The 72,089-nt window shown below is 38.8% G+C and overlaps 2 protein-coding genes and 1 long non-coding RNA gene across 5 annotated transcripts in view; 2 read left to right on the top strand and 1 right to left on the bottom strand.

Moving 5' to 3' along the window:
* The window catches only part of LOC126410164 (uncharacterized), a 1,383-nt gene extending 911 nt beyond the window's left edge, over positions 1-472 (top strand). The window contains exon 2 of the long non-coding RNA XR_007573668.1: positions 1-472. This exon is cut by the window's left edge and continues 157 nt beyond it. This is a non-coding gene — a long non-coding RNA (uncharacterized LOC126410164).
* Positions 473-12,942: 12,470 nt separating this feature from the next.
* On the top strand, positions 12,943-35,339 carry LOC116255519 (uncharacterized). Its single transcript, XM_031631369.2, has 16 exons — positions 12,943-13,097; positions 13,305-13,487; positions 16,673-16,807; positions 16,959-17,038; positions 17,180-17,263; positions 17,400-17,487; positions 17,626-17,786; positions 19,133-21,155; positions 21,291-21,607; positions 24,193-24,505; positions 24,645-24,800; positions 24,894-25,035; positions 26,695-26,771; positions 32,322-32,461; positions 34,123-34,231; positions 34,334-35,339. Exons 2-16 carry the CDS (start codon positions 13,335-13,337, stop codon positions 34,523-34,525), a joined length of 4,170 nt encoding a protein of 1,389 aa, XP_031487229.1. The 5' UTR covers positions 12,943-13,097; positions 13,305-13,334; the 3' UTR covers positions 34,526-35,339.
* Positions 35,340-36,438: 1,099 nt separating this feature from the next.
* Positions 36,439-39,866, bottom strand: LOC116255520 (pentatricopeptide repeat-containing protein At5g48730, chloroplastic-like). 3 transcript variants are annotated; one of them, XM_031631372.2, is made up of 3 exons: positions 39,501-39,866; positions 38,725-39,142; positions 36,439-37,687 (listed from the first exon to the last, which is right to left on the bottom strand). In XM_031631372.2, exons 2-3 carry the CDS (start codon positions 39,073-39,075, stop codon positions 36,557-36,559), a joined length of 1,482 nt encoding a protein of 493 aa, XP_031487232.1. In that variant the 5' UTR covers positions 39,076-39,142; positions 39,501-39,866; the 3' UTR covers positions 36,439-36,556. The 3 variants fall into 3 exon arrangements, with proteins under 3 accessions (XP_031487232.1, XP_031487231.1, XP_031487233.1); XM_031631371.2 differs by having other exon boundaries at positions 39,612-39,866; XM_031631373.2 differs by having other exon boundaries at positions 39,711-39,865.
* Between the last annotated feature and the right edge of the window lie 32,223 nt (positions 39,867-72,089).

The raw sequence follows: 72,089 nt of genomic DNA, 5'->3' as shown, positions 1-72,089 counted from the left end.
GAATGCGAGAACTTTTTCCGTGCCGCTGACTGTAGGACATATGCAGAAACTAAAAGCTTGGCTGCCGAACATCGAGACAGGAGACTTGGTTTTTGTAAGGAATCGTGTGCTTGCTCACCAATTGAAGGTAACAACATCCAAGCCAGTCACACTCATCTTAGACTTCCATACGATAATGCTTTGCTAAGACCTCCATTGATTTTTCCAAAGGAGGGAGCCTTATGGGTTCCTGCAAGCAGCATAGTTGTTGGTTGATGAAAATCCAAAATAACAAGTCCTTCCTTCGGAACTGTTATCGGCCAACCAGATAGTGTGGCAACACGTATCTGTCCCTATCTATGCAAATACCAACATGACATAATCGAATTGCTAGAGACGTTCACCTGCTTGTTCTAATGGCACAGGTTAACTTTGTTATGGAAGTAGCAGAACAGGACATCTTTGTTTCTGATGTTCCAAGAACACCAGTCAAGTGACCTATTGTGTTATTTCTTATGAAAACACAAAAAAATGAAAAGAATAAAAGAGAACAAAAGTAGAACAGAATTGTACAATCAATTGTGGGTATGGGCTGATAGAACATATCTGGTGAAGTTTCCAAAATGCTACAGAAATCAACATTTACAACGTTGCCTGCAAATGTTTATTGGCTGGTTTAGTGGATATGAGCATTTAAATCATAAAAGTGTGACACGTTTATGATAAAAAAAAGCAACGACAAGAAAGGTAATAATGTCATTGGCTTATTAGAAACTTTTTTTTTTCAGTAAGATATAAACAAAATTACAGATTTCTACGCTCTAGCCTTTTCAGCATGCTAGAGGTGTCGAGAGAGACCTTTCCCTTGCACCCTTTTGCTTTCCCCTTCCCCTTTCAATCGCTCTCCGTTCCCTATCTTGTCTTGCTACAAGCTCCTTTCCCCATCTCACATTACAGCCCTTTTTTTGTCTGTTTCCAAAGTCAGAGACTCTTCTGCATTCTCTCCTTTTCTTTCCTTCTCCTTTTCTTTTTCTTCCACCAGCTATAGAAACCCAGCCACAGGGCTTCTTTGTTGTTCCATGCTCCTCAGCTGGAGGACGGTGGTAGCTTTTATACTCTCTCTCTCTCTCTCTCTCTCTCTCTCTCTCTCTCTCGTCAAAAGCCAGAGTTCAGCAGGGAGGCTGAGAAGTATTTTAGTGAGGCGCCATGGTGACACCACTTGTATTTCTGTTTGCATCTTCAGATGTCAAAATACTCTACCCGGATCAGATATCCGACCAGACCATTCCCAAAAAACCAGATATAAAAAAAAATTGATATCCGATTAAGAGATAAGAGCCAACTTAAATTTAAGATATAACATCCAATCGGATTCAGATTCAGATATAAATATGGATCAGATTTAGTTTTAAATGAATATTCTATACCCAATGCAAAGCAGCCAGATTCGGTTCAAATTCAGATATGAACGTAAAAATAGGATTTGGATCAAATTCAGATTGCAAAAACTGGATTTTAGATTCAGATATTCTTTTTCGTTCATATTCGAATCTAAATATATGAACATCTGAAAAAATGAATACAGTTAAGGTCTAATCCAATTTGAATTTAATTCATTCGCATCCTTACGCAGAACTGTTAACGCCATGTCTTCATCCTATGCACACACGTGCCCGTGTAGCGGAGAAACGCTTTTAGAGATAGTAATTTGTTATGTGGGATGGTTCTTATTGGTATTGGGCATTTGATATCAATATAACAAGGTTGTGTCCAACTTGGGCACTTTGTTTTCTTTCAACTTATGCTCTATTTTTCTTAGCCTTTCTGTCCTTTTCAGGTTGTTTTAAAGTTAGTTCAATACATTGAACCGTCTTTAAATATATATATAATGAGCGTTTTCACTTTATTCACTACGATGTTTGAGTTGGAGAGATTGCACAAATTTTGTGATTATGCTGGAACTAAGCGAATTCCATAGTTAAATTGCGGATATTTGATTAAACAGATCGCAGTTAAATGCCTTGACTTTCAAAATGAAGTATTACTTATAACAGTCATTGTAAATGGCATGCTTGTCACTCGATGTTGTCTAAAGTGCAATTAAGTCTCATGTTTGCACTTGTGTTCAGGGCAGAAATCAAAGCAATTGTTTTATTCTCAGAAGCTTACATCTATAGTTGGGGACAAAAGCAAAGCAATTGTTGTATCTCATAAGCAACTTGAAAACTGATATGTTATTTGTTGAGTTAAAAGTTGTAAGGGAAACCACTTGGTGTTTGTGGATGTTGGTCATCTTGTGAAAAAAGATACAAAGAGATATATATGTAAGCGTAGCAATTTATTTTAATTTCTTTAATTTTTTTAATTAAACAAAAAAAAAACTTATTGGCCGGACTCAATTGGATGGGATGATTTGGACGTAAGAAAGACATTAAAAAAAATCTCATTTGAATAATACCCATTGCCACATCAAGTAATCAAACATTGCTGATTTGGACTTGAACTCAAAGTAGGATCTGGGCGTAGAAAACGCAAAGTTTGGATTCAAATGTTTACATTGTTATATCATCCTAATATTTCTTCCGAGGGCCTAACTTGGGATCCACAAAAAAATGTGGCCCTTAGAATAAGGAAAAGGAAACTTGAAAAACATGGCAACCACTATAAGCGATTGGATTAGTTTTATCATACAAAATTTCCAAAAGGTGGAATAAAACCACTGACACTACTAGCATGTCCCATACGCAAGCTCATCTATCCTAGTTCAGGTGCAAGTAGTTGAGTTGGGACTACATAGTCCAGTCATGTCATACAATTCTGCCCTTTCATGACAAACAAATAAAATGGCTTTTCCCACAAGAAGCGCAAAATTTATCGTAATTTTGTAAGCCCATACAGCAAAAAGTAAAGTAAAAAACGCATAATACTTGGGAATATGTTAAAGCAAACACACATTTCCACACCCATGAGATTGCATTCCTTGATGAGAAATTTTCTGTTCACAAAGAATACTACAATTATTCTATAGCTTCATAATTCAATTATAAGTTACTAAGAACCGTCTAAGAACAACCTTCTAATTTCTTCATTGGATCATTTTAATGGAAAACGAGAGGCACAAAATAAGGGCAGAAGAAAAAACAAGATCAGGATAAGAGTTTCATATTTTTATGCGTGCAGGACAAAAGAGGTACTTTTGCCCTCTTTTGCGGGTGCCGTTTGCTAGTGATCCTTCAAAAAGGCCTCTGCAACAAGAGACTGCAGCTATAAACCTCCTTTTTCTTCCTACCACTGTGATGCATATTAATATTGACAAAAACAAGTTTGAATCTATCACTTAGGGTGCGTTTGAAAGCAAACAAAAACACATCGCAGGTTGTATTTATCCTCATTCTGAGGTGAAGTAGAAAGAGATGTGCAGAAAGAGTAAACATTTACCATGATAAATGTTCACCTTTTATCATGAAAAAAGATAAAAAAAAAATTCGAACCCAAAGGGTCCAACATTTCTTCGCAGCGCCCCTCTCTAGATAAGAAGCTCAACCAAACCCTTGCCGATGCAGAGGTCCTAACATTGCCGTCAGAAGCTTGAGCTTTCAAAGATCCAACAAAAATCTACTAAGATGGAATACGAAGAACAATTTGAAAACATCAACACCATGGCCCACTGCTGGCTCATCGAAGCATTGAATATTGGGGCTTTCATTGGTGGGTTGAAGGAGGAAAACATAATAAAAGTGCAAGCCCTAAAAGCACACAATGTAGTAGCATGTTTTGAGACGACACATACTATGGAAGAGAAAAAACTAGCATATCAGCTCGATCGCCAGGGGCCAGAGTAAAAGAAGAAGTCGCAGAGACATTGGCCCAGGATAGAATGCTTGAACACTTACACGATAAGCGCCAAGCCCTCGTCTGTTCCTAAACATATTGTTAAACATCTTGTGCTGGAATAGATAAAGGATAAGCACAGGTGAGACATTTGATTCCACTACGCTGGCTCATGGTCCCTGGGACATGTTTACCAATGTCTGCACATGGATTTGGTGGAGGAAGCCAAACCACCAAGACCCCAACAATGAAGAAAATAATCATAAAGCGCAAGAAAGGAAGAGGCACCAGAAATAACGTGGTTGGGTTCAAAGAGAAACTACATCCACGAAGAAGGAAAGAACACTTTTATTTAGCTACAGCCCAAAGTACACGATTTGAATTTTCCTTTAGCAGTTTTCTGATCAGAGGTATTAATTCTGATTTTTTGGTTACTATGACTGTCTTCCTTGGTTTCTATAACGTCTTCCTTCTTTGTCCCTTCTTAATATTTAATTTCTAACTTTATTGCCTTATCCTCAAATTTGCATAACTTGAGATGACTGTTCATCTTAACATGACCTTCAATAACTTTGTTTTTACTCTCAGTCAAACTGTGTCCATTGAAGAGGTCAAGTTTGCTCCTTAAGGAGTGAAATTGAATCCTTGTTAAAGGCTTTGTGAAAATGTCTGCAAGTTCATGTTTTGAGGGAACACATTTTGTGATTGAAATCCTTCTGCCATCTTTTCTCTAACATAATGGTAATACACTTGAATGTGTTTGGATCTATTGTAAAAGATAGGATTGATGGTCATTTATAAAGCACTGATATTGTCATAATGAAGCACCGGTGGACTGTTTAGATGAACTCCAAGATCTCTAATGGCAAAAGAGATCCAGGTTAACTCTACGGCAGTGGATGGCATGGCTCTGTACTCCACCCGTGCTTGATCTAGCGATTGTGCTTTGTTTCTTGGCACTCTATGTAATATGATTATTTTCAAGAAAGGTACAAAAACATATAGTAGACCTTCTTGTCTCATGGCAATCTGCCCAATCAGCGTCGCAAACAACATATAAATCTAGAGAACTTTGATCCATGATTTTTAAACCTACTTCAAGAGTACCTTTTATATATCAGAGAATACGCTTCACCATCTCATAATGTTGTACCACAGGACCATGCATATGTTGGCTCACATAGTTGACACTAAAGGTTATGGTCAAATATGGTAAGACACCAACCAAACTTCTATAATAAGTTGGATCTAAATATGATTCATAAGAAGCTTCTTAGACTTTTTCTACCATGGGTGCAACAACAGACTTGAAATTAAACATATTTGCTCGGTCAAGTAAATCTTTGGCATACTTTGTTTGGGAAAGAAAAAGTCTTTCATGGGTAGAATGAACTTCAGTGCCTAAAAAATAATGTAATCATCCAATATCCTTGATGGCAAATGTACTTGCAATCTGCTTGGTGAATTGGTCCAACAATCGAGGGTTACATCTACGTAGATGAGAAGCACAATGGTGTCATGTTGATGCTTATAGATGAAAAGAGATGGATCTATTGTGCTGCAAAAGAAACCATATTGCAAAAGAAAAGAGCTTAGTTTATCAAACCACGCTCTAGATGCTTGCCGAAGACCATAAAGTGCTTTGCGCAGACGATATACATGATTAGGAAAACACCTATCTTCAAAACCTGGCGATTATTACATGAAAACTATCTCCTTAAGTAGACAATGAAGAAAAACATTATTCACATCAAGTTGGCGAATGTTCCATTGTCTAACAATAGCAATAGAAAGAATAATTCTGATGCTACCAGGTTTCACGATAAGAGAAAAGGTCTCAACAAAATCAACTCCCCCAAGTTGAGAGAATCCACGTGCAACCAAGTGAGCTTTCAGTCGTTCAAGAGTTCCATCAGCTTGCAGCTTTGCCTTGTATACCCATTTTGATCTAATGACATTCATGTGTGGTTGATGCAGTACTAGATCCCAAATGTGGTTTTTATATAGGGCATATATTTCTTCCTGCATAGCAGCCTTCCAGCCTGAGTGATTCAACGCCTCCTTAGTGTTGCACGGCTCCTTAGGTATAGAAGCATATGTTGCAACATCATGAAGATAAGCATATTTGGGATTAGGTTTTGATATCCCAGTCATGTTGTGAGTAATGTTAGTGTGCTGTAATGGAGTTACAAGTTGTGGTGAAGCGATAACAGACTATGGCAAAATGGTAGGCCTTGCATCATCATTTTCTTCAACTACTGGTGGCAAAGGATCTGATATGTCATGAAATTCAATATGAGGAACCTGCACATTCTGAAATTGTTCATGCATTAAAGAGAAAGATGTGAGTTCACTAGTGTCATTTCGAGAGTCTAAAACTAAAGTATCAATTTGTCGGCTGGTATGAAAATCATTTCTAATCTCATCATTGATAAGCGAAGTGAATTCTCTCTCAAGTTGTTCTTGTCGATGAAAACATGCAAGGTCTTTAAAAGGAAAATTTTCTTCATCAAACACAACATGCCGTGACATATATATTTTGCCCATTAGAGAATGAAGATATCTATAACCCTTGAACTGCGTGCTATATCCAAGAAAAATGCATGATTTTGGATCAAATTTTGATTCTTGATATCCACATAGATAAGGAAAACATCGACATCTAAAAGCTCTTAAAGAAGAATAGTTTGCATGCTTTCAAAAAATCTGAAAATAAGGATAGTTCATATTTAAACTAGATGATGTTAGTCTATTGATCAAGACGACAGTAGAAAAAGCTTCCACCCAAAAATGTTTTGGTGTATTGGAATGGAACATCATCATCAACCCAAGTTCTGTCATATTTCTATGCTTTCGTTCAGCCGTGGCATTCTGCTCGGGCGTTTTGGGACACGACGTTTGTCGTTTTATTCCCATTTGATCAAGGTAATGAATGAATTTTGGACTATTATACTCTCCACTACCATCAGATTGGAACATTTTTAATTTTTTGTCAAATTGTCGTTCAACATATCTATGAAAATGAACGAAAAATTCAAAAAAATCAGACTTTTTCTTCAATGGATAGAACCAAGTAAATTTGGTGCATTCATCAACAAAAATGACATAGAATCAATTTTTTTCTTTTGACAAGACGGGAGTAGGACCCCAAAGATTAGAATGAACTTTCATTAAAGGTTTGCCATATAACTCCTCATAAAAAAATGGCAACTTACTCGATTTACCCATTTAACAACTAGAACAAATGGGGTTTTTGTTTTTCATGGATTCAACTGAGATCAAATTGTTTCTATTCAATAATTGGATTGTGTCAAATTGAGGATGCCCCAACCGTTCATGCCATCGACTAAAATCAGCATGCCTAAATCTAGTTGAAAACAAGGCAGACTAAGAACCTCCAAGACCATAAAGACCACCTCCCCTATTTCCTGTCGCCACTATTTTTTGCGTCACTTTGTCCTTAATCAAGCAAGCAGTAGATGAGAACTCAATAATATAAGGCAAATCAGAAGTAAGCTGACTCACCGATAGTAAATTCTTTTTTATTTTAGGCACACATAACACATTTGTCAAAGGTATGTCTATCAATTGTCTTTTGATCTTGGCATCACCTATGTGAGAAATAGATAGTTTTTCTCCATTTCCATCTCCATTTCCAACAATAATAGCAACATTACCAAAATAGGGGCGAGAGTTATATAACTTACCAACATCAAAAGTCATGTGGACAGTGGCTCTTGTATCAACAAACCGTTCATTATCTTGATTTTCGGCTATTTTAACTGAAGCAAAAGCTTGCGGAATATCATTTGTTGAAAAGAATGGTTGAAGTGATTGTAACATTTCAAAGCGGAGTGATTTTGCTTGTTGCAAATTTGGCACACAACCTTCACCTTTCCTTTAGTGTCAAAAGATTGATTTCGGTTGCTATTGCTCTGCCCAAATCTACGTCCTCTAGAATTGAAACATTGATACCCTCCTTGCCGCTTATTCTGATATTGTTTTTTATTGTGCGCAACATAACTCATTTGAGGAGAAGATTCAAAGTTGTCATTACATGCTTCATAGCTTTAGAGTAGTACAACTACCTCCTTGTACTGCGGCATTGGTGGACTAAGCATAGTGGAAACGAATGGTTGGTATCCAGAGCTTGCAGAAGCCATAAAACTTTGTCTTTGTATGAGACCACTCGCCCAATGGCACTTAGTTCATCAGATACAGTCTTGAATTTTCCAATGTACTCATTAATGGAGTTTGAGCCCTTCTTTAGACTTGTGAGTTTTTGCATCAGATGAAATTCTCTCGCCTGAGAGCCCTGCAAATAGGCATCAAGCAATGACTTCTAGATATCGGCTGATGTCTCCAAGCCAACAATTAGGTCAAACTCACAAGCCAACTATTAGGTCAAACACACTATCTGATAACGTGCTGGTAATCTATCCTCTCAATAGACGATTGGTTTTCTTCCATGAAGAGTAAGTGGGATTCAGAACCTTCTTTAGTCCCTCAGTAAGAGTTTATGGTGGTGCAGAAATGTGACCAGTGAGAAGACCGTAAAGGTTTTGGCTCTCCACCAATGCCAAGACTTGAATCTTCCATAAGAGAGTTATCTTGAGTCAGCTTCAACAATATGAAGTTGGAGATGCTGAGTGTATAGGGATAAGGATACAACGGTGAATAAGCAGGTGACATTGAAGATGCCATGAGTACAGATGCAACTTTGCAACTCAAGAAGCTTTGATACCATAAACAGAAAGTGAAAGAAAAGAAGAGGCACCAGAAATGACGTGGTTCGGTTCAAAGAGAACCTACATCCACGAAGAAGGAAAGAACACTTTTATTCAGCCACAACCCAAAGTACACAACTTGAACTTTCCTTTCATAACATAAGGATTTATAGTAGTTTTTTTATCAAAGGTATTAATTCTGAATTTTTTGGTTCCTATAACGTCTTCCTTGGTTTCTATAATGTCTTCCTTCTTTGTCTCTTCGTAATCTTCAATTTCCAACTTTATTGCCTTATTCCCAAATTTGCATAACTTGAGATGACGGTTCATCTTATCACTACCTTCAACAACTTTGTTTTTAGAAAACTCACCTACAAAGGAAGAAGAGCATTCAGGAATGCCAATAGAAGGGCTACCAGAGAGAGATCTCTCTACACACATTAACCAACAACGAAGCTCCACAACTGATTAGGATAGAAGGATGCCCTCGTGATAGAGTAGTAAGTATGCTGGTGGACACAAGGTCTACCCACAACTTCATAGAAATCAGCGAAGTTCCTTAGGGTGTAATGTCAAGGTTCAACCCACTTTTGATGTGGTAGTGGGTGATGACATCTGGACCAATGATTTGGTTACCATCAAATATGGGTGGCAGTAGAAGATGTGCTAAATACAATGCTTCATACACATGACAAACATTATGACTTTAATGTCATTAGCTTTGGACTGACCAATGTGCCGATTGCATTCCAATCTATCATGAACATTGTCTTCCGACCATATTTGCATTGGTTCATCTTAGTATTCTTTGACAACATATTGGTATACAACAAAAAAGAAGAGGAATATATGGAACATTTTATGCAAGTTGTTGGTAAGGTTGCAAACAAAACCAGCTGCAAGCTAAATGATCAAATTGTCTATTCAAAACCACTGAAATCACATAGTTAGGGCACTTCAGTAGTCGCGATGAGGCATAGATGGATTAAACCTATTGCACTTAGATCGTCAACCCATTTGACTTATAATTCTTCATTTGATTATGTTTCTCCAAGGAACTGCTTGTATTCTCTATTGAATTTGAATCTGAATCTTATAAATTTGCATTTTATATGTTGAATCCTTGATTTTTTTAAGTCATGCCCGATTCTTGAATCAACATAAACAGGTAAGGGTTCAAGCTTGGTTTGTAGTTTGATGTTCATAAGAGGTCTCAATTTCTTAATATTTTAGTAGTTCAATTTGTTTCATGGAAACTGTTCATACTCCTTGATGTTGGCAGCAATGAAAAGTAAGATATCCTATGTGCATAAGTTATCGGAAGCTAGTGCAAATGAATGTGAGTTTACTGTAACTTTAGTGAATTTGATACGCCTTGTGTCTATAAGTTTTTCACATGTTTATTTTTCCAAAATTTGAACTTACAACTATGCATTTGTTTATGTAATAACATTTTCCTAAATCAAAGCCCATGTTCCTCCTTCCAAGTCATTTAATTCAACGTGATAGCTGTTAATATTGTTGCAAATCCAAGAGTGCAACTTGTGGAGTAAGTTGGTTCAATTGAGTAGCTACGGAAAACATTTTTGGAACCAAAGAAGAACGAAGATCACAATAGTTGACTGCAATGGTAACATTTTTGTTGCTTGGAATTTATTTAATCTACATTATGTATTGATCAAAATAATTGTAGAATGTGGTATATGATGTCTAAACCATCAAACACATATGGAACTTTCAGGCTTAAAGGAATAATTCTACCAAAACCATGAAACATGGTTGTTGATAATTGTAACATTTCGTTAATGTTTGACTTTTATTTGCATGAACACATATGATAAACCATTCCCAATGAGTTTTCATTGAGAACAATCATGATTGTTTCTAAAATTGAGACTGTTACTTTTATGAACATTTTATGAACGGTTGTCTAACTGTTCTTCATTAATTTTAGGGATAGTTGTATATACTTTTAGAAATAGTTTTTGACTATTCTTAAATGTATATATTTTATTGTTGGGAACCCTATAACCATCTCTACTTATGTTGGACCCTTTCTCATAAGCGATGCCAACACTTCTTGTCAAGCATTGCAACATAATTTCATATTTCTTATATGTAAATATTTTGAAAACTAGGACAATAAGAGACTTCCAATCAAAATTTAAATATGCTTTTGCAAAGATAGTCACACATGTGTGTTTCATTTATACATGTCTTGTTTCTAAATTGTTTACGTTTGCACATCCAAAATTGATCATTTGATGTACACTTTTAATTTCATTGAAAAAAAAAACTTCCATGTAAATAGTTCGTGAATAAAAGGAATCACAATGTACAATTGCATCATTTTATTTGATTATATGAGTAAGGGAGGAGGAAGTGAAATTTGAATGCTGGGGGTTGGCTTCATTCTAAACCATAATAGGTTGTATGACCATATTTCACGTTGAGAGGAATAATTTTTATGGAGGTGTTTGCTGCAAATTTTAGATTTATAGATATGGTGTAGTATGCATTTGCTAATGTGAAAGAAGGTCCATACTACAATTCATGGTTCATCAAATTAAAGTTTGTCAGCCCAACCCAAAATCTACACATGAGATACTCATTATACATTTTACAATGAAAAAAAGGTTTAGTATAAAATCAAAGGGCAGAAGTCTGATTTTAATCCATGGAATTCAAATTTGAAGGATCTTGCGATGCAAAGATTCTCTGAGATGATGCTCTCTTCCTTTATTTAAATTTTTAGGATCTTACATTAAAGTAAATCAAAGGTATTCCAACATCTCGTGAACAAAATGCTCATGTAACCTTCATATTTTAAATTATTATATCCTCCTGTTGTCAAAAAGTCATGAAAACCCTATCGTTGTCAACAACCAATCAAGTTAAATTCAACGTTATTTTTTTCAAATACAAATCAAAATTTGAAAGACAAACTTCAATTTGAGCCAACGATCATAAGGGTCGGATCCAAACTGAATGTGCACTTCCATGACTAAATTCAATCCAAGCTTGCTAGCTGAGTGGATATAGTAAAGGTATGAATTGATTAGTAAATGACAGACCATATACCAGCCAGGATCTGAATTTAATTTATAAAATCTGAAATTTGAGCTTGAATGTGGATTTGATTACATATTATCCTATTTAGACGAGTTTAGCAAAGGCTGAATTTGACTTGAATCTGAACCATTTAAATTCCTAAACAAGTTGGTAAAAGAAGCCAAAAGTTACCTATTTTTTTCTTTCTTAGTGAGAGGTGGGAATTAGACAAACAAATACTAGTAATTGTTTGAGTTTCTGATAGTGATCAAATTCAAGTAGGCGAAGAAGTGTACAAACTACTTTCTGTTTGAGTTTAAGATAGTCATCAAATTCAGGTTTAGATGGTCTAAGTACATTGGAGATCAATGTTAGATTCTATATGTGAACCTTCATATGTCATTAACAATTCATACATTATGTGTTATATGAGGAAAATATCTGTAAAGTGATCAATCAAGTTGGATATTCTGTCATTTTATAGGCATGAAGTAAGTTTAATGTGTAGATATGAATATATAATTTTGGATTCCTTGATCGACTAAATCTAAAAATTCATGACACTAAATTATACTAGTCCCCAAGTCTATACATAGAGAATTTCAATGGGTTCTTTTTTTTTTGAAATAAACATCAACCTAGGTGGAGATCTCAAAAGATCTTGCCCACATCTTCCGACATGAATTCAAGTACTTTATGTTGCGATGTTTAAGATTTTCTTTGATGATTCAACATGAACATATAAAGTTTTAGAGAATACAATGACTACAATCAGATTTCATGGGTTCAATACAGTGGAAAAAGAAGCTCAAAACCATATTCTTACTACTTGCGTTCGTAAAAACCTCAAAAGCATATACTTGCTATATTCGTAGTTCATTGTGAGAACTAACAACCGTAAAACTAAAATTTGTGTTCAAAGTCTCTAAGGTACGCATTTGAGTACCTTGTTCGGCTATACTATGTTACTGACTTTTAATGCACTTGAAAGCAGCAATAGAACTTCTGAATACGCATATTGAACGCTAAATCATACATGTAGCACAAAAAAAAGAAGAAAAGACAAGACTCGAGGAAGGAGCAATGCTTATGAAAATTGAATTGCGGCTGCCAATTCCTTTGGATATAAAATTCTACTAAATTTTGGAAAGCGTAAAATTCTGTATTCCTTTAGAACATTTAACTGTCACCTTATTCAATTCAACTGTGTTTATGTTTTTTTCCCGTGTTGTGACTTGAATCAAAGAGAAAATGATAAACCAGTGCTGCCTATCAAGAAACGAATTTTCAAGGAAGACTGATTGTTCATTTGGCATCCAAAGTATAAATATTGTTTGGTCTCTTTTACAAAATCGTGAGAAAAACGAAGTCTTTGTATGGAAGTCTCCGGAAAAACTTGAAGCGTGAGAGGCGGCAGCAAGAAAGAAACCATCGTGCCTTTGTTCCTACGTAGCTCCGAGTGGTCACCGTATTCCTTCTCAATTCAGGAGTCTCTCTTTCTCCCGCTTTGTACTTACTCCATCCCCGTTCCCTCCTCTCTCCCCCCATCTCCCTCTCTCTTTCACGCACCACGCACACAGAGAGACCCTCAGTTGGGAAGCAAATCTTCTCGACCCACCGTCCTATTATTGAATCTCCTCGTTAGAATCTTCGCTGCCACAATCTGAATCAGAATCTTTATTCTTCTTTCTCTTATTGTTCTTTTTTCATATTAAGGGGAGTAGGTGAGTTCCATGAGTGAGAAAGATGGCGGTGTCTGAGGAAGAATTGGGGGCTGAGCCGAAGCCCACGAATAGCGTCCACTACTTAGCTAAGACCGTCCTCAAAGGCAGCGCCATCCTTCACGCTGCCCACGGCCGCATTCGCTCCCCAACCACCTTCGACATTGTTCTCGGCAAGGTGCGGTCTTTCTGCTTCTTTTCGTCAGCTCTTTTGGTGTTTCTTGGTTCTGGTTTTTGTTGCTTTTCTTCTCAAACGCCCATTGCGCATGCGGGTGCTTAAAAATTCTTATTGGTGGATGAGTTATTGTGAACTGAATCGATCGACACGAGTTGTTGGTTTGGCTTCAGAATTGTGGGCCTTCGTGGCAGTTCTATTAGTGGTTGATGCTTGTATCTGTCTTTTAGATCGTGTGAGTTGTGGACAATTTAATTGATGATAATTGAAGGTCTGCGATCGCTTGCTGTGCTTTGGCGACATGCTCCTTCTTTAATTTCTGTACGTATCAAAATCAGGTAATTATTTCAGGGAAATTTGATCAATAATTCACCATAACCAGTGAGAGTTATGGTTCCCGAGGCATGTGGTGAAAAAAATTTTACTAAAGGATTCATCTCCATGTTTCATCTGAAAACAATGCTTCCGGCAAGACTTCAAATTCCCTTTGTATATGTCGAGGAATGCATCCTCTCCTTCTGTAACCTGTGTGAATTTCCGCACATGGCTTCAAAACATCGAGTGGTAAAGAAAATGGTCATGTGTAGGTATTTGAAGATTTTATCAAGTATCTTTCAGTCAGGGGTTAAGTTTTCATCGCACCCCATGTAGGCAACAATCAACAGGTGAGCATAGACAAGAATGTAGCCCCGTTTATTGACACGAAGCTGGGAATAATACAGTTCCACAAATGGTGAATTCCCAAATGTCTTTCTTAATTGGTTTTAGCTCAGCTCTATGCAAAAGATCATGTCTCATGTTATCGTTATAACTGTTTGTATGTGCAAGTTGGTTAGATTTTTTTTTAATTTTTTTGTTTGATTTTATATATTTTTTAAGTCCAACTTTGCAAGTGTCATCTAGGGGCTTTGTGGTCATAGGCACCTAGTGCTGATGGCCTAGTTTCTGCTTGGTTGAAGTACCTAGGCTGCCCACCTAGTACATTATCTTGGTTAGTTTGAATATGTTGAATATATTTCAAATCGTATAATACTTTTTAAGTGTTATACCAAAATATGTGTGGTTCATTCTTGAGTTGCTAAATAATATACTGCTCATAGGTATTGCTTAAAATTGTCTGCCAATTCCCACTTGCCCTTGCCTCTTTCTTTCGGCCAGTCCAGCTGGGGCCTTCTTAGCATGCCGGTACCTTTTCAATTGCCCAATACTGTGCTTCTATCTACATGGCTATATGGTTGCTTTAGTGGAGGTCAGCTTTTGGACTACCATCATCTAACGTGCATCCAAATCCAATAACTGAACAATGACAAATTTTGTGGGTTTTTTTCAAGTTAAAGAACACAAAATGAAGAGTGGATTTATAGGTTTTGCTTAAAAGAGTTATGTTATGTGACTGGGCTTAAACACATTGGATCTTATGTACCAAAGATTGCTGTGCACATGCATACTCTCTCTCTCTCTCTCTCTCTCTAATCCAGTCAGTTCTGTCAGTCTTCTTCACCTTCTCTTTTCACATGGTCTGGGCATGAAAGCTGTCTGGTCAAGGATTCCCAGACACTGAGCAACACAGTTTTACTGAAGGAGGATGTGGTATCCCAAGCTACTTTCTATGGATAAATGAAAGCCAGTCTTTAGACTTGGTAAGCTGGAACTGGCTGCTCGTGATGAATACAGTGGCAGCACAGCAAAAGGTGTTTGTGTAGAGGAGGCATTGGAGAGAGTCATTTCTTTTGATTCTACAGTTGATCTATTGGTTATGAACTTCTGTTGTTGCCATTTGGTCAAAAGGCGAGCTGCTGCAATTCAAATGCTCCTATTTGTGGGCAAACACTCAAATTTCAGGATTATAGATCCTCCAATCACTCCTGTTCTGTAGGCTTGAAAAAAATCTATTTAGATGCTATAATTGAATCGTGTGTGCTTATCTATTCCCAACAATACTTTGTACGTAGTATCTATGGACCTTGCAACCCGAGTTGTCTTGACCCAGTCGGATGGGATAGCTGTATTCAGCATGTCCGAAGTCCTACAAGTTGACTATTTATTTGTAAAGCAGGTTACATGTTCGGGCCCTGAACAAAGTAGGTATTTGAGTGCCCAAATGACCGAAATGCCCTTGACAAGGAAAATAAGAAACCTCCAAAAGAACAAGAATAGAAAGGTGAAACAACCTTTTAGAAAGACAAAAATGGTCCTCACACTGTCGTGTGGTTTCTTGTGAAGGGTCGAACACATGAGGGGTGTGCTTGACCCTGAACACTAATTTATTTGTGTTTTATGACAAAAAAATGTGGTGGCTTGTGAGGTTCAATCCTGAATACCCACCACCCTCTAATTTATTTGTGTTTCAAAAATATTCTTTTTAGCTTGCAGATGATTATGAACTTTCCAGCATGATTTTTGCCCTTGAAGGAAGACCTTGATACACGGTGGGTTCCTCCTATTGAGAAGTCTCCATTAAACTAACCTTATAGATCACATGTGTGTGTCTGTAGGCATATATGTATATATGAGCTTAATATTTCACTGTCCAACAATCTAGCTGTCTGGTTGCTGCCTGGCCATTTCAGCAAAAAGGAGGTTTTTTTCTCACAAGTCCAGCTGTATACGTATGATTGGAATTTCCAAAACTATAACACTAAAATAGAGAAATCACCACAATTTGACATGTGGATCAGATTTTATAAGAATCTAAAATCAAGGGTCTTAGTGTTTTTTCAGTCATAAAATCTCATTTACATTTAAAAAAGTGTTTTTTCAGTCATAAAATCTCATTTACATTTTTTTTGAAATGCATTTTTGGACGTTCCATTCACATCTATATTTTAGGTTTTGAGAACATCCTTCTGGAGTGGCTGGATGGTGGACGGTCACCAGTAGACCCAATTTTGGATGGCCAGATCTAATTCCTTTACATTTATATGCATGTTCTTCTTCAAACTTTTTGTGATCTCACTTGGTAATCTGTTGCACATCCATTAACGTGCTGTCTCCTCCAGATTGAGTGCAATCATATAGTTTGCCACCTTTAGCAAGTAGTAACATTATGAATCTTTAAAGTGACATGGTTAATTTCACTTTTTTATAAATTGAGGAAGCATGAGATGTGATATTGATTCATTAGTTTTTTTGCATTTAAAAGTGTGTGATCTCATTCTGGTTCTTACTGCTCTTATTTATACATTCAGGAAACATCTATAGAGTTGGTAGAAATTGGTCAAGATGGAATTTTGCAGTCTGTTTGTGAACAAACAGTATTTGGAATAATAAAAGATCTCTCTGTTCTACGCTGGAATGACAAATGCCGTGCGTTTGTATCGCAGGTAGTTTCGTACGTTTCATGCTACTTGATACATACTCCTTTTTCTGTCTCTTGCTGTTGTCATCATGACATCTTTCCTTTAATAACATGAATGCTTATTTTGGATCCCTTGTTCAGGGACATATTATTAATCTCTTATTGTGCTTTCTCAGACACATGGAAAGGATCTCTTGGTAGTGCTTTCAGATTCTGGAAAGCTTACTTTCTTGACGTTCAGCATCAAAATGCACAGGTTTTTCTTCTTTAAATCCTAGAGACTTGTTGTAGCGCTTGTTGCTGTGTCTGTTGTTTTTCCTTATTTTGCATCACTTTTATATTGTTTTGGATTATATATTTTTTTACATTTGGCACTTAACCTTCTTGTCTTACTTAGATTTTTCCCGGTAGCACACATCCATCTGTCACAACCAGGAAACTCAAGGTATCAATTAGGAAGAATGCTGGCAGTTGACCCAAAGTAAGTCATATGAACACATAAGATCTTTTCTGGTTTCAGTATATGATGTTTTACTTCTATTGTGGTCCTCTTTCTTTAGGCTCATTCTTAGGTTTTTACCTCTCTTGTGTTTAACTGTCTTCCCCATGCATTTCAGCGGCTGTTTTGTAGCTGTTGCTGCGTATGAGAACCAACTTGCTGTTCTTCCTGTTTCAGCATCAGCTGGAAACAATATTGTTGACAAGGTATCAGTATACGGTTAGTTTTTGTTCTTGTTGTGGTGCATATTCTTGAGATGTCTTGAGTCTTGGGCAATCTACTTTGGTTGTTGCATTGAGTAGCTTTTCTGGTTTTCGTGAAATCACCATTGATTGTATTTCCAGAAAATTCTATATCCTGCACCACTTGGAGGTGGCCCTAGCTCAACAAGGGATTCTCAAGATTCTATCTCAGGCACAATATGGAGCTTTTGTTTTGCTTCTAGAGATTTCACTCGGTCTGCAAATGAAGCTTGTGATCCTATTCTAGCAGTCATTATTCATAGGTGTGTTCTTTTGCATTTCCAGAAATAGTTATCTTTGTTCTATTCCTACACACGCATGAACACATGCACACAGATACACTGCTTTGAAGTAGAACTGTAGAACAAGAGAAGAAAAAGTTGGTGAGAAAATGAAAAAAGAAAGAAAAAATGGTTAGGAGACCAGTCCAATTTTGAGATTGATTTAACTCATTCCCACCGAAGTCAGGGACAAAAACCAAACCCCTTACATTTTTGTTAAAAAAAATACTTTTAGTCAATCATATGAATTGAATCAATAGTGGGGCTGAATCCAATAGGAAGAGAATCGGACTCTCCGCCTCTTTTTGATTGGTAGGATAGCTACTGTAGGTCCCCCCGCCCCCCCCCGGTGACCTTCTTTTGTAGATAGAAGAAACCATGAGTGGAAACAAGACCAGACTTGCGTAGCAGTACTAGCCTCATACAGAGTCGCGCCCCGTAATTGTGCGAACTTCCTAGCAAGTTGAGGCTGCCCTAAACCGAACCAAACCAACCTGGCAAGCTTTAGAGAGTAGGGGCGAGGAGGATTCTCGGTCCCTGAACAGCTTCCAAGTGTGACCTCCGGGGCGCATGCCTCAGAATAGGGCACGATCTACTTTGTGATCTCGGAGCAACATCCAAATATATTTATAAATACTAATTTAGTATAAATCATGTTTTAATTCCAGTTGTTTTTATGAAAAGTATTGATTTTTCCAGAACCAAAATTTTGATGTTATAAGAGTAATCAAGTTTTTGATTATTAAAGAAAGCACATTAAAGAAAGATTAACATAACGTATCTCTCCTATCACTCTTAAAATCATATTTATATGGTTAGCTTGTACAGAGTTCTGTAATAATCAATTTTAAAGAATTTGGTTTTTGTCCCTGACCTAAGTGGTGCGCACACACACACGCACATAGATATTTTGAAGTATTCTTGCTTTGTTTGATACTTCGCTCTCTAGAAAGTTTCTTAAGATTTTGGAGGAGCAAATGTTTCATCTGCATTTCTGATTCATGCATATTGAAGGACTGCCTTATGTGTTCTGATGCACTCTTGTTAGCATAACATTGGTGGTGATTAAAGTGGACTGTTGTTTATGTACATAAACATAAGTTTGAAAGAAAGGTCCTTGGTAGCTCTCCTGCAAAAGTGAATATCGCCTGAGGGGTGTATATTTGTAGGCATGGGCTACATAAGTATGTATATATCTGCATAGATACCCTTATGTTTGTATGTGTACATGCAGGTACAGGTGAGTGTACATGCACCTATACGCACAAGTATTTGGTCATGGGCCCTTTAGTTTATTCCATCCCAATAAATATATTTTTCTTTTGCAGAAAGAAGAAGATCTTGAATGAGCTGCTTCTTTTGGAATTCAGTAGTAGAGATAGCTCCATTCATGTCATGTCTCACTATAAGGATGGGTCTCCTCTTTTCTTAGCTGTAGATGAAGTTCCTCACTTACCTGGAATTTTGTTGCTGTTTAAGATTGGTGAAGTTCTTTTACTGGATATTAGGGATCCATATCATGCAAACTGTGTTTACAGAGCAAATCTATGTGTACCTATTTCAAGTGAAACCAAGGATGTTTCAAATGAATGCTGTAGAACTCTAGAAGTTGACGATGAAGGAATCTTTAGTGTTGCTGCATGTGCTTTGCTTGAATTAAGTGACTCTGGAATGGACATATCAAAGGAAGACGATCCTATGAGCATTGATGGTGAAAGCAGTAAATTCATTTCAAATTCGAGTTTCATATGCACATGGGATTGGGATCCCGAGAAATCAGCAAATTCAAAAATGATCTTTTGTACAGATGCTGGTGAATTATATATGTTGAGTGTTTCTTGTGATGTCCAGGGCTATTTCAAGGTTGCCATCACTTCTTGTCTTTATGATGGCTTGCATTGCAAGAAACTTCTCTGGGTCAAGGGTGGTTTTATTGCATCATTTGTAGAAATGGGGGATGGTTTGATTCTCAAGCTAGATGAGGGAAGATTATTTTATCAGAGCTCAATCCAGAATATCTGTCCAATCCTAGATGTGTCAGTTGTGGATTACCATAATGAAGAACAATATCAAATATTTGCTGCTTGTGGTGTGGGCTCCGAGGGGTCTCTGAGAATAATCCGAAGTGGTATCAACATAGAAAAGCTTCTCAGGACTGCCCCTATTTATGAAGGAGTGACTGGTATATGGTCACTGCGCATGAAAAAGGGTGACGCATTTCATGCTTTCCTAGTGATTTCCTTTGTTGAGGAAACAAGAGTGCTATCTGTTGGTGTAAGTTTCTGTGATGTGACTGACTCTGTTGGATTTTTCCCTGATTCATGCACTGTGGCTTGTGGCCTTGTGGAAGATAGGGTTTTGGTTCAGATTTGTAGGCATGAAGTGAGAATTTGTGTGCCAACCGTTACAGCTCACTCAGAAGGTATTCCATCTTCCTACCCAATTTGTAAATCATGGAAACCAGAGGATCTCACAATAAACTTAGGAGCTGTTGGAAACAATCTGATAGTTGTTGCTACTTCTAATCCATGCATTCTGTTTATTCTTGGTACAAGATTGCTGTCTTTTTGTAATTATGAGATATTTGAAATTCAAAAAATTAAATTGCAAGCTGAAGTGTCCTGCATATCAATACCACAGGAGGATTGCAGTGCACAAGAGACATTACAGAGTACCATAACATTTGCAGGAGGTAGTCCTCAGGCCTTTTTGCCAAATGGGATTGAGATTTGTAAAACTTTTGTTATAGGCACTCACAAGCCTTCAGTTGAGCTTCTTTCTCTAGTACCAAGGGAGGGCTTCAAGGTCCTGGCTGTAGGGAAAATTTCATTAACCAATGCTATGGGAACAGCTATCAGTTGGTGCATTCCACAAGATGTGAGGATTGTAATCCTAGACCAATTTTACATCGTCTCAGGCTTGAGAAATGGAATGCTGCTATGGTTTCAGTGGCCTGCAATTTCTTCATCCTCCTCGTCAGACTATGTAAGTCCCAATTGGACTGCAACTGATCTGCCAAGCATGGTGTTACCATTGGTGACTGAAAACATGCAACAGTATGTGACAGTTAATGTGAATGAGGCGTCTGAAGGTTCATCACCAGTTCAGTTACAATTAGTTGCTGCTCGTCGTATTGGTGTGACGCCTGTTTTTTTGGCTCCTCTAAGTGAATCCCTTTATGCCGACATAATTGCACTATGTGATAGGCCTTGGTTGCTGCAAACTGCAAGGCAGAGCCAACGAATTGCTTATACTTCAATATCATTTCAATCTGCCAGCCATGTCACGCCAATATGTTCTGCTGATTGTCCTAAGGGCATTTTGTTTGTGGCAGAGAACTGCCTCCATCTGGTCAGTTTTCTCTAATATTGCTTCTATATTTTTTGCATCCTCCGCTGTATTCACAGGACAGCTTTCTACTTATCATTTTATCTATTGCTCTTTTAATAATTGAATGAACTTAAATTATTTAAAATAATATTTCAGGTTGAATTGGTGCACATGAAGAGGTTGAATGTGCAGAAATTTGACCTTGGGGGCACACCAAGAAGAATCTTATTTCATAGTGAAAGCAGAACATTGCTAGTAATGAGGACGGAGTCTAGCAATGATTTCATATCCATGTCATCAGATATTTGCCGTGTGGATCCTGTTAGTGGTTTTATGAATTCGTGTTTTAAATTTGATCCAGGTGAAACACCAAAATGTATGCAGCTTACTAGGGTTGGAAATGAGCAGCTGTTAGTTGTTGGAACCAGCCTTTCCACTGGTCGAATTATTATGGCGAGTGGAGAAGCGGAAAGGTAATTTGCTTCATGAACTGGTCAACCTTATGCTTTTCCTATATTGATGTATGTAGACTAATCTGAAGCAGCAATTTTATTCTGCGTATGTTTTAAAACGGTTTGGTCCATGATGCATGGTTTTGTGATTTGGCTTCTTGGACTTTAGTGGAAAAAAATATCATTGTTTTATGAAAGATGTCAGTTTTATAGTGTGTGATTATCATGGCACACACCTTTACTGATTAAACTGACCCAAAGACTAAGTTTGCTAGGAATGCCTGAACCTTTTGTGCTTTTTCTTTTTTCTGAAATACCAAGTTGGTTATTTTGGTATAGGTTGTTTGCACTTGAAAGAATTAGGGGATTAACTCAACCATTGTTAAGTAAAATGTCCCATTATGCTTTAACAGGTGCCAGAGATGTTTGAATTTATTAAAAAATGATGGTGCACATTGATGGTTCTCATATCTTAATTTCCTACTGTGTACTGCGGTTCGATAAAAACACTAAAATTGTTAGTAATTACATAATACAGTATTCATGTACCCTCCTATGTCCTGATTTTTTTTAAAAAAAGTCATACGTTATTAACATATCTTGTAAGACCTTTCCATGTTTTCAACACTGAATCCATCCTATGTGATTCTTAATAAAAAAGCTAGCTTATGTGCTCCATTTGAATGAGGAAGGCCTTTTGACCATGTTTTCACGTCATTAGGCTGTTCTCACTTTTCAGTTACTCAGTATCTATATGTGTCTATAGTCTAAAGTCTAAACTTTGAAGTTTAGGCCATGAACATACTGAAGTATAAAATCAGGATGATTTTGCATTTGGATTTGGGTTAGAATAGTGTACAATGACAATCGATTGCAGGCCTAACTGGTAGATAGATCATAAAGGAAAAGAATGGATATTCAACATCAGCAGTTCGAGCAGAAATGTTCTTTTAATATATTGCAAATTTTTAACATGCAAAATGTAAGAAATGGATATAAATCTACAGTGAGCAAACAACTTGTGAAAAGAAGGTGACTTTATATTAGAAGTCAGGAAGATTTCGTGGCACAGAAGCTGCATCTGCAACATTTTTCTGTCATGCAAGACCAAACTCAAATAGGCTGTAATCAAGTTTGTCTTCTCCTGGTACCTAGTCAAAAATCTCCTGGTACCTAGTCAAAAAAGCCTTTCCCTGGTTATGAGCTTCAAGACTAGTGTGGGGCCACCTGGGATTGTGTTTTTTTTTTCTGTGGTGTTTGAAACTGTAATCTGTTTTGATTTTTTTTCTTTAATTTGTATGATTTTTCTTTCTTCTTTCAATTTTAAATCTAATGTGATGATTTTCAAGTTAAAATTTTTGGCTTCTTTATCACATAGGTTAGGCCAACTAGTCCCTGCCTGTATATCAAGTAGGCCATCTATGCAGTATGCGCCAACTAATGCTTTTGAGTTTTGAGTACTTAGTGCTCCTATATAACTAGATCGAGGCTTCAAAGAATATAAATGTACCTCTTTGTTGTAAAAGTTTACTAAATGCTTTTAGTTCTACATATGGTTTGGTTTCTTAGATAAGGATACTGATCCAGACACTAGAATATTTATGTCCAACTTGCCGGCTATGTCACATGGGTATGGGTACAGTACGGGTTAGTTCAGACATGACAATTTTGAAAATTTGTGAGTACGCAGGTAAGACAAATTTTATATTCTCAAAAATGATAAAATGAGAAAAAACGCATTAATAGTTCACACTTTCTGCTATAATTCACAAAAATTGTCTAAATTAAGAAAAATAAAAAATGGGAGGAAAATATAGAATCTTAGTGGAAGGGAAATCTAAAAGAAGGGAAAAATCAAAATTAGAGAAAAAATTAAGTTTGAAAATATAATAATAAATGTTTTAAAATGCAACCATACCCAACCATGCCCATACACCTGAGTTGCCGTACCCATGTACCGACACGGGTACCTGGGCAACGTACCCGTGTCACATAGGTTGCCTGCAAACCTGAATTCCTTGAAAAAGTAAGAGTCAAGAAGTTATGCCATCCCAGCAAGATTTTTGAATGGCTTTGTATGGTTGATCAAAACAATTCCATTACCTGATGGCTGCTTCTGTTTATTTTCTGGTTTAATAGTTGGCATCAGCTGTGGGTGGCATACTAACGTTTTTACTTGCCTTTGCTTTCTTTCAAGATGTCATTTGATTTAGCGTGTTTTGTTGATTGTAATTTGTATGGTTTATGAAACTTAATATGACTGCATGCTTTCAAAGGGCGAAATTTATTGTATACAAGTCTATTGGGTATCCCCTAATTAGCTAATACTTCACTTTTTTTGGTCTTCTGGTTGTAGACTGGGTAGCTATTTTTGTCAGTTGTAGCTGTGGTTCTTCTTTGGATTTTCATCTTAGTTAACCCCTTTATATATATATATATATATATATATATATATATATATGGTAGACCTTTTATCCATGCAATCTAATCTCATTGTCCTCGGTGACTAGATATGATAAGCTTTTCCCTAGTGCATGCATGTATTTTTACGGTGCATGAGGCACTTTAGTTATCCATCTGGCTTGAGAACCTTTTTACCTTTGCAGCACAAAGGGACGTGTTCATGTGTTTTGTCTAGAATCTACACAAAATTCAGATAGTGGTTCATTAGCATTGGGTTCAAAGTCAGGTTCATCAGCTCAATTAAGTTCTCCTTTCCGGGAAATTGTGGGATCCACAGAAGAGTTATCAAATAGTAGTTTGTGTAGCAGCCCTGATGATAACAATCTAGAAGGAATGAAGGTTGAAGAAATTGAAGCACTACACCTGAGGCCAATCCATTCATTTAAATTGTCTGGAGCTGTTCTTGCTGTATGTCCATACCTTGAACGATATCTCCTGTTATCTGCCAGTAACATTGTAAGGATCCATTTTTTATCTATATTGCTTTTGTGCTTTCATTAATCAGTTTGATAAATTGTGTAACATTTCTGCTAACTTAGTGGCTCTTAAGTTCTATTCCTGACAAATTTCTGTTGCTCATTATTGTCCTTAATAGCTCTATGTATATGGGTTTGTGAATGATAACCCTCAACGCTTGAAAAAGTTGGCATCAACCAGGACGCGCTTTACAATCACTTGCCTAACTGCTCATCATAATAGAATTGCAGTTGGAGATTGTCGTGATGGAATCCTCTTTTATTCCTACCTAGAAGTAAGCAACATCTATCTTTCCAGTAGGTGATGCATGTATTTAATGCTTACATTAGAATATCTTGTTATATTCTAATTCTTGCTTGTCTTCCAGGATCAGAATAAGTTAGAGCAACTTCATTGTGATCCCTGTCAGAGGCTGGTTGCTGATTGTGCTCTTGTGAATTTGGAGACTGCTTTTGTGTCAGACCGCCGAGGAAGTGTTGCTGTCTTGTCTTCTTTTAGTCATCTAGAAGGTAAACTCCAACATTTTATCCTGAAATTCAGATATTATTATATATTTGTTTTCCTGAAGCCCTATTTGTTTGCTTGTACGTGCACATTCTGCACATGTAAAATTAAATTAGCAGCAAAGTTTTCAAACAAAGGGAAAAATTACAAAGTTTGCATGCTCTACCAACCTTTGTGAGCATGTGGAGTATGTACAGTTCTGTGGAGGTGCTTTAAAGAGGCTGCTAATATTGGTGTTTGTAGGGAATACTTACCGTCTCTTTTGCTGTTTGTTCACATGTATTGTGTTCCCAACATGCACTACACATGATTCTCTTGGAGCCATTTTCAATAGGTGATGTTAGGTCTCTCAAAGGACGTAGTTATGGGTTCCTTTTGCTTGATCTGCAACACTTCATAGGTTACTTGGTAGAAAATATACTTTATGTTGGTCTTTTTTATGTCAATAAATGTTCTTCGAAGGGTTCAATGGCTCATAGTGTGCTAAACTTTTTTAAGCAATTCTAGTTTAATGCGTTGAAACAGAGTGTGCTCTTGAGTTAGAGAATACATCAATGTTGTAAAGGGTGTGTTGTAATGTGTATCGGTCAGGCCGACCTCTACGTGTATTGTAAAGTATAGTAAGCATATCATAAATTTATTTTTTAATTCATAAAAAATCAGTAAAAATAAGAAACATAGAGAAAAATTCAGAAACAATGTTGAAAAATCAAGAAAAATGTGTTCTACATAAAAAACTCATTGCACACATAATGAACATTCATGATTTATCGTTCGTAAGTAACAACACATAAGTAACAACACATTAGTAAAATAAATTCTGAACTTTAAAATATTTTACATCACATTAAAACGTATAATCCGTAGTCATTCATTGTCCAATGAGAATTGAAATAATGTTTATGATTAAATAATATCATGATTATTGTCAATTGATATAATAATCGTTATCTTCTTCATCTTCATCCTCATCCTTTCAAACTGGTGATTTCACAAAGATATGGCATCATGTATCGGCCGTATCATGTGATACGGGGGTACGACCAATACACGCACAATACACATGCATTTTGTGTATCGTGCCCGTATCATACAGGTTTTGGCAATCTATGCGATACGTATCATATGATACAACTCCATATTGTATGATACAAATTACACTGGAATACATTTCTCAAGAGACGGACACAGTCATATATATATGTGTATGTATGTGTGTATATGTACATAGTTAGGGATGTCAGCAGATACAACTATAAGTAATACCATAAGCTTCGATCTTGATAATGCTTAATTTGATTCAGAACTATTTGGGGGTTCAAAATGTGAAAATACAATCAATATCTGGAATGTTACATGTAATTGGATCTGGATGATTATTAGCAAAAGGATATATATCGGTTTGGTAAGGAAGATCCTATTTCATATCTGCATCTATTACTAATTACATGTGAATTTTCTTTATCGAGTGCAACAACTTGAATTTGGGTTTGAAACAAATATTGGATTATCCAAACCATTGGCATCCCTCTATCTAGGCATTTCCTATTCTTATTTATGGGAAAAGTAAGCCCAGAGCTATATGTTGACTTTCTTTTGCTTTGTCTTTGTTAGATCAGAAATCATCTCTCTAGCCATTAATTTTTTGTTTCTTGGAATTCCAGATAATGCAAGCCCAGAGCGCAATTTAACACTTTGTTGTTCTTATTTCATGGGAGAAACGGTGATGAGCGTGAGAAAGGTACAAAAAATGTGTGGAGCTTTTATACTGAGTATTAAAAGGATGTCCTGTTGGGCAATTGGCATTTTATTTTCTTTTCTATAGCTAGTCTAGTTGAAGGGAGAATTGCTTGATAATGTTTTGTTTGGTTTTAATATAATGCATTTTTATATATGGATATTCATGTGCTTGATTATATGGGATGTTGACATGTTTTAATTACGGGTTTGGATCTGGACCCGGTCCAATGGTGCTCCTGTTTAGGCCTGTTGAGGCTCTACTTATATCTTTGTAACCCTAATTTTTGGGAGTGAATGAAATCTTAAGAGAGAGAGAGTGGTTGCTAGTGGGCACCAGTTCCTCCTCATCTGTGGTTTTTTCTCTCTTGTTGAGGGTTTTTCCACGTTACATCGTGTTCATCGTATTCTTTTTCCTCTTTTTCGTGTTTCTACATGGTATCAGAGCCAACGAGTTTGGGAATTTTTTTGCGGTCGTGAAGTTCCGGCCCTGACCTTTCCATCCTCGCTGCTCTTGTTCCGCCGCTGCCGTTGCCACCGCCGCCACTGCCACTGCCGCCCGATTGCATCGCCTGAGATAGTTACCCTTTCCAGACCGACGTCGGAGATTGCTGTCGCCCAAAGCTGCCCTCTGCTCCTCCACTTGGTTCTGAGTTTCTTGTTTGTGCTCGTATTGGATCACCGTTTGAGTGGTGATCGTCTGCCGCCATGAAGTCCCGGTGGACACCGTCGACTCTTGCCGGTTTGCTGTGCAAGCTCCTTCACCACCGACCAGTCCTTGTTTTCGGTGACTTTTCCGGCGATCGGAGCGTTGGATTTTGATGATTCCGGTGCCATTTGATTCCCAACATCTAGGTGATCCTCTCCACCAAGTTTGACGTCGATCGGACCACAAATGGCATTTCTGGAGGCGACAGACGGAATCTGGTGGAAATCAGTGGCGTCTTCCTGAAGCAGGCGACAGGCAACCCGCGACTTCAAGGCTCAACGACCTGAGTGTAGACTGCTCGGATTCAGCCCAAATTTGAAGCGTCCACTCCTTGGCTCGTGCTCTTGCTGTGGTCCAAATTTCAGAATTTTTGGAGGTGTCTACGATTTTATACAATTTTTCAAGTGAAGCCCTCTCCGACAGGCCTGAAGCTGAGTTGCGCTTGAGGACTTCTCCCGACGGTCCTAGTGCCCTCACGGGTTGGATCATCAACTGCATCGTCTGGCTGTCGTCCACCAGCGTTGTTCCGGAAGAAATTTGGGTGTTCTATCTACGTGATGGCGAATTTCCATATGGGCGAGTGGATCATCGACAGTGGCGCTACTCACCACATGACCGGCGATCCTAAGGTCTTTCATGGGTATAAGCTTTCGTCAGGAAAGGAACGTGTTTTTCTTGTCGATGGTTCATCTATCTCTTTGGCTTGGAAAGGGAGTCTCTTACTTTTGAACAAGTTCTTAGTCCACAATGCTTTACATGTTCCCCATCTACCCTTGAATCTCTTGTCGATTAGCAAGATCACGAAAGAGTTGAATTGCGAACTTATCTTTTCTGCTGATCGCTGTGTTATGGAGGACTTGGTGACAGAGAAGAGGATTGGGATTGGTCTGGCTTCTGACGTGCTATGTCGTTTACCTTTGCGTGCTGCTCAGGCTCTTATGACGACAGTTAGCCAAGCAACGAAGAACAGAGAGGACTCCCTTCAGTTGATTCTCCGTTGGCATGAGCGCCTTGGACACCTACCTTTTGGACTTCTTAGACAGCTGTTTCCTGATTTATGTTCCAGGTTAGACATGACCATAGTGTCCTGTGATGTCTGTCACCTGGCCAAACATGTTAGAGCTTTATACCCTTTGTCTAGCCATCGGTCTAATGAGGTATTTGCCATGATTCATTTTGATGTGTGGGCCTTCAGGGATTCCTTCTTGTCATGGTTTTCAGTGTTTTATCACCTTTACAGATGATTGTTCTCGTAACACTTGTCTACTTGTTGAAAGACCGTAGTGAAGTTCCTACTGTCACAGAAACTTTCATTGCTTATGTAGAAACTCAATATGAAGCATCTGTTAAGACCTTTCGATCTGACAATACTCGTGAGTATATGTGTCAGTCTAGTCTGTTGATAGCTTCTTTCGAAAAAGGGGAATTGTTCATGAGACTTCCTGTAGTTATACTCCTCCTCAAATTGGAGTTGCTGAACGAAAGAATTGTCAGTTATTGAATATGACTCTCATGTTCCAAAAAGGTATTGGGGGGATGCTGTATTGTCCAGTGCGTATCTTATAAATCGTTTGCCTAGTCGTGTGTTGAATCGGCAGACGCCTCACTCTATGTTACCGGGGAGTCGTGAACCTTTCTCTCTTTCACGTAGAGTTTTTTGGTTGTGTTTGCTTTATTCACAATCATAGTCCTCACATTAAAAAACTTGATCCAAGGTCTATTAAGGGCATATTTCTAGGTTATTCTCCCACTCAAAAAGGATACAAGTGTCAGGACCCTTCCACTGGTTGTGCCTATGTTACCAAAGATGTCACTTTCCTTGAACATGCTTCCTATTTTGGTGAGAATCCTCTTCAGGGGGGAGAATTCTATGTCAAAGGAAGAGTATTCTCAGTATTCTCCGAGTCAGGAAATTCAGTTTACAGATTTTTTGGACTACAGGCGTGAATCTGTTGGTCCTTCTATTGAGGTGCTTGAACAAGAGAAAAATGGAGAGTGTTCTACTGGGGCAGAAGAGGAATGCAATCGTCTGTTTGGGCAAGTTTACTCTAGGCGAAGAGTCTGTACAGATGAGATGACAGGTGGTGAGAATTCTACTCCCAATCCAGTTAGTCCTTCCATGGATGACCCAAGTCGTGCTCAAAAGCAACCTGTTGAAGAAGAGAGTCATACTGTTCCTGCAAGTGAAGAGCTTCCCATCGCCTTGCGAAAGGGTGTTAGGTCATGTACTCAACATCCTATTGGTAACTTTGTTTCATATTCTAGACTGAGCAAGGACTACAAATGTTTTGTATCTTCTCTTTCTTTGGCTATGATTCCCAGGAATGTTGTTGAGGCTCAGAGTGATCCCAAGTGGACTTATGCAATGCAAGAAGAGATGGAAGTCCTGAGAAGAAACATGACATGGGAAGTTGTAAAGATTCTTGAGGCGGCTCACTTGGTTGGATCTAAGTGGGTCTACACCATCAAGTACAAACAAGATGGAAGTGTTGAAAGATACAAAGCTCGTCTTGTGGTCAAGGGGCTTAGTCAGAAATATGAGATTGATTACTTGGAGACATTTGCTCTTGTTGCGAAGATGAAGACTGTCAGAGTCATTATCTCTTAGCTGTGATGAAGGAGTGGAAGATGTATCAACTTGATGTCAAGAACGCTTTTCTCAATGGAGACCTTGAAGAGGAAGTATATATGTGTATGCCTCCAGGATATGAGGAACCTGGAAAATGTTGCAAGCTAAGGAAAGCTTTATATGGGCTCAAGCAATCTCCTCGAGCACGGTTTGAACAACTTAGACTTGTCATGAGACAATGTGGATACCATCAAGGGAATGGAGATCATACACTCTTTGTGAAGAGAAATGAGCAAAATGTTACTATTTTGTTGGTATATGTTGATGATATGATTGTTACAGGTGATGATGAAGATGAAATAATTAAGTTAAAGAAACTGTTGGCGATCGAGTTTGATCTCAAGGACCTTGGTAAGTTGAAATATTTCCTTGGCATTGAAATTGCTAGGTCAGGGACTAGCCTCGTGCTAAATCAACGGAAGTACACTCTAGATTTGTTAAAGGAGACCAGAAAATTGGGGTGTAGACCAGCTTCTACTCTTCTAGATGCTGGCCATAAGCTAAGTCTTAGAGATGGAGAGCCTCTCTGTGAAGAGGCCAAAAGAAGATATCAATGTCTTGTAGGGAAGTTGATTTATCTTACTCTCACTAGACCTGATATTACCTTTGCTGTGAATGTGATGCATGCATGCTCCCACAGATGCCCACTTGAAGGCTGTTAACAGGATCTTGTGCTACTTGAAGAGGAATCCTGGCAAAGGTCTTTTGTATGTCAACCAAGTCACTCTTGGGATTGAAGGTTATTCAGATGCAGGCTGGGCAGGCTGTATTGACACTAGGAGGTCCACCTCTGGCTATTGTATATATTTGGTAGGGAATCTCATAGTGTGGAGAAGTAAAAGGCAAGATTTTTGTTCTTATTCCAGTGCTGAAGCAGAATACAGAGCCGTTTCTATGGGAGTTTCTGAGCTTTTGTGGCTGAAAGTATTCTTGACTGATATTGGTATAAAGGTTGAAGAACCAATGAAGATGTATTGCGATAACAAGTCTGCAATCAACTTGGCCAACAACCCTGTGCTTCATGACAGAACAAAGCATGTTGAGATTGACCGGCATTTCATTCGAGAGAGAATTGATGCTAAAGAACTTGTACTTCCTTACATGAGATCTGAAGACCAAACAGCTCATGTCCTGACCAAAGCATTGTCTTCAACTTCATTTGAGAGAAATGTATCCAAGTTGGGCATGTTTGATCTGTGTGCCCAACTTGAGAGGGAGTGTTGACATGTTTTAATAACGGGTTTGGATTTGAACCCGGTCCAGTAGGTGATCCTGTTTAGGCCTGTTGAGGCTCTACTTATATCTTTGTAACCCTAATTTTTGGGAGTGAATGAAATCTTAAGAGAGAGAGAGAGTCTGGTTGCTAGTGGGCACCAGTTCCTCCTCATCTGTGGTTTTTCCCTCTTGTTGAGGGTTTTTCCACGTTACATCGTGTTCATCGTATTCTTTTTCCTATTTTTCGTGTTTCTACATGGGAAAATGAAGGTTTTAGAAATTCCTTATGACCTAAAGTGTGACGTCTACATGGTTCTGATAATTAGATGAATTTATGGTGATTTTAATTTTCTTGCAATGTTGAGTTGGCAAATATTTCATTTCCTGGACAGTCATATTGGTGATTTTGAATACATTAAGATCCCGTTTCACCAATTTATGGTACTTGCTAAGTGATCAAAGGTTTTAATTCAGATTAAATGCTTGCTGTTTTCTCTATATCGTGCAATTATGAGAAGGGGAATTAAGAGACATTTGAGCTTTGCAACTAATTAGGAAAGAAAGGGGAATTTAGATAGAGACATATTTTAGCATTGACACTAATTAGGAAGGCTAACTAAAGACTGAGATGTCAAGTGATATTGATTAATTTTTTTCCACTAATAAAGAATTCGTTTTCTGTTATTTTCTTGTCCGTCAGGTACTCTAACATTCTGGGTTAAAGAAAAAAGAGCTGAATGTTTTTTACTATTATGTGCTTAGCAAATGCAAATGGAAAAAGAAAGCAACAGTACAATAACAGAAAAGTTGGTTGACTTTTTCGTAAATGGCTGAATGTGTTGGGATCTATGCTTAAGTTGTTCTTATGGTATCCAAACCGAATTATTTGTCTGTTTGACTTGAAGCATTTTTTTTTGTTTTGGGGTCAAAATTTCTATCTTTTGTTGTATATCCTGTTTCTGCATTGATCATTTTCCGTTCAACGTTTTATTTGTTTGTAGGGATCATTTTCTTTCCGGCTACCTACAGATCTGATAAAGGGCTGCAGCAGTAGTGAGGTGCTTTTGGATTCAGCAGATTATACTAGTGTTATTGCATGTACGCTTCTGGGAAGCGTGGTAATATTTGTCCCTCTCTCAAGGTACTTTTACTTCATTGCACACGTCCACATCTGAGGTACTGTATTATTGATTATGTTTGCTTTTCCTCTTTGAAGTTTTCAAATATTAAAGTTATCAATATATTTTATTACAGGAATTATTAGCATGAGAGGCTTTTAAATTGTAGCTAAGGATTTACACCCCAGTCTCCACAGCCCTTTAGAATCCTTCAGATTTTCTCTTGGAGAATTATTGGGCAGCCCAGGGTACGTTGGTTGACTGAATGGCAGTAGGGGTGGGCATCGGGCCGGGCTGGGCCGGCCCGGCCCGGCCCGCTAAGACCCGGCCCGGGTCGGCCCGTTGGGCCTGAAGCCCGGGCCCAGGACTGGCCCGATAATATTGCCGGGCCGGGCCGGACCACCAAAAATCAGGCCCAGCCCGGCCCGTTTGGCGACGACGACGGCATCTGTGTGGGCGAAGCCAGCCAGGGGCGTGGGTGCTCGAGGCGGCGACGATATGCTTCTCCGACAAGGAGTTCTAGAGATGGACGATCTTGGACATGAGGCTGGCCACCTCAAAGGGCAGCACTCCGAAGACCGCCTTCTCTCCGCCATGCCTCTTCTTCCACGGCGTTCTCAAAGCGCTAGCCACCTGCGCAGAGGAGAAGGTAGGGAAAGGGGGAGCGGAGAGGAGGAGAAAGAGGGAGAGGGGGAGCGGTAGGGAAAGGGGGAACGGAGAGGAGGAGAAAGAGGGAGCGGTAGGGAAAGGGGGAACAGAGAGGAGGAGAAAGAGGGAGAGGAGGAGCGGTAGGGAAAGGGGGAGCGGAGAGGAGGAGGAAGAGGGATTGGCCGAGAGGGGGAAAGGAAGGAGGGGGAGAGGAGGAGGGAGATCGGAGAGGAGGAGGGGGAGGGAGAGGGAGAGGAGGGGGAGCCCGGGAGTCGGGCCGGGCCGCCGCTAGGCCGGGCCTATTCGGCCTGGGCCCGGCCCGGCCCAGGTTTTCCCCAGCCCAGGCCCGGGCCCAACCGGGCTGGGCCGGGCCGGCCCGACGCCCAGCCCTAAATGGCAGGGAGAACAGGACCAAGGCCCAACATGGGAGGAACCATCATCTTTACCGCAATGTTTTCCAGATTTTACACCTTCGAGGACAAGTTGTTGCTAAAGGGGAGGGCAATTGTTAGCATAGGGAAATATCAGCTGTTAAGGGGTTTTTTTTATAAATAGCCATGGGAATAATGGGTCGGGTTCCCCTTCTCGTTAGACCCATCTTCATACCGTATATACACTGTTACCCTAATGAATTAGGGTTGTGTGAATAGTTAATGAACACTTACCTCTCGGTGAGAGGAGTCTTCTTGGCCTAACCTTGTGTTGGGAGTGTGTGTGCGTAGGAGATTACTGGTTAGCTGCAGGAAGCCTTCTTAACCTACATAAATAAGGCCTAAAAAAGTCTTCCTAGGCAAAACTTGCCAGGTAACAAATCTGCAATTTTTCGGTTGAAAATGTTTCATTTCATGTTATAGAGATTGACCTTGATTTTGTCCATGTATTTTCTAACATAATGCATTTCTTTTTTAAATGAATCTTGTGGTTAATCTTTTCCCTTTTAAAGTTATTGCTGGAAGTTTAGATTCTACTTTTTTTTTAGTGAATTTATTTATGCTCTTCTATGTTGTTGTGCTGATTATATATACATGATAAACAGGGAGGAACATGATTTATTAGTAGCTGTACAAGGTAAACTAATTGCTCACCCTCTTACTGCACCTATACTCGGAAATGACCATACTGAGTTTCGCGGGCGAGGATCTCCGGCAAGTATATTAGTATTGCTTATTGGCTGATGCAATGAACTTTGCTTAGTATGATTAGTTTTGTTTCTTTGTGCTCAATATAATTAGTTATGCTTGTTGCAGATGGGCGTACCTCAGATTCTTGATGGTGACGTGCTGTCACAGTTCTTGGAGCTCACCAGTCTTCAACAACATGCAATACTATCTTCTGATTTGCTGGGTTCTAGTGGTTCAAAAACCAAGTTTTCCAAGTCGACATTACCTGTTGACCAGGTTGTCCAGTTGCTTGAACGCCTTCTTAATTCTCTCAGCTAGCAACTATTCTTGATTCCACTCACGCAGAATGTGACAGCAAACGGTGATTGCATCTTATCTTAACCGAGAGCATTTGCTAAGTGTTGATGCATGGACAATGAATGATCACAACTTGATCCCAGCCTACTTTGATTGGGTTTGGTCTAATACCTTGTGGATGGTCTGACCAATCAGGGTCGTGGCTTCTCTTGTGCCTACTTTGCAGATATTGCTGAAGCAGGGATTGGAGCTTCAGTTAATCTGTTATTCCTGCAAATAAGTGAGTGAAAGTGGTTGTGGAGGGGCAGTGATATCCACTGTCAAGCTGCAATTCTTAATCATGGAGCTGAAGAATGGTTCTAAGAGACACTAAGATTTCTTCAGGAAAAATTGGCCCTTAATCGTTTGCTGCACCATATTCTTCAAATTCCTTTTAGAAGAGTACTGTCGGTATATTTATAAAGTCCCATGGCAAAAGTGGCGTCTTAGATATGCCGTGTTCCATGTCTGTAACAGTGCAGAGTTGGAAGTTTAGGATTATGCCTACCAACAAAAATTGGGATTCCTGCATTGGATGGCATTGCCAGCTGGAGTCTTAACTCAGTGGTGGAGTTTTAAGCATAAAATCTTTCTAGTTCTGTCTGGACCTTTTCCGAGCCATGGCATTGGTGTTGAAATCAGCTCCATGTGTACGATATTCCACTCTAATATCACCTATGTATAACTGGCTCAAACAAGTATGATTCTTGTAATGATACCTATGTATATAGATACTTGTAGTTTTCTATGTAATTGGATTAGTCAAAGAAAGTTGCCAATGAAGGAGATTCTTTCCCATTGGGTGTTTTTTTTTTCCTTTCTTTTTTCTGTGGATTTTTTCTTGAATCCTATTCTGCCAAACGGTAGAAACTGTGCTTTATGATCTCCTTGGGATAGCCTAAGATTCCATTATATGGTAAGATTTTGACAACTTTGTTGATATATATATATATATATATAGTATGTGATGCCAGTCTTAATGTTTAGGCCCCTTACAAACAAAGAAATAGTGGTGGCGCGTCAATCAGTTTCAATATGACCCATTTCACATTTGGGTTGGTTGTATTTGTACCTTCATGAGTTTGAGCTCATTCTTGGTTCTTCAAGGATCTGAAAAACTAAAGCCCAGTCCTTTGGAAAACGTATCTTGGTAAACGGTGGGTTCGGAGGCCCAATTTACATTGCCTTCAAAACAAGAGCCACTTTCGGGGAGGTAATGTCCATTCTTAATATGAAATTCTTCAGACTTGGATGATTTAAATGCATCTTAAATTACACTTGGTGGAATTTTGGTAAACATTAGAAAAGCAAGAGCCTCAAACCTTTTTTTCCAACAGTTTGCATGAGTAAACTGCAGTGTAGAGCTGTTAAGTTAGTCATGACCTTTTGGGTGTGGGGAAGATGTCTGCCTGCTTGGCCGATCCTCCGTATCAGTTGACAACCTTCTGCAGCTGGAAGCCCTTAAACCACCTAGACAGATATCTGGTGCACATGCACAATTTCCCAGTTTGTCGAGGATGAATAATGCAAATTTTTCTAGGGAGGAGGAATTTAGTTTGATGGGACTCCTGTCACGATCTTGCTAGACGAAAGAGTTTAGCATCTGTGGAGCACTTTAGTTGCACCTTTTGCATAGAATGTTAAGGTGAAAAAATGCTTTGCATATATTGAGCACTTGGGTGATTCAATGAGAAAGCATGAGCTCCGAGCAAAGTCGTTGGAGATGCACGAAGTTTTGTGGTCCGAGTAGGTTGAACATACTAAAGAATGTAATATTGATCCAGTGCAACGCAAAGCTCATCACAGTAAATGCGTGGGGTTCAATTCAGCAATACAATGCATTTGCTCCATCAGCAGAGGGCTTTTTCATGGTTAAGAACTTGCTCCCACGACCAGAAAAGCAACTTGCTTTGACTAACCACGCACAAAAGGAAACAATTTGAAGATTAAAATGATAAAAGAATGATTACATGAATATTACATGAATAATGGACATGTAGCCGAGTGTCCTTGCTACAATCTATCAAGTGACATTTTACCAGCGGTAAAACCATTTATCTGAAACTCCTCTTCCCTTCTACGTAACTCATTAACTTGGTTATTCATTCCTCTACGAGAATAGGCATTTATCATGGTAGTGTAAGTGATCTTATCAGGCTTACATCCTTTCTTCTCCATGTCTGCCAGAACCTGCCGCATCTCAGCGAGGCATCCTATCCTCCCATATGCATCAACCAAGCAATTGAAAAATGCTGTATCCAACGTAATATCTGAATTGTCAATGAACCGCATTACTGCCACAATTTTTTCAAGGTTTTGTGCTCTTCCATAAGCGCTTATGAGAGAACTCAAAGTTACACAGTTAGGCTTTATCCTCTCTGATTTCATTAGCCTAAACAGATATTCCATCTGCTCTAAGTCTCCTGCTCTGCCAAATGCATCTATAAGCACGTTGTATGTCACCAGTGTCCAAGAAAAATAATATTTCTGCATATACTCCATTACGGCACTCATCCTATCATACATTTTTGACCTCCCGTAAGAATATAGCAATATATTAAATGTCTTTATGTTCGGCTGAATCCCACTGTCCTGGAATTTCTCATAGCATTTCTCCATCATCTCAATCTGCTTGGTGTTGCCAAAGGCCCTGAGAGTGGCATTCATTGTCCAAACATCTGGTCTGCATTCACGATCTCCAAGCATATCCATAAGCGTCCTTTCCATCTCGTCAAACTTTCCAGCCTTTCCATAAGCATCAATAAGTGTGTTATATATAACAGTGTTGGGCTGGATCCCTCTGCTAGCCATATCTTCTAGTAATATTTGGACTTTGTCAAACATAGTGAACTGTAAGCATGACTTTATGAAAATGGAATAAGTAAAAACATCAGGTTGGCAGTCAGGCATCGTCTTCATCTTGTCAAGGATGGAAAACGCTTGGTCAAACAAACCACTTCGACTATAGGCTGAAAGAAGAGCAGTGTATGCTTCATGATTTATATTGCATCCTTCATCGACCATTGCATCAAAGAGGATGCGTGCCTTCTCTGTTTGCCTACACTTTCCAAGCATTACAATAAGCTTGATGTATATTCCGGCATTGGGCTTGTACCAGAGCTGTTCACGCATTAGTTCGAACACCTGCAGGCATTGCCCTTTGCTTAGAGCGTCGATGGATAAAATTTTTCCCTACTTGCATTAGATTATAATTTATACATGTTTAACAGGAAAGCTAGGTTGAAACTAATAATTCTCCAGATTGTATGAAAGCACAAGGTAGGATACCAAGTTACTAACTACCTATGCTCCTTGCCATGGAATAACATAGTCTACAACAATATAGATGCATCTGCATAACTCTGACAGTCACAAAAAAAAAAATATCTTCCCACAGAAAAAGGAAATGTAAAGAGAAGTCATTATGTGTTGCAGGTTACATGAATTTAAGCACAACTTGACAATGCTCCGACACATGATTAAGCTGCATCAAGATTTTAAGGTAATTAACAAAGACGTTTTGAGTTTCAACGTTAATGAAATTGCACACAGGTACTAAGGTCCTTAGAAAAGAATGGATTTGTAACTTGCTTCTGAGAAAAATTATTGAGAACAACAAAGCCATGAATGAAGCTGCCGTCTGGCAATTTGATAATGGACCTAAATTCTATCCGCAGAGCCACTCCCAACACAAGTAAACTGAGAAAATAGGATGCTAAGGAAAAACTGGACCTTTTAAGAAATGAACTAATCAATACAGAGAACTAACTAGAGGTGTGGTTGACGAAGAATTTTTTTTATCAAATCAAACAGGAAAGTGAAAAGATTGCTAAGTTAATCCGTTTATGCGTGGAGATGTGTGCATTTCTTACGAAGGAAGACAAATGATCAAGGAAAAACATGCAGAGGACCTGTCCAATGAATAGGTTTCGATCATTAAAATTCAAAAACTGGTGAAAGACATGGCTAGGAAGCACAAAAGCAGAAAGCGGCTGCACAGTGCAGACTAGCGCATATTGGTTCTTCAACTTATTAATGCAAACACAACGGTATATCGCAGGGCTTCAAATCTTTTTTTGTCACTTACGCAATTCGGGAAACCGAGATAGAAGAAGAGATTTTGTTGGTGAAAGAGGATTCGAACAAACAAGCAGGACAAGTGGAAAAAGAACAAGGACAACCTTGAGAGCCGATTCCCATCTCAAAGAAGTGATTCTCTCGTGAAGTGCTTCGAGGACAGTTCTAGGCAAGAGCTTCCTAGAATTTGCAGACCCTCTTTTCTTCTCGATGACTGCCTTTGTTGCTTCTCTTCTTAAAATGATGGAGATTGCCTTCTGTGATGCGATCTTCCTGTTTATTGCTTCCTTCCTCTCTCTGGCCTCCTTCTCTGACGATGATGAGCACATTGCACTGATTGAAGCCCATTTCCCTCCTCCTCCTAATGGAGACTCTACTCGTGATGTTGATGAAGATGTTGAAGCTACTACTAAAATTTGGTTGCCCAGAAAGGCTGTCGAATGGCCAGTCACCATCTCTGATTTAGAAAAGCTCACACTTGCTTGCTGCTATACCAAACCTTTAATCTGCTTCTCGATTTCTCTGAAACAATCGGTAAGTAAAATCTTAAAATGCCTACGTAATTTAACTTTACCTGCAAAATAAGATCTCTTCAAATGGCTTCTATGCTATTGACAAAAAGGTAAGTTGTTTACAATCAGAAAAAAATGATAGAGAATGTGAAGCTTTATGGAATATTGTTATGGTCAAGCATTCGAAGGAAAGAGGAGGACACTCTACTTCAAAAACCTTATTTCCGGCTATATCCAGTAAAAAATTGATTAGAACAACCGGATAAACTCACATAAAAAGAAATTGAAGAAGGAGCACAAGTAACCTAGAAGAAAAGTACGGATTTGAACAGTCAAACTACAGACAAAAGGAGAAAATCGATACAGACCTAAATCATTGCAGAGTTTTCAGCAACAACAACAATTCTCAAACCACGTTAAGATTGAATTCAGTTGACTTAAGTGCAAAACTTCATCAGTAGCAAAAGTTTTCCGGATACCTAAGTGCGAGTAATACTCCTAAAGCAGGGACTTGATAATTTCCAGAACCAAAACCACCAACAGTCCTTTTAGAAGCATCAAGAGGACCCATTATGCACCTAATTGACGACGAAAAACAGCAAGGTTTCCAGTTTCGCTTCTGTGAAAGATTGATTCTAACGAGAAGATTCGAGGATGCTGTGGTTGCTCTGGATTTCTTCTGGCGGGAGGGAGAGGGCAAGAGCCAGAGGCCCAGGAACAGGAGGGCAGATAGGATCGGATCACGAAAAGATCCGATTTCCAATTGACAGCAGTTGGTTCAAACCCGGACCTCAAATCGAATCCGATATGCATGAATGTGCTTCAATCCAGACATGAAAGACACGATATTTTCGGACTCAAAATCCTGCGCCTTTGCATGTAAAAGGTGTATGGGGTGGACACGCGTCTTCGTATGGATCCAAATTAAATTAAATTTTAGCTTATTTATATTCGGTTAAATTTTAGCCAACAGTCTTTTCTGCACAAGTTTGTTTAGTTGAAGGCAACAATTTTGCCTTTTATTTAACTTTTTCCTAGAAGCATATTAATCAGTCAGGAAAAAATTTGTGTAAGCAGTTCTTGCCAAAGGAGTTCATGGTATTTTAAAGAGAGTGTTTCATAAAAATGATAAAATTTGGCTTTTTGAAAACTTTTTTCTATGTCACCGGAGTGAGAGTGCCGGTGCGGGCGCGGCATATCTCAAAAAATTTAGGTGCAGTTATTATTATTATCATTAATTAATTATTATAATAATAATATGTATATAATATATATGACAAAAATTTGTCTATCAACTACAAAATTAAGTTGTAAGCAATAATATTAGAACAATTGAACAAAAGAACAACCAACAGTTAACTTGCAAGCAGTAATATTAGTGTTCCAGTTAACTTGCAAGCAGTAAATATGAACTTTTGTGTCCTGCCAACACTTGAGAACAACAAGATCAGATAACGAGCAGACTATCAGCCTGCAAAACGTACAAACAGAGACACTGGTTCCACTAGAAACTCAAATTATATTTGCCAACGGCCTCCTTAACTGTAAGCATGTTGTCTTGATCCATCTCTAATTGATCCGCAAACGATAAACAATTCAGATAACAGTCAACATTCCAATAGTCAGTCCAAAATCGAGCCAAGCTCCCAACATATATCGTGCCGAATATCCTTTTTTGGCAATAAAGAGGCCAGACAAGAGACTGATTTTTAATGGATTGGGTTAACCAGGAAAAGTTCTTGAGCAGGGACTAAATGCATTATGCAATTAACTTCAGAATCTCCCCACAAGATATGCGTGGGAAATGAGCCCTGAACCCACCCAAATTGATCACTAATCATTCTCTCTTCTGACAAAGCAAAGCCAGAAAAGTTAGATTTGGACTGATTAATTTGAACCCCAGCAAATTAACAAAGATGACTAGGCCGTCCACATACATGGTAGCCGGCACACCTTCAATACCTCTACCAAAATGAGGGACCTCGATTTTGTGACTGATAATGGTTGACTCAATTTTTCTTGAAAAATTTTCAAGAATCATGTTAAAGATTGTGAAAGAAGAGAACAAGAGGGAAAAGAGGAAAACGAGAGAAGAGGAAGAAGTTGATTTATTCATTGTCGACTACACAATATATATAGTCTTTGATTTTGGTGATATACATAGAAACCTCTAATGTTGCCTAAGATCAAGGATTAGCTTTAGATAAGATCTTAAGAAGATTGATCCACCTTATCCGCCTTATCTTGATAAGGCACATCTTTTCAACACTCCCCTTCAAGTTGACGCTCTCGGATTGCCAAGCGCCAACTTGCTTCTCAGACTGTGGAATGCTTCTCGTCCCAAGGGCTTGGTAAACATGTCTGCAACTTGTTTAGTTGTGGGAACAAATTGAGTTTGGATGTCTCCATTCTGAATCTTATCTCTCACCACATGACAATCTATTTCGATGTGTTTTGTTCTCTCATGAAACTCTGGATTGGCTGCAATATGCATTGCAGCTTGGTTGTCACAGAATAACGTCATGGGCTCTTTGTGGACGATCCCGAGATCTTTGAGTAAAGCCTTTAGCCAAATAAGCTCACATGTGGCGAGGGCCATAGACCTGTATTCTGCCTCTGCAGATGATCTAGAGACTGTTGTTTGCTTCTTGGTTTTCCAAGTAATAGGACTATTCCCAATCATGGTGCAATATCCACTTGTAGATCTTCGTGTCATTGGACATGAAGCCCAATCTGAATCACAATATGCTTTGAGGTGAATCGGCCCCTTTGATGACAACATAACTCCATATCCAGCAGTTCCCTTCAGATATTTCAATAAATGGTTCATGGCTTCTTTATGCGGCACTCGTGGTTGACTCATAAATTGGCTCAAGATGTGGACTGTGTGAACAATGTCTGGCCTTGTTAAGGTCAGATATATTAGTTTCCCAATCACTTTTCTATAATGATTTGGATCTTTGAGGATGTCTCCCTTTTCATTGTCAAGCTTTATGTGTTGTTCCATAGGTGTCTCACATGGTTTTGCTCCCATGTACCCTGTCTCATGAAGTATGTTGAGGAGATATTTCTTTTGAGATAAGAAGATACCATCCTTTGAAGTAGCTAATTCTATGCCAAGAATATATTCAACTTGAATCTTTCATTCATCATGTGCTTTAGGGAATTGATTGCATTCAAATCATCCCCTGCAATGATGATGTCATCGACATACACTGCAACAAATGTTCGTCCTCTAGTGCCGATCTTGGAAAATAATGAGTAATCTGCTTTGGATTGAATATAGCCCATGTCTTTGAGAAAGGTAGCAAGTTTGGAAAACCAATTTCGAGAAGACTGTTTAAGCCCATATATAGACTTATTTAGGCGACATGTCATTCCTTCCTCCCCTTGTCGACTAAATCTAGGAGGTAATTGCATATAAACCTCTTCTTCTAGATCACCATGTAAGAAGGCGTTATTAACATCAACTTGAAACAAGTGCCACTTTTGAATAGCGGCAATAGTCAATAGACCTCGAATAGTAGAGATCTTGGCGATTGGAGCAAAAGTCTCATTGTAATCAATTCCTTCTGTTTGTGTATACCCTTTTGCGACTAAGCGGGCCTTGTATCGCTCGATAGAGCCATCAGATTTGTATTTGATTTTGAATACCCATTTGCAGGAACTTTGCCAGGAGGAAGTTTCGTCACAGTCCAGGTATGGTTGGCTTCTAATGCATCAATTTCAGCCTTCATAGCATCACGCCATCTAAGGTCCTGCATGGCTTGGGCAAAGGATGAAGGTTCACATTGCTCAAGGAGGGTAGACATGAAACACTTGTAGTTGGAATTGAAGTTAGTGATATCAAGACATTGTGCAATCGGGTAACGAGTACCTTTTGTGGGGCTTGTCCCTTCACTCTTCAACAAATGGCTGAAACTGGGCAAGATTGAGAAACATTTGTAGTCCTTTAGATGAGTTGGTATATGCCTAGGTCGCATAGATCTACGAAGCTGGATTGAATCATTATGAGTAGGTTCGATGGATTGAGGAATGGGATCTGGGTTGGTCTCATCATCTAGAAGAGGTTTGCTTGGGCTTGAAAGAAACTCATGTTCTCCTGAGACATAATCATTGAATGGTAAAGGAAGAACCACTTGTTCATTGTCCCCAGTGTGCACTTCATTTTTATATGGAAAATGATTTTCACAAAATCTGATGTCTCTGCTGGTGAACAACGACCCACTTTCAAGATCATAAACCTTGTAAGCTGATTGACCATATGGATATCCAAGAAATATGCATCGCCTTCCCCTTAAGTCAAACTTGTGATCTTTATGAATATTGTAGGCATAACATAGACATCCAAAAACACGCATATGTTTGTAGTTTGGTGGGCGTTTGAATAAAACTTCATATGGAGTTTTATTATTTAATGCACTAGATGGTAACCTATTGATAATGTAAGCAGCAGTGGTGACACATTCTCCCCAAAATTTTATGGGTAGTTTAGCTTGAAAAATCAATGCTCGTGCCATGTTTAAGAGGTCTCGATGCTTGCGTTCGACCACACCATTTTGTTGAGGAGTCGCAACACAACTATGTTGACGATCAATGCCTTTTTCATGAAGAAAGTTATTCATCTCTTGTGAAAAGAATTCAGTTCCATTGTCACTTCTAAGAATTTTGATTCTAGTTCGAAACTGGTTTTCAATAAGTGCGACAAAATTTTTAATGACTCCAAAAACTTCAGATTTATATCTCATAAGATAAATCCATGTAGATCGGGAAAAATCATCAACTATAGTTAGAAAATATTGTGCACCAGTCAATGAAGGCGTGTGATAACTTCCCCACACATCACAATGAATTAAGTCAAAAGGAACATGTGTTGAAATAGTACTGTTGGGAAAATGAAGTCTAGTGTTCTTAGCAACAAGGCAAATATCACATGTATCAACAGATCTACAAGTGTCAATAAGGTTCAAACGAGATAAAATAGAAAGTTTGGAATCAGAAGCATGCCCGAGCCGAAGATGCCATGGAGCAGATTTGGTGGTAGTTAAGTTTATGCTGAGATTTGTTTCATCTAGGACATACAATCCATTCTGCAATCTACCCGTTCCAATCATAGTCGTCGAGTGACGGTCCTGCACCACACAAGAGTTCTCATTAAATTTTGCATCACATCTTAAATCACTACAGAGTTTAGGAATAGATATCAAGTTGAATGCAAAGCTAGGAACATAAAGAACATTTTTCAGTGTTATCTTAGGGCTCAAATGAATGTCACCTATATGGGTGACGTTGGCTTTGGACCTATTTGGTAGACTGATAGGAGGGTGATTGGTGATGATGGGTTCATAAAGGTTGGAGATAACGTTAGTGATATGGTGGGTTGCACCGGTGTCAAGGATCCATGATTGTTTAAGACATGAAATGGGCGAGGAGTATTTACCTGAGAGGTTAACTCTGGGTTCAATGGTACCTTGATTAGAGTTCTCCATGAAGTCAAGGAATTTTTTGAATAGTTGCTCATTGGGTTGATCGTTGGATGCAGTTCCTAGGGCAGCGTTAGCCTTTGGCTTTGTCAATGCATTAGAAGAACCAGACCTGTTAGGGAAACCAACAAGAAAATAACACTTAGCTTTGATGTGTCCAATTTTACCACAATGTTCGCATTTCATACGTGGTCTTCCTCTCTCCTTGGTCTGACTGTTTTTGTTTCTTTCATACATTTGTGGTGAAGGCTGCATTGCAAGAATAGAGACCTTTTCCTAAGCATGTACCATATTCACATCCCTTTGTTTCTCCTCCTGAATAAGAAGAGAATAAGCTTTGGCTATAGTAGGAAGCGGATCCATCAACAAGAGTTGGCTTCTAATGGCTGCATAGCTATCATTAAGGCCCATCAAGAACTGCATAAGTTGATCTTGTTGGTGAAGATTCTCAATAGCCTTCATGGTACCACACGAACAATCAGGGATGTTAGCATAGAGGGCTAACTCATCCCATAATCCCTTCATTATTGTGTAATGAGCTGCAATAGACGATTGATTTTGCTTGCAATTCATTATCTGAAATTGTATTTGGTAAATGCGTGAGCCATTGGCTTGAGAAAATCGAGCTTCAAGATCACTCCAAATTTGGGCAGCAGTCTTGGCATGAATTACACTAGCCAAGATATCTTTATGGATGGAGTTTAAAATCCAAGATTGAACCAAGTTGTTGCATCTTTCCCACGTAATTTTGAGGAACATAGGACTGTTAGGCTTGGCGATGGATCCGTCGACAAATCCTAACTTGTTTTTGGCGGAAAGGGCCATTGTCATGGCCTTCCTCCACATCATATAGTTATCTCCTGTCAAGACATTAGAGACTAAAGGGGTACCTGGTCCATCAGAATGATGAACATAATATGGGCTTCCTGTACTAATGTCGTCATCTTTGCGTTCCTTTAGAATGACCTCTCCCCTTTCTGCCATCTTCCCCAAACCTGTGAGGTTCTCTGCAGTCGCAGCTATCGTTGCCACAGCAACAGCGATGCAGCAGCAGCAACGCGGGTCGCCTGCACCTCAAGCCGGAGAAACTCAGAAGTCACCGAGTGTTGCAGAACAGAAACCAGAACATCACTTTTCTGTTCAGAAGAAAGAATTCTGGAACAACATGTTTTTCTGATTGAAAAGTGGAACAGGACTCTCCGCTAGAAGGCGCTGCAATAGGAGGCCTGCAGCAGAACAGGGAACTGCCAGAAGAAACTTCAATTCCGGCCGGCTCAGGATCCAGCACGGTCGCCTTAGGCTGGAGTGTCAGTCTGAGCGCCAAGAACGCCGTCGATCGCTGGAATTGTCGCTAGCGATTGATGAAGCTACTAACGCCCAAACAGGCAATAACAGGACAGGAGGCCAGAAATCGGGCTATTCCGGCGGGTACCGACCACCACACAGGTCGAGCTCATGTCTGTTGGAACCGCCACTCACCGGAGACATTGCTTGAGCAATTTCATGGCGAATGAACTCTAGTGAAAACAGCGGCAAGCAGATGATCGGAGGGCGGAAGTCTGGTTTTGCCCCTGTTCAGTCGCACAGGAAGAAGGATGCCCAAGTTTCCTCGATTCCTGCCTGCTCAGGCGTTGGTTCCAGTCGAACGACCCAAGGATGCCCTTTGGGCACTATGAAGGGGAATGATCACCGAAGTATACAACGCTCTGGCCTGTGACGATGGCTGGGATTACCTCTGGCCTGTGACGATCCCTTGGTCTGTCAGATTGGAAATTTCTGCAAAGACAGCATATGCCATTGCTCATCTTTACTCTGCTCTGATACCATGTTAAAGATTGTGAAAGAAGAGAACAAGAGGGAAAAGAGGAAAACGAGAGAAGAGGAAGAAGTTGATTTATTCATTGTCGACTACACAATATATATAGTCTTTGATTTTGGTGATATACATAGAAACCTCTAATGTTGCCTAAGATCAAGGATTAGCTTTAGATAAGATCTTAAGAAGATTGATCCACCTTATCCGCCTTATCTTGATAAGGCACATCTTTTCAACAAATCACGAAGAGGTACGGGGACAGAGGGTCCCCTTGACAAAGGGGGTTTTATGAAGAATGCAGAACAACAGAAGGGAAGCAGTCGAGTCGAGGTAGGGGTTTATGAAGAATGAAGGAAAACAGAAGAGAAGCAGTCGAGACAACAACCAACGCTGGACGGTTGGAAAACACAGGAAAAGAAGGAAACCTGATGCCGCGGGCAGGAGATGATGCCATGGACACCGATCATCGGATGGAGACTGGAGAGGAAGCTGCCGGTGGAAGAGAAGATAGCAGGCGAGAGAAACAGCGGCAAACGGGCAAAGGGGAGAGGAAACGCGGGATCGACTTTGTTATTAAAAAAAAAAAACTTAAAAATTGGACAATATTAGATCCACTCACATTTGACCGCACTCGACTCGGGTCAAACTCGAGTCGGGTGGAAACCTGAAAATGACGATTTTAGTTTGGTGCGGCTGAGCGCTCCAGATTCTTGTTTGACTAGTTTGGGTGCTTATCCAGAGCGCAGCAGCACCCGCACCTGCATCGCGTTGACGTGGTGCGAGGCAAAAAAAAAAAAACGCACCCAGGTAACATAGCTTTTTTCGGTGGAAAGCTTGTCTAATGGAAAACTTTTGCCCATCACCGAACTGCTCTAAAAGAACGTGATGCTACCTCTTTGCAGTACTTTGGGTATACAAGTTTCATTTCTTGTTATGGAGCTTCATTATGTCGATAAACATGGTCGCATGTTTCAAATTTACTAAACAAACATAATGTAGTTTTTCAACAAGAAAACTTTTGCCGGAAGAGGTTATTGTACCTTAAAAAAAAGGAAGCCTCCTTAACCTCCATAAATAAGGCTTAAAAAAGTTTTCCTGGGCAATACTTGCCTAATAAAAATGTTTGCCAAACGACCAATGTGCTAAAGAATGTCAGGCAACACCTTTGCAATTTTTTGAATGAAAATGTTTCATTTCATGTTATAGAGATTGACCTTGTTTTTGTCTATGTATTTTCTAACATAATGCATTTCTTTTTAAAATGAATCTTGTGGTTAATATTTTCAGCTCATTTTTCTTTTCCTTTTTAAAGCTATTGCTGGAAGTTTAGATTCTACTTTGTTTTTAATGGATATAAATGCTCTTCTATGTTGTTGTGCTGATTATGTTTACATAATAAACATGGAAGAACATGATTTCTTAGTAGCTGTACAAGCTAAACTAATTGCTCACCCTCTTACTGCTCCTATACTCGGAAATGACCTTACTGAGTTTCACAGGCGAGAATCTCCGGCAAGTATGTTAGCATTGCCTATTGGTTGCTGCAATAAAATTTGCTCAGTATAATTAGTTATGCTTCTTCATGCTCAATATCATTAGTTATGCTTGTTGCAAATGGGCGTATCTCAGATTCTTGATGGTGGCGTGCTGTCACAACCAGTCTTCAACAGCATGCAATACTATCTTCAGAGTTGTCGGGTTCTTGTGGTTCAAAAACCAATTTTTCCAAGTCGACACTACCTGTTGACCAAGTTGTCCAGTTGCTTGAACACCTTCTTAATTCTCTCAGCTAGCAACTATTTTTTATTTCACTCACGCAGAATGTGACAGCAAACAGCGATTGCATCTTATCTTAACCGAGAGCATTTGGTAAGTGTTGATGCATGGACAATGAAATTGAAAACTGTCTCCTATAATAGGTGAAATGTCAAAAGGTAATTGGCAATAAGAAGCATTGTCTTTCAAAGGCATTTCATTCCTTGGCCTCATTCTGCATGTTCTCTTGTATTGGGATCTCAATGAAATTTGGTTGGGATCAACTAAGACGTCAATTTTTACTTGGCACTTTAATTTTTCTCTTTTCATTACATCCTCTTATTACTAAAGAGTTATCTTGCGGTGAACAGTTTTTTTTCTTGTAGGCCCGGAAGGGTCAGATGCTGGGTTAGTATCTGTCACTATCTGTGCTAGAGTCGCTTGACTTCTGTTTCAAACTTTGGGGTTCCGTGGCTAGTGTGCTAGAGGACCTCTCAAATGCAATCAGTCGATCCCACATATACCAGGATCTTATTAATAGTGGGCGTTCATTGCTCAACCATTCATACAGGGCAAAACAAGAATATGAGAGGTAAAATAGCTAACTTCATTCTCTGCTGGGCTACTTAGCTCAGTTGTTTCTGTTAGTTGTCCGGTTGTCGGTTATCTAATCAATAACATTTTCATCTCTTGCTTGTTTGATGCTGTTTGCATAAGCTTTTACTGAGATGCTAAAAAATGCTTGGATGATTTCAAACGTGTGAGGCTGGGTAAGGACCCTTAGCTGAAATTGATCCCAACCTACTTTGATTGGGCTTGGTCTAATACTTTGTGGATGGTTTGGCCAATCTGGGTCGTGGCTTCTCTTGTGCCTGCTTTGCAGATGATGATGAAGCAGCGATTGAAGCTTCAGTTAATCTGTGCAAATAAGTGATTGAAGGTGGTTGTAGAGGGGCAATGGTATCTACTGCCAAGCTGTAATTTCTTCTCCCGACTAAAGGCTGTCCGTGGTGTACATGCGCCTGTGTTTTGCACCTACAGGAGCCGTCCATTCATTGAATCAAATGTAAATGAAATGAATGTACATGAATTGAAGATGACTAATAAGTATGTTGATTGTGGCTATTGAGCGGTCCTTATATGTTATGGAATATGTGAAGGACTATTGTGTTAAGTTATGTGACTACATGCGCATATCATGATCATAGTGATCATGTTTCTTTATATGTTAGATTCCAGACTTGAGCCCTTACCTTAGTGGGTAACAAATTTGTCTGATTTGTCGTTATATTGCAAAAACACAACCTTCTGTTGTCTATCTTTTTTAGGTTTTGGCGGACCCGGGGTAGCAAGTTGATTAGATAGCTAAGCTCACAACCTATTGGGGAGATTTTGGGTCTATAGTCGTGCCGACGTGTCACGTTTTGTTTCGTTGATGTCTTGTTTTTGTTTAGACATCGATGTTTTGGTTATGGAGGCATTTTTGTCATGTATGTCATTGACAAATGTGATGTCATTTTGTATAAACTGGTTTTTTGTTCATAATGAAATATTTGCCCCCCCTGTCATTTTGATTAATATAGCTCCATTTTAATTGTTGTGTCGTTGCACCTCGACGTATTATATCAAAAAAAAAAAAAGAAGAAATTGGGGGTTAGAAAGGTCGGGGTGTGACAATATATATGTTGGAGAGCCATGACTCTCAAGTCTTAGTGTCAAACACCATAAAGTTGTACAAGTATGTACAAACAAAAGTGCATAGGAGAAATGTATATGACAGTGTCGCATTACTTTCCAACAATCCCCCATCCCTTCAGTCGCCCGATCAACGAGCACCATCCGTTACAACGTGAGGACCTAATGAAGGCATATAATCATAGCATCAATACAACTGCTGAGTATAATGAAAATCATAACAAGATTTCTGATATATCACTTAACATAAAGTTTATGTATTGTATTGAAGTTTGGTTTACCACTTCGGCATTTCAACTCTTCAGCATTTCAACGAATCAAACTCAATCTAAGTTACACAAAAACCAATCACATCGGTGACAATAAAGAAAACATATAAATGAACAAATAAATAAATAAGACAATTCAGAATCTTGTGAATTTTTATGATGCATACACATGCACCTGCCTAAATAAGATCACATGATGTCACCCAACTCGATGGTGTATTTAGGGTGGACTCTTTCACAATGTTCGATTCCAAACACTGAGTCACTAGGAATATTGACATAGTTTGGGCCTTTTGGGGTAACCGCTGCCGTGACTCACATTTCATTGAGCTCAACAACATTATTGCATTAACTGCATTCCACAGTTGCTGCCTCACGATAGGGATGGACTCCTCTAAGTAGCCTGAGGAAGGAGCACTTTAGCAATCCGTGCATTTAGGGAAGATTTCACTCATGGATCCCCGTACCCTTGCACCACCCAACCTGGCCCGTTTTTTGTTGTACAGTTGGGTTCGACTTTTTATAGTTGCAACATGTGCCGATCTCGGATTAGTCACTTCCGGTATACTGTGCCACTCTCGAACTTTCTCCTTATACCATCAATGTCACACCCCAACCTTTTTAACCCCAAAGAATTTTTTTTTTCCAAAACACGTCGAGGTGCAACAACACAACAATTAAAATGGGGCTATGCAAATCAAAATGATAGTAAGACAAATATTCCATTATGTGCCAAAATCAATTCATACAAAAATAACTTCATGATTGTCAATAACACATATGACAAAAATGTCCCTATTGTAACAACTCAACCCACTCCTCAGCTAGAGCCCTTGGTTCGGCAGCTCCCAACCCGCCCCCTAGCAGTTTCGGCTTCAACCACAAAATGGCTAGGAACCAGGACAACCAACTATTTAACAACCCCCCTTATAAGCCTTTGAAGATCCCTCACAATCTTCAATACGGGACTAAATTTTTGTGGTGTTATAATCCACCCCTTTAAGACACACGCGTCCGCGCATGTAAGACCCTAAGTTCGAGTGTTAAACTGGCTCTAATACCACTGTAACAACCTGACCCACTCCTGGGCTCGGGCCCTTGGTTCGGTGGAGCCCAACCCACCCCCTAGCAGTTTCGGCTCCAACTACGAAATGACTACGAACCAGGACAACCAACTATTTAACAACTTCCTTTATAATCCTTTGAAGATCCTTCACAATCTTCAATACGGGACTAAATTTTTGGGGTGTAACAACAACATACGTCACGAGTTCACTAAACAGTTCTAAACTTTCTCAACAACATCAAATCTTTACCATGCTTCCTAACCACTTCAATTATTAGTCTCACCATGCTGAAAGATAATCATATGCATAGATCATTGTCCCTCCATATTTGTCATAGACCTTCCCCAAAATAGCAAAGTCACTAACGTGCATTTCTAATAATCCAATCTTGATTCTAGCATGTTCAAATAATAATTATACATGCACTAACAGAAAAAACTTGCAACACCATAAGCCATACGAAGAACGAATGCATTATCCATGTAAATTAGTTTATCAATGACATTTATATTATTGAGCTAGGAACCACTTGTGCATGTCTTTATGTGTAAACTACCAAATCAAGATGATTAGATGGATCATGGGTGTTCTCACATCAATTAATATATTTATTGATATCATATTGCAAACCACAGAAGAGTATAATTAGTTAAGCCACATAAGGCAGGCCAAATTATATACACATATATATATATAATTGAAATCAGTGGGCTACCTATGTTACTGATGACTCTTTTTCATATTTTCTGACCCTAAAGGCAGTCCCAATGCTAAAAGCGGTTCTCAAAACATTGGCTATCATCAATGCATTTTTTTGCAATGTTTTAAACAATAGAGAGAGAGAGAGTCCAATAATACTGGCAAACCCACCCACTCTATCTTTGCCTGTCACACCCTAACCTTTTTGACCCTCAAACACTTTTTTTTTAGTCTAACATAAAGCATTGAAGTGTGACGACACAACATTTCAAAGAAGGGAGCTATGCCATTCCAAACAATGGGGCGAACTTTCATTCATATAACAATCTTGATTCATACAAAATCACATCTAAGTGTATGACAAAAATGCCCAAACTACAACTTTGATGCCTAACAAAAATAAGACATCAAAAAGACCAAACCATGACTCGCCGGCACTACCAAAGACCCAAAACCTCCCCCGTAGGATGAGAGTGAAGCCATCTGATCAATCTGCTGCCCCGGGTCCGCCAAAACCTGAAAAAAAGATGTCTTCAAGAAAAATTGGCCCTTATCCGTTTGCTGCACCGTATGCTTCAAATTTCTTTTAGAATAGTACTGTCAGCATATTTATAAGTCCCATGACAAAAGTGGTATCTTAGATATGGTGTGTTCCAGATCTGTAACAATGCACAGTTGGATGTGTAGGATTATGCCTACCAACAAAAATTGAGATTCCTGCATTGGATGGCATTGCCAGCTAGAATCTTAATGCAGTGGTAGAGTTTTAGGCATAAAAATTTTTCAATTCTGTCTGTACCTTTTCCAAGCCATGCCATGGCATTGGTGTTGAAATCAGCTCCATGTGTACGATATTCCACTCTAAAATCACCCATGTATAACTGGCTCAGACAAGCATGATTCTTGTAATGATACATATGTATATAGATACTTGTAGTTTTCTATGTAATTCGATTAGACAAAGAAAGTTGCCAATGAAGGAGGTTCTTTCCCATTGGGTGTTTTTTTTTTTTCTTTTTTCTGTAGCCTTTTTCATGAATCCTATTCTGCCAAACAGTAGAATCTTAATAGGAAATGGTCGTTTCCTGATACGAGTGGATAATGAAGAGGAACTAGGGAGGGTAAGAAGTGAAAGAGACGACCGCAAGAGAGGGAGTGGGGTGTTAGGGTTTGTTTGTGTTTCTGTCGTCCCTCGACTCCTGCTGGGGGAAGAGCAGCGGGGATGGATCTGAAGGATGTCTCCATCTTTTCTTACCATGGAGCACAGCAGGTGCAGCAGGAGCTGCAGCGAGAGAGGCTGGGTTCCTTGTCTAGCAATCAAAAGGGGTTAGAGTTGCCAGGGAGCTACGTAGGTGACCATGAAGGGGCGAGGCGATGCTTCCACCTCCTGAAAAATTTCTGGATCAAAAGATGATTCTACAACTGTTATGGAAGGGATTGAAACAGACACACTTTAGATAGTATTTGCAAATCACAGTGTAGTAGAAGTCAACATATATTGTATACAATTGTCTACATCATAAATGTGAACGCGACCCGTCCGACACATTTTAGTAATTGTTTGTGTCATTAGCACAAAACATGATAAGTCCTAAACCGATAAGGTACTCTATTTCTATTACAGTGACGTAGGTGTAAGCATAAAGTGAACATACAAATATCACAACACAAAATGTAGCAAACAAATACATCTATAAACTCTAAAACCAAAAAAATAAATGTTTACTTACCTAAAACAAACTATTTTATATTCTTTCTATGTAACACAACCAGTTTTTGTCTTTGTTTCTATTGAAAATAGTTACATATCATCATTCATTGACTTGCATAATAAATTGTAAATAAAAACTACTTCATTTATTATTGAAGCTAAATAATGACTTAAATAAACACTAACATAAAAAGGCTGCAACAAAAATACTTTACCTATTACAGTTGTGTTTTACAACTTTTCATTTTATAAAAGGCATCAATAATATCATTCAAATCAAATATTTAAGCAATTTCTTTCTTAATATATAAAAGTTTAAAATCTGCCCTCAATTTTGTTATGCAACATTGTTTTCATAAGTTTCATAGCAGAGAATGTCTTTTATGTGGTTGAAGTGGAGATACAAAGCGTTAAAATGAGACTAAACAACCTGTATACGTAAGGATATCCTTTACTTTTTCTACTACACATCAATGTTTGACATACATCTGATAGTGCACGTAAATTTTGAAAACTTGAATGATGACAAATATCGTTCTTATAATATCTCAATGGATAATTAAACTCATAAAATCTAAGTCTAGAAAATCTTCAGGATAAAACTTCTATGCAAGAGTGTATGCATCTCGTGCATTAAACGACTCATATTGATCTATAGGATCGAACATCGACATCAAACAAAGTATTTTCATAGAATTCTCATTAAATTTACTATTCAACTTTGCCAGTTGAGAATAAAAATATCGACATGGTAATGATGTCTCACTTTAATAAAATTACGTTCACGACGAGAACGTGATTATCTGACAAAACGTTGGGCATCTATATCTAGAATAGGGATACCATGTGCAAAATGCTCCCATTGTATCTATAAATGAATCGCAACCAATTTCTCTAAATATAGGAATTTTTTTGAATTATAAACTATAACCATTACATTTAAAATGTTTTGTCTTTGTCTTTGCAATGTTTGACAAAAAGTATTACTCTGTCTCAAATTTTATTATACCAAATGCAAAATAAATACAAAGTCAAATGATGTGATCCTGTTGTAAGCTGAATTACCTTTACCCTTTATTTGATATGCTGATCCATTGCCTCTTAAAATTTTTAATACTACACATATTGCATCAAACATTTTTATTAAACTGCATACAAAATAAAAATGAGATCTCCATCTAGTATCACCAGGCCACTATAATGATTCAATTTGATTAAGTCCTATTCTTGTTTCAAGTTTATATATGGCAATTCTAAATACAATTTTATTTGCTTGAGTTTTATGCAATTCATCATTATATTTATTGCTTACACTAATAACATTAGTTACATATATTAACTGTTCAAAAAAGTTATGAACATCAACAACTTCTTTTGAAACTGCAACCAGTGCAACTTGTAATCTATGAGCAAAATAATGAACATAACATGCATAAGGATATTCATTCAAAATTAATACATGCAATCCATTCCATTTACCTCACATATTACTAGCACCATCATATCCTTGACCCCATATATCTTGAATACTTAGATTATATTAAAACAACAAAGTAGAAATTTCATTCTTCAAAGTAATTGCTGTAGTATTTCTCACATGCACAACATCTAAAAGTCGTTCCTCAACTTGACATTGCTTATTAACAAATCTAAGAACAATAACCGTTTGCTCTTTCTCTTGGACTTATCTCGGGCTTCATCAATCATAATACAATATTTAGCATCACCAATTTTTTCTATAATTTTAACTCTTAATTTACTTGCAAAAATATACATTTTTTTTAACTGATGGTGATGTATATTTAGTATTCATTGGGGCTTTATCCAAAACAACTTGTGCAACTCTATCATTATAACTAGCTAAAGTTTTAATGAACTCAATAAAGTGATTCAATGAACTTGAACTTTTATCATGACTTCTAAAAACACAAGCTTGAAATGCTAACCAATGAACTACGTCTACAGATGCCTTTATTCTCAAACGGTTGTTGTCAATAAGCTCTGAACTTTGCTTTTCAATCATTTTATCTATGTGTTTGCTTTGACGACTTAAGTCATTAAATGCCCTCACACGTTCATATGATGAGGCGAATTTTGACTTGACCCCTCATGACTATGAAATGCACATGTTTTCTCACTACCACCCACCCTCTTCCAAGCTCTAAATCATTCAATAATAAATAAACTGTCATTTGAATATGCAGTACTGAAAATGTAACACAACGAACAATATGCATTATTTACCTTGGAAGAATATTCTAACCATGAAAATTTTTGAAACCATGAAGCTTGAAATTTGTGAGGATGATTTGAAGGATCTGACACTGGATATCTATGAAGCATGTGCTAATATGACCCATGATTAATTTATGTTCGGCTAACTTCATTTCTCTCATTTACTGATATCTCCCATATAGGACATTGCAACCCTGGATCACGCACGATGTTTTCTAAAGTTTGATTTTTTAAATACTTAAAAAGTAGAGAATCTGAGTAAAAAAGAATAACATCAAGAGCTTTCGGACTAGAACAACCAACATTTTGGTTTTCATCCTCTTGATCAATAACTTTTTTTTTTGAAATAATCCTGAATATTTTTCATCATCTTCTCAATGAACTAATATGAAAAATCTAAAATTTAGAATAGACAATAAGATTTAAACATATCAAAGAAAGATACTAAAATTTTAACTTATGAAAAACAAGAATTTAGAACCAACCATCTTGTAAACAAGAGATAAAGAAGACAACATTCACTTGTTGAACATCTTGCACTTTGTAGAACAACGAAAAGTTGTTTTCTACCCTCCCTTGTGAATGATGATGCTTTGCTTTTCGAATTACCACCAGTGAATAGGCCCTGCAAATATGGGTTCAGAGTCACCACCTAGACAAAAAAAAAAGGATAATGGAGACATACTAAATAATTTAGACTGTTGCTACTCATGTAACTGCAAAAAGTATGGTTGCTACTGCTGCTACTCATCTTGATCAGGCAACTCGAATACCCAATTGATCAAATGAATATATATAGCACCAACTAATATTTTCTGAAAGGCATTGCATTTTATTTTTAGTTTTTAAAGGAAAAAAATGAAGAAAACTGATTTTGAGGCAAATGATGCACCAAATAGACCAATAAAAATTTTCTCTTAACGAAGAGGGCTCACGAGGTGCAGGGATCAGCATGATTGGGCATAATATGCCCCAGTGAAGTGCTATGTTAGGCTGGAAAGATGTTGGAATCTTATCTTTTGTAATTACTCCAAGTGGCACATTTTTGGATACCAAACATTTCGATCTCACCATATGCCCACCAAACATTCAAATATGATCAAATCTTCCACCAAAGTTTTTTGTTAAGCTGGTGAAGCAAAATAAAATCCATATTTAGTTGCTGCAAGACCCTGCATAAGAGAGTCACCCTCCAAGCAACCAATCTCAATTTGTTCATAGAAAATCTTGATATGAATGTACCATCAAATATGATAAAAGAATTTTTGTAGTAGTTGAAAAGCCTAGAAAGTTTGGTGTGCGTGTGAATAAGAACTGGAAATTTATTGGCGACATGAGAAATCCCTTCCGAGAGGACGTTGCTAACTTTTTGCATATAATAACTGCAATATTGGTATCGAAAATTCAACAACTCCCAATTTGATTCTTTAGTTTTTACACAATTTGTCAACTCTGTAATTTGATTGTCAGTATATCCCAACACAAAAGGGTGAAGTTATTCAATCACATCTGTCTTTGTGCTTATTTTGGCATTCTTGTTACTGATATTGCAATTTAGGGCGTTTGATGCACGTTGCAACTTAGGTAGAATAGACACAAAGATGAGTTTCTCTACTTTCAGCCAAATTGATGAAACAGAAGTAGAATGCTGCGTTTTGTGAACATGGTGGTCTGCTCCTCACATGAGACTAGATCCCACTTAAGGACTCATTATAGAACCAATAAGGTTATGCAATGTTTTTTTTATTGAAGAATGAGATTGCTTGGACGGAGGAAAAGAAACTACAAGAGTTCTACTTTTGTTAGAAGCTCAAAACCTCATCTACCACAGGTCATGTACAAGTAAGCAAGTAAACACTATGAATTCCAAAACAAAAGCCAATATCATCAAAGCCAACACTTCCTGGGTGTAATAATTCCAATGGCAAGCTAATCGTCCAAACCATTAATAAAAAAAAATGACCGAAAAAGAAAATTTAAAATCTCAAACGATTTTACCCACTATTGTTGTGTCCTTTTTTCCTCACATTCTTCTCTTTGACTCTCTCCTCTTCTCTTCCGACCTCCTTCCTACAGCCCTCCTCTCTCGTTCTCCCTTTCTCTCTCTTTCATTCTCTATCTCCCTCTCTTTGTCTCTCATTCTCTCCCTTGCACTCTTTTCCTCGCACTCTATTCTTGCAGCCTTGTGTTTTTCCCCTTCAAAAACCAGTTTTTGAAATAGGCCAAGAGAGAGACGAAAGGGGATACGGGCTGGGTTTTGTGGGTTGAATTAGGGTAGGGCCAAACTAAAATTTTTCAAACTTTTTAATTTTTTTTTTTCAAATTGTTGGGGTGGGCCCACAGCCTAGGTGGGCCCCTTGGCCTTGCCCTTGGATATGCACACATATGTATTGAAGTTCCTCTTAGCTTCCGGCCAATCCCAAAAATTTCCATGAGGGTAGATGGGGTTTGCAAACACCTCCAGGATGTTTGGTATGAGAACCGTGTACGATATTGCCACAGGTGCGAGACAACTTCCCACTTCTCCAACATGTGTAAACTTCAAGGCATAGGGAGCGAGGAGGAAAAGAGCAGGAATGAGTGAAGCAAGGTCAAGCTATTGGCCAAGAGATGGGTGATAGATCATCACAGACCCCCAAAACTGCTTGGGATAGACGTTAACTGGTACTCAGTTCTTAGTGGCGATGTTGAGAAGGAAAGGGAGCAAGATGTTCGGTCTTTGGAGCCACATGATAGGGCCGAAAATGAAGCAGTTAACAACCAACATTTAGAGGGAGCACTAGGGTGGCAGCAATCCAAGGCTGGTGATCTTGAAGCCATCGGGAGGAAAGGCAAGTCCAAGGTTCCTAGCAGCAGAGGAGCCTATGATATTGCAGCCTCCACTCGGTGAGTAGGAGTTAAAGCCACCGACCCTAACCCTTTTGCCAACTTGATGCCTTTTAGTTCTCATTGTAATTTAAAGAAGTATGGGCCTCCTAGATTCTCATTGAACTTGAATGAGGAGAATGATGCTAGCCCCTACAAGTCACCTAAGGAGAGGGAAACCCATGTGCTCAAATTCTTGAGTGTTTTTGAGGAGTCTGCTCCTCTATGCAAGGATAAGCCTATCAATAGCAGGAAGGGTCCTAAGAAGGGACTCCAATATATAAGTACGGAAAAGAAGAGGAGACCCCTCTTGACGCCTATTGGCATGGTTGAGCTCCTCTCCTGGCACCAAAAAGAGGAAGATGGTGGTCAGGCCAGAGGGGTGGTTGTTGACCTAGGGCATATCGAGGATGCCATCTCTACAAAAGGGGAGGGCTCTCATTGTGATATTATGGAGGCATGTAAGCATCATGAAAATGACTCCAGTAAACTCCAATAAAAGCAATTTACTAGAATATTCGGGGCCTCGCTAGGATGGAGGTCCATAAGGAGCTGAGAGACCTTGTTTTTCAAGCGAAACCTGAGATTGGGTTTGTCTCTGCTTTTACAACTCTCAAAAGTTGGGTGCTACTATGAGTAATTTTACAGAATATGATTTCATGTCTAATGATATTGTGCTTAATGGTTGGGGTAGAATCATGTCTTTTTGGAAGAAAAAAACCTTGTAGGTCCTTAGCTTTGTTGTGGACTCGTATTGGGTTGGTGTGTGTTTGAAGAATCTTCGTGATAGTAGAAAAATTGTGATTTTTAGTATCTACTTGCCTACGAGTCTTGTAGATAGGCTGGAGAGACTCATTAGGCTTGAGGAAGTGGTCTCTAGTATCAATGGGCCATGTATGGTTATCAAGGACTTCAATGCGATGATGGGTAGTTGGAACAAAACAGAAGCCCATCCTCTGGTAAGATCTTCTCTGGTCTTCAATCGTTTCATTACCTCATGCCACTTGTTAGAAGTGGATGATCCCTCCAAAAAAATTACGTGGTCTAACCACTTCCTCTAATTCATATCACAATTTTTTAGTGTATCAAACATTCATGAAAAGAAGCCTGGGGCGTCGACCTTTCAGGTTTTTCAAGCATTGGATCATGGATATGGTTGGGTTGGATATAGTTAAGGAATGAGGTTCCAATGTCACTAGATGCCCCATGATTAAGTGTCTTAAGAAGATAGGGTTTGCCAAAGCAGCCTTAGGGCGATGAAATGCAAAGAAGTTTGGTCGGTTGGAAAGCAAATCGGGAATCTTTGCCTCCACGTCGCCCAGTGTAAGCTTCTAATTGAAAATGGGGATTTGGAAGCAACAAAGCATGAATACAAAATTAGAGGCTTGCTTAATGAGGCCCTTCAAATGGAAGACGCAAAGGTCTCAGGTGCAATGGCTCATTGAAGGGAACAAAAACACAACCTATTTTCATGTTATGCCAAACTGTTGTAAAGCCAAGAGGTATATCAGAGTCATTGAAGCAGAGAGGCAAACCCATACAGGTGAGGACAACATCATGCAGTCTTGTACATCTCATTTCCAGCATATATTGGGCTCAAATGCAGCTTCGGGGGAGCTGTTTGCTGGTGTTGATGATGGCAATATGGTTTCAGATGAAGAGAACCAATGGATGCTCCGAAATTAAGAGAGAGGAGATAGTCATGGCTGTCAAGAGTCTTGACAAAGATGGTGTTCTTGGTTCGGATGGATTCCCTAACTACTTCTATAAGGATTACTGGAGCATGATAGGAGATGATGTGGTAGCAGCAGTACAAGATTTCTTCCTGAAAGCTAAACTAGTTGGTAGTGTGAACCACACCATGATATGCCCGAATGCAAAAAAAAAAAAGAAACTAAATGCTACCAAGGTAGAGAACTACATGCCCATGTCTTTGTGTAACACCATTTATAAGGTTATTACAAAATTCTCTAAAAGGAGGCAAATACAAAACAATATTTTATGGGTGAATGAGATTGCAAACTCTAAAGATTTTTGGTTGAACAAGGGCTGCTTTCTTAAGCTAGATCTCTCCAAAGCATGTGATAGAGTATCTTAGAAATTTCTCCAGAACAATATGTTTGTGCTAGACTTCCACCCTAAATGGATAGAATTAGTGATAAAATGTGTTTCAATAGTGTCATACGAGATGGTGGTCAACAGACGCTTGGGGGACAGGTTCACTGCCTCTAAAGGACTCAGATAAGGGGATCTGATGTCCCCGTACCTTTTTATTTTGGTTATGAAAAATTTTAATCGCAGAATCCAAGTAGAGGTTTGTAACAAGAGCATCTAAATTCCCAGGATTTGGAAGGTATCCCATGAGAGAGGAGCGGTCATTTATGCAGATGATGTTCTTATGGTCTCTAAGGCCTCAAGAAGCTCTTTTCGTGCCATTAAAGAGATGCTAGATCAATTTGAGAAGTTGGTTGGTATGAAGGTGAGCAAAGCAAAATCTGCAATTTTCCTGGACAGAACTTTAGACTGTAGGGTAGAGAATCTCACAAATCTACTGCAATGGCCTATTGGTACCCTTCCAGCTAAGTATCTTGGAGTCCCTTTTGTTTTGTGGACCCACTGAGGACATGTACTACTGCTTGCTAATCAAAATAGAGAAAAAGTTGGTGAGCGCATTCTTTCTTATGCAAGATGTATCATTCTTATTAAATATGTGATGTCTACCCTTCTAAGCCTGGGCATCGGGCTGGCCCGGCCTGATAATGAGTCAGGCTTGGGCTGCCCCGGTCTGGCCTGGCCCGATAATGAGTCGGGCTCGGGCCGGCCTGACACCCGAAACCCTAACCCGGGCCCGACCCAAGAATTAAAACCCAACTCGGGCCGACCCAATTAAATTTAAAAATATATTTTAATATAAAATAATATTTAAGTATAATTAATCGTAATAAAATATTATAATTATACATATAAATTAATAAAATAAATATTTTTTATCGGGCCCACCTGGGCCTGGCCCGATAAATTATCGGGCCGGCTCGGTGCTCTTTTTTCGGGGCCCAAGTCGGGTCGGGTACTGGGTACTCTCCGATGGCTCGGCCCTGCCCGGTGCCTAGGCTTGTATCCTTCCCCACTATTGGATGATGGTGTTTCAGCTCCCTCGAATTGTAAAAAAGAAACTTAAAAACATATGTCTGAGATTCCTTTGGAAGGACAATGAGTCTGCTCGACATGTCCACCATATTAGTTAGACCAGACTATGCAATCCTTATGATACTGGGGGCATCCGCTTACACAAAGTGGATGATTTGAACCATGCGCTTTTGGCAAGTAGGTGTAGTAGGCTATTGATGGATGATGGCATCTGGGCCTAGGTTTATAAGGACAAATATCTCCAAAAGAATGGCCTTTAGATTCTTAATGGGTCAGTAAGAGGAAGCTGGGGCTGGAAAGGCCTCGTTTGGGGCTGGAGACTAATACAAGATTAGACATAATGGAATCTTGGGGATGGTAGCTGCTGTCGTTTCTGGCTTGATCCATGGCAGGGCAGCCCTCTATTTCAGAGGATCAATGGTGAGATTTTGGCTAGCATTGCAAAGGATCTCAATATTTCAGTCCAAGAAAAGGTGCGCTTGGGCAGGAGGGACACAAACAAAGTGGTGAAAGCATGCATAGAACTAAATGTCACCTTAGACTTTATTCCTCTGTCAAATGAAGCTGACAAGGTTGTTTGGATAGATAATCACCAAACCTATATTGGGGTGCCAAACATCCTCAGCCATTATAGGGGATCTGGTGAGGGAAAGAGCTAGAGGAATTATATTTGGCAAGCAAAAGCTCTGTCTAGTGCATGCTGGTTCAGCTTCCTTGCAAGTGAGGGCAGGCTGCCCACTTTAGACAGGATTAAAAAGTTAAGATTTCAACTTGCTAACTATTTCCTTTTTTGCATGAAAGCTGAAGAAGCGAATGAACGTATTATTTTCCATTGCAAGGTAGGTAGAAAAATTTGAGAATGGATCTCGGCCAAGTTGGCACCATCTATTCACCCACCCATAGCTTTAGTTCAAGATCATATGGTCCATAAAAAAAAGGTGCATGGTAGGTGGAGGAGGGTGTATTGGAGAATCACCTTTCTTGTTGTATGTTGGCAAATCTGGTGGCATTGAAACAAGATGACTCATGAAGAAAAATCAGGTGCAGCCAGCAAGATTAAAGAAGGCATCTGGTCTACATGTGTGGACACCTTTTTGGGTATCAAATGGCCAAAGGTGGTAAAAGGCACAGTTCACATTTGGGCTATCTCTAATCTAATGTGCTATGACAGTTGTAGAAAACCTCCAAATGTGCTCTTTTTTGAGGTCACACAAGTTGAAATTGTAGGGCAGTTGAGGGTTGCAAGAAACTCATATTTTAGTGATGGAGCTAATGGTGTGTCGATATTGTTGAATTCAAGCAGCAGGGTGCTTGCAGAAGAGTTGGAGGTGCTTGAAAAGAGGTTCAGGTATCATAAGAAATATGGTGGTTGCATATCCATTTGCACCAAGGTGGAAACCCTTGACTGAAGGATACGACAACATTATGAAGGAAAAAGGCTATGGACACAGTTCTACAGGCTGGTGAAAAATTTTCATTACAATGTAAAAGTTGAAAAAGTTTATCCTACGATCGAATTTGGCTCCTTCATCACCTCCCACATCAAGCAGTGGAGGGATCTAATTTTGTATGCAGGCTAACTAATGTTGATCTTTGGCTCTTTTTCCTTTTTTTGTGATATGGTATATATATTCTTGAAGAACTAAGTCAGCCTTTGGATCTATTGTGTATGAAGGATAGCAGATCTTTTGGTGTTATCCTTTCCTTTTGTATAGATAATTTTGTTCAATAAAAGTAAAGGGCTGCATTCCCCAACAACCTGCTATTGCGAAGAGGAACTGGGGATCATGGTGTGGTGTCATGCCAAGAAAGTTGGATCTCGAATCTTCATTGTGAGTCATTGGTGCCCAGGAGAGGAGATGTGCATAGCTGAAGAGGAGATGAATGCATAAAAAATTGGGAAAATGATGAACGCACGGGTGATTGCACAGGTGATGTAAGGGGCTTTTAAGGAAGATGATGAATGCATAAAAAATTGGGAAAATCTGGGATAAGCCCACATCAAGGTGAAAGTGCCTATCAGTTTCAACCTTGTTCCGAGTTAAACTTCATTTGGACGAGTGAATTAATCTTAGGCAGGAAATTTGCTATGGGTCACACATAGTGTTCTACGCCTATCGTGGAACCCAATACAAGTTCGCATGGGAAAGGGGAGTCCCTGGTCACGAAGTAGAATCAAAGGGAAGCATCAAACTCATGCAAAGAGGAATTAAAACTAAACCCAAATGCAAAGGAAGGGACATATAGAAATGCAGCTTTGAGAAGGAAAGAGGCACAACTGGACTTTGGGCAAGGTGTCATGTCTCCAATAGAGCTGATCTCCCCACTACTCTGTGATCAAAAGCTGGAACTCTATAGGTACGGCCCCCCTCACTGGGAACCCTTTTTCAATTTTATCCAAAGGAGTTGATCTGATGGAAATGGAGTCTCTACCTAGGTTTTCTTTTGCTACATCTACACCACTTAGTGCGATTACTTCTAACCCCCTCAGAGCAAGACAAGCTCTCTTCTTAGAAGAAGACCCAAAGGGGCACAATCAAGTACGAGCAAGGTGGTAGATATCTTTGAAAGAAATTTATTATGGGGAAAGAGGATAGGAAGAATGGATAACGGTTGGTCGTAAATGGCGGAAAGAGGAAGGCAAGGTTTCATTAGCTATTGGATCATAGGCTAAGGGCAACACCCCCAAATGAATAAGATGATTGTGGACCAGGGGAAAAAGTTGCTCCTGGAGTGCCCGAATGAAGTTCTTATGTTGGAACATGAAGGACCTTAAGAGGGCGGCAACACAGCAGGATCTCCCAGCCCTCATAAACATGGAAAAGCCCATCTGTACATTTTTGCTTGATGCTCAATCTAAGCATGTGACTCTTCTTAGCTTCACATATAGGATTGACAATATGGGTTTAGAATTGAATGATGGGGATGTATATACCCATGCGAGAATTGTTTGCATGTAGAATCTAAACAAGGTTCAGGTCATTTAGTGGAAGAAGTCGGCCTGGTGGCTTATGGGCAGATTCCAATACATGGGAGGCCCTCTGTTTAGGTTGTTTGTTGTGCACCTGCCCACCGACTTGGCTATGAGGCACATGAGCTTGATGGAGCTACAAGATGAGATTTCTTTTGAGGATATCGAGCTGAAATCTTTGGTGATTTTAATGTAATAAGGGATGTAACCAATAAAACAAGTGGTCCTCCAAATCCACAATCTTGTCACTCTTTCAATCAAACTATTAACATAAGTGGGCTCCAAGAAAGCGAGGACTCTACAAGTATATTCACACGGTCAAACAAAAGGAGCGAGGGTGAGAGGGTCTTCTGTAAGTTAGATTAGTGCTTTAAAAATGGGCAATGGTCTATTCATATGCCCTATGAGCTTGAGATAACCCACATCGCAAGACCTATGTCGGATCACAAGGCATTGCTATTATCTGCTATAGATAGGAAGCAGTTGAGGCCTCGTTGTAGTTGATTCCACTTCTTTAGGCCTTGGGCATTGGACCCGAGGGCTAAGGATGTGATTGTGGATGCATGGAAAAGGACAGCATATGGCTGTCCACTATTTCAGGTCCAATACAAACTCAATAGAATTAATAAATGACTCAAAAAACAGAATATCACCAATTTTGGAAATTTAGCTGGTTGATGGTGGAATGAGTTGAGCTGCATTCAAACATGAAAATGGGTTTCCAGAGTTCAATGAAAGAGAGAAAAGAGCTGCTAAAGACCTAGATAGGGATCTTTTAATGGAGGAGTGCTATGGAAGAATAGGTCTTAAGGTTCAATGGCTGCAAGTGTGGGACAAAAATATAAATTTTTTCCAACCCAAAGTCAAGGGGCACACAATCAGAAACAGAATCTTCAACATGATGTTGAATGGTATCAATGCAGAGAATGAAGAAGGCATTCTAAGGCATTCAGGTTCTTATTTTGCCTAGTTCCTTAATGATGATAATTCCTCAAGTTGTATGATTTGACAAGTTGCAAGAGGGAGAGGTGGTGCTGAACAAGGACAATAACAGGCTGATCCAACCCCCTTCTGAGGCTGAAATTTGGGAGGTGGTTAAGAGCTTGGACGCTGACAATGTAGTGGGCCCTGACTGTTTCCCATATTTTTTCTTCCAAAAAATTGGTAGATCATTGGGGAGGATGTTTGTAAGGCAGTTAACAATTTTTTCAGGACTAGTCAATTGGTATGCAGCGTGAATCAAACCAACCTGATGCTGATACCCAAGGTTAATGGGGCAGTGAGAATAGAGGATTATCGCCCCATTGTGCTATGCAACTCTTTGTACAAGATCATCTCCAAGATGATAGTCTTCCATATACAAAACCTCCTTACACGTTTTATTAACTCCAATCAAGGTGCATTTGTATAGTCTAAGACAATTCATGATCAAATTTTCTTGGCTAATGATATCATGGAATCTCTCAGCAAATATAATGACAAGGTGGTGGGGCTGAACCTTGACCTTTCTAAGGCTTACGACTGCATCTCTTGGAGCTTCCTTAAGGAGAGCCTTCTTCAGCTTGGTTTTCACCCACATTAGATGAAATTGGCCATGGTTTGTGTGACCACTTCATCTTACCCAGCTCTCATTAATGGAAATAGGGGAAGTTCTTTGGAAGCTCCCAGTGACTTAAACAAGGAGACCCTTTGTCTCCCTACCTTTTCATCCTAGTGATGGAAATGTTTTCAAGGTGCCTTAAGTACCTTGTTGATTAGAAAAGCATTTACCTAACCAGGTGTCTTTAGACTACTTTCCTTGACTCCTTAATTGTTCGCACCCCACCCCGTTCTCGGGGGCATCGAATGTGAATCAGCAAAAATTCTTTTTAGATTAATTTTGAGGAAAATTTTCAAGAGAAAGGAATCCGCACATCGATACGATGTCCGACCGTTCTTGCCGCATTTAACAGGGGTAATTGGACCAAGGACTAAATATCATTTGCATCATGTACAAGTTATTGATGCAAATCCTATATGTTTGTGCATTGAGGTTTTGGATTCAAGAAACAACATTCATCTTGAATAAGTGACTTGTTTATGAAAATAAATTCCTTGAAAAATGATTTGAAAAGTTATTTCAAGATTGTTGAGTTTTTGAATTGATTTGAAAATTTTTGTTTTGTCATTTATTTTTCTTGATAGTGGTTTTAATTGGGGATTTTTAAGATTGAAATTGAATTCTTTGTTGTGAACTCAAGATGATTTTTGGGTTGAAATTGTGATCGTCTTATGATCAATTTTTGGAAATGACCAAGTCACGATAGCAAGCTAAATTGATTTTAAATTCTCTTTTGCCAAATGTGTGATTTGGTCTAAAAAAAGAAACTTTGGATTTGATTAAGTAGAGTTCATTCTTTTGATAAAATGTGGGTTCCAAATTGTTAGAAAATATATTGTTTTCTAAACATGTTTTGGCCAAGATTATGAATGCATTGCTTGTATTTTCTTTAGAAATTAAGTAAAGTTTACAAATTCTTGTTGCAATATAACTTGGTCACTTTTGCAACTCAAGTTTGAATCACTTAATTCTTGAAAAGGTGCATGTGATGCTATTGTCCTTGAGTGAGTGTAAATGTGTGAAATAGGAAGGAAAACTACATGAGACATACATTCTTCACTCTTTCATAATCTCTCAAATCCATTCATTTGGAACATTCATGTTTTGCTCTCTCATAATCTCTCAAAGTTCATTCATATGAAATTACACATCATACAATTTACACACAAACACAAAGATTGATGTTAATTAAAATGTAGAACTTTCTCTAAATGTGTTTATTATATTCTTAAGCACAAGTGTTAGAGATGCAGTCCATAACCTTGAATTGTGGATAAGAATCTCAGAAGAATTAAAAATTAAACAGATGAAGATGAAATCCACCTTTAAAACATAAGGGAAATGTGGGTATCATCCATTTTCCTCAAAATTACCATAAAATTAGATTTATTCTGATTTAAATGGTTTAAAATCAAAATGTTAATTCTAAGAGTGTTTGACTCTTAGGAAATGATGAAATCCGGTTTGACTCCATATGAAATAAACATCCAAATCAGCAAAAAGCATGTGTGCCATATGTTCTCATTCATGTTGTGAAGTTCTAAGAACATTTCTTTCTCCTCAAAATCAAACTAAATTCTAGATTCTTGTGCTAAAAGATCCGCTCATTTCTTGGACTATTTAAATACTTTTGATCTTGTTCTTTAGGGGATATAAGGATTAGGGTCTTAAGCATGATCTTACATTGTTCTTGAAACTTAATCAATCACATGTAAGTCTGAAAATTGATAAAAGAAATCAACAATTTCTAAAAGGTTTTTTACATAGGAAGATTGAAAACTCATTTTTAATCACATCTACCACCCATGATCAATTGAATAAAAATAAGCATAAATCCAGATGACTTTAAATGAAAGGAAATAAGAGAACACTCAATCCGGTTCATCCTTAATTTCGCCATTCAAGGGTGTATCACATTTATAAGAATATGTTTGTCCCTAATTAGACCTTTATATTATATATATTACAGCAAACCTCTCTCTCACCGTGGGAACCACTCATGGTAGGGAGTTCAAAATGGATTTAGGCTGGTTGATTTTGAAAGGGTCGTGGCCTTGGGGCCCTTTTCAAAACTTGATTCATAGGTTTATTTTTAGAAAAATTGACTCATTCATACATCATGCATTATCATATGCATTTGATTGTGCTTTTCTCCTAGCTGGACATCATTCCCAGCCATGAAACAAATGAAAATAAACCCTTCCCATGGGTGCTGAAATTAAAAATACATAGCAAGAAGCTGAAATAGATAAAAAAAAATGGATTAGAGTCACCTACCTTGTGATCGGTCATGATGTTTGATTCAAGCAATCTTAAGCAAGAACCCAAGCTTGGATTTGAGCTTAACAAGGCAAGAAGAAGAATAACTTAATTGTTGGAATTTGCAGTGGGGAAAAGAGAGCTTCTAAGTTAGGGTTCACCTAAACACCCTAACTTAGCAACATCGATAGAGAGAATAGAGGAAAGTGAAGAAGGAAATGAGAGAGAGGAAAGAGGGCTTGGACAAATTTTTTTTCTTCTCCTTGGCTTCTCCTTCCTAGCTCATTGGCTACAGCAATTTGATGAAGACCTCAAAAATTCGTCCCCTCCTGGTTGCCAAGCGGGGTTTATATAGAGGAGGAGATGAGTGCAGCCACCTTCTTTAATTTGTCTTGAAAGTTTACTCAATGCTTAGGAAGTTGTAAAACGGATTAACTGGCTTTTTAATGGCTCTAATTGACCACACCTAACTCATTTACACGAGCCAGGTGGGATGGGCTACGCGTGGTCAACCTTGGTTTAGATTGAGCTGTCCAATTTTGACCAAAATTTTGGATGAAAATGCCCTTGCATAGGATTTTGCCTTTTTCTATTTTATTTATTTTCTTTCTTTGTTTGAAATTGAGCTTGTTAGGTTAAAACTCAGTCATTAAGCTCTAAATGTTATTGAATTATGACAATTTAATTAAAATTTGAATAAATTTTGAAAATTCTATCAAATTTAGCTTGAAAAGGGTATTTTTGTCCACAACTTGATTGAAGATGGATTTCAATTGAATCAAACTTTAGTTTGAAATAATAAATTTTAATTTGATATTTGATTTATGCATTTGACAATTCCAAATGTATTTTTGCTTTCCATAGAATCCGAATTTGGATTCTGTAATCTCAATTTGATCATAGAAAGACAAAACCGTCTACATTGAACAAATTTGACCAATTGACCAAAGTCAAACCTCATTTGCGAGTTGCTTGATGTAATTCGATCAATTTGAGCTAAGAAACTCTTAATTGAGCTAAATTGTACTTTGATTGAGTTCAGTCAAAGTGGATTCGATCTGGTCAAGGTCTATTTCTGTCCACTAATTGGGTCGTGAGATAGACCTTCCATTTTGGCCAAGCTGAGCTCGTGTTGACTGAGTCCAGCTGAATCGCGTCACATTTGGGCTTACTAGGGTCGAACCTACTTGAATTAAGTAGGTTTGGTCAACCTAGTTATTGCTTCGGTTGACCCCTCTTTAAAGAGAATCTAGTTAAAGGAGAGAGGGAGACATAAATGTCTCTATTGTCCTAGGTTCCAGTTATGACCTCATTCATTTCTCATGAAAAATGATTTTTTGAAGTAATTGTGAGGAGATATTTTTTTAAAAAGGAGCGGTGTGTGACCTCTTGGGGGCTCCTGACCACACGAGCTAGGTGTGGCCCACATGTGGGTCCTACTTTGGGATTCATGTCACGAGTTAAATTCGTGATTTGAATCTAAATTGTGCATAGATTCGAAATTGGTTTTAAAATTATAATTTTTCAAATTTTTGTGGAAATTCTTTCGTAAAACTTTTGACAGTGCTTTAGTCAACTAGGGTGGAAAATTTTGGGGTGTTAACATTAATGTTAGCAGATGATGTGTTCTTATTTAGCAGGGCAACTCATAAATCGATTCAAGCAATTAAGGAGCTACTCGAGGACTTGGAAGTAAGGTCTGGCCTAAAGCTAAACGTTTGACGTGTGTATGATTGGGTCGGGCCTAGGTCTAGACCCGACCCATGACTGTGTTCCTTAAATATGTCTTGTAACCCTAATTTTATGTTATGAATGAAGTCTAAGAGAGAGAAAAGGAGTGACGACAGCTAGTGAGCACTGTCCACTACCTTCTCATCTCAAATGGTTTTTTTACCCTCGTTCTTGAGGGGTTTCTCCACATTACAACGTGTGTTCATGTATGTTGCGTGTTTTTTACATGGTATCAAAGCTCGCCACTGCCGATGCTATTTATGTTTTGAGTCCACCGTCTGCCCAAGCTGCACAACGTCCGTCGTAGAAGGAAGACGTCCACCATCGCTTGAGCAAATGCCGTCACCCAACCCACTGTCACCTCTGCAGCTGTTGTCGAAGGCATCCATCGTCATGCCATTGAAGTCGTCTACTGTCACCTGAGCAAACGCAGTCGCCACTATCACCTCTGCAGCTGCTGTAGCTCAAGCTATCTGCTGCCTTTGCCTAAGCTGCCTACTTTCTTTGCCCGGGCCTTCGCCTAAACCTGTTGCATTGCCTGAGCCTTCACCTTGCAGACATTATCGCCCGAGTCTTCGCCTGAACATGTTGCGTCACTTGAGTTGTTGCCTGAACATGCTGCCATCACCTGAATGTGCTACATCGCGCAAGCCGTCGCTTGAACCTATTACGTCGCCTGAGCCTGCTGTCTCTTGCCCAAGCCTTCTGCGTGTCGCCTGCAACCTCTTGAGCCTTCTATGCAGCTATGCTGCCTCTTGCCTGAGCCTTCTGTGTAGCTGTCGTCATCTGCAGTCATCTTCTCACCCGAGCCTTCTTCTTGCGCTCACACAGCTGCTGTCGCCCCATGCCTTTATTAGCTGCTGGTGGCCCATGCAGCTGCTTTTACTTGTGCCTTTCTTAGATGTTATCGTTTGTGCCTTTCTCAACCGTTGTTAGTACTGACCATGTAGACATCGTGGTCTCCAAAAATGAAAATGTTCCAGTTCAAGTCACTACTATTAGACTTATCAAGGATAATTATATGCAATGGTCCCCTACCATTACTATGAAAATCGTTGGTCGTCGACGGATTGCCTATATCAATGGAAGAAAGGCTGAACCACATTAAACAAATCCAGCATGGGACACATGCTTTCTTGAGGGCGATCAGGTTAAGACTTGGATCATCAATTCTTTGTCTTCAGATATTTAGCCTCTTATCATTCATAAGAAGACTGCTTGTGACATATGGGTAATCTTAGAGCAAATGTATGTTCAAAAGAAAAAGGACGTTCATGTGTATCTGTTCATGAAAAATGTATATGCTTTGCGGTAAAGGGACAAGTCGATTCCTGGTTTTTATGCTGCCTTGAAGTTTAAGTGGGAAGAATTATACTATTATACTGATGATGTTTGGAGCTGTCCTCTAAACCAGATTTGTTGAGATCTTTATCTAGAGAAAAAAATAACAAAAAACAAAAATCAGATCTGCAAGCTTTGTGCATACCTGAATCACATCGAAACACAGTATGACATGTAATCTGATGATGTGAAGGTCAACCGAGCTCTTGTTGTCACTTGTGAGGAAGGTAATTCTTGTGTAAGAGAATGGATTGTTGATAGTGGTGTTACACATTACATGACCACGAATCCTAAAGTCTTTCATGAGTATAAG

Source organism: Nymphaea colorata, chromosome 6 (assembly GCF_008831285.2).
Source record: "Nymphaea colorata isolate Beijing-Zhang1983 chromosome 6, ASM883128v2, whole genome shotgun sequence".
Taxonomy (NCBI): Eukaryota; Viridiplantae; Streptophyta; class Magnoliopsida; order Nymphaeales; family Nymphaeaceae; genus Nymphaea; species Nymphaea colorata.
Note: the sequence above shows the minus strand (reverse complement) of the source record. Positions and strands in the feature narration are given on the sequence as shown.

What these genes read in the sequence shown, in the direction of transcription:
- LOC116255519 (XM_031631369.2), top strand. Translation starts at nt 13,335, where the DNA reads ATGGCGGTGTCTGAGGAAGAATTGGGGGCTGAGCCGAAGCCCACGAAT. An exon ending in TCGACATTGTTCTCGGCAAG is followed by an intron (nt 13,488 to 16,672) that starts GTGCGGTCTTTC and finishes TTATACATTCAG; the next exon opens with GAAACATCTATAGAGTTGGT. An exon ending in TTCAGCATCAAAATGCACAG is followed by an intron (nt 17,039 to 17,179) that starts GTTTTTCTTCTT and finishes TGTCTTACTTAG; the next exon opens with ATTTTTCCCGGTAGCACACA.
- LOC116255520 (XM_031631372.2), bottom strand. Translation starts at nt 39,075, where the DNA reads ATGGTGACTGGCCATTCGACAGCCTTTCTGGGCAACCAAATTTTAGTA. An exon ending in GATGGGAATCGGCTCTCAAG is followed by an intron (nt 37,688 to 38,724) that starts GTTGTCCTTGTT and finishes CAATGCCTGCAG; the next exon opens with GTGTTCGAACTAATGCGTGA.